Source organism: Mustela nigripes, chromosome 1 (assembly GCF_022355385.1).
Source record: "Mustela nigripes isolate SB6536 chromosome 1, MUSNIG.SB6536, whole genome shotgun sequence".
Lineage (NCBI taxonomy): Eukaryota > Metazoa > Chordata > Mammalia > Carnivora > Mustelidae > Mustela > Mustela nigripes.
In genome coordinates this window covers 202,743,619-202,813,864 of record NC_081557.1, presented here as the reverse complement: position 1 = coordinate 202,813,864, position 70,246 = coordinate 202,743,619, and the positions used below count along the sequence as shown (strand labels likewise).

The 70,246-nt window shown below is 53.9% G+C and overlaps 2 protein-coding genes across 6 annotated transcripts; one reads left to right on the top strand and one right to left on the bottom strand.

The window, feature by feature from the left end:
- The first annotated feature begins 18,120 nt into the window (after positions 1-18,120).
- Positions 18,121-21,600, top strand: NKX1-1 (NK1 homeobox 1). The gene is made up of 2 exons (XM_059395635.1): positions 18,121-18,607; positions 20,729-21,600. Exons 1-2 carry the CDS (start codon positions 18,121-18,123, stop codon positions 21,598-21,600), a joined length of 1,359 nt encoding a protein of 452 aa, XP_059251618.1.
- Positions 21,601-26,555: 4,955 nt separating this feature from the next.
- On the bottom strand, positions 26,556-62,138 carry UVSSA (UV stimulated scaffold protein A). Of its 5 annotated transcripts, none has more exons than XM_059379185.1 (15): positions 62,101-62,138; positions 60,497-60,734; positions 59,032-59,362; positions 58,279-58,399; positions 57,022-57,414; positions 56,005-56,117; positions 55,618-55,746; positions 47,489-47,600; positions 41,292-41,430; positions 40,763-40,882; positions 39,962-40,145; positions 39,506-39,614; positions 36,818-36,992; positions 35,528-35,634; positions 26,556-27,557 (listed from the first exon to the last, which is right to left on the bottom strand). In XM_059379185.1, the coding sequence occupies exons 2-14, from the start codon at positions 60,592-60,594 to the stop codon at positions 35,541-35,543; spliced, it is 2,118 nt and encodes a 705-aa protein (XP_059235168.1). In that variant the 5' UTR covers positions 60,595-60,734; positions 62,101-62,138; the 3' UTR covers positions 26,556-27,557; positions 35,528-35,540. The 5 variants fall into 5 exon arrangements, with proteins under 5 accessions (XP_059235168.1, XP_059235150.1, XP_059235158.1 ...); XM_059379167.1 differs by lacking the exon at positions 26,556-27,557 and adding an exon at positions 31,548-32,827; XM_059379175.1 differs by lacking the exon at positions 26,556-27,557 and adding an exon at positions 31,548-32,805.
- Between the last annotated feature and the right edge of the window lie 8,108 nt (positions 62,139-70,246).

The window sequence follows — 70,246 nt, the reverse complement described above, 5'->3', positions numbered from 1 at the left end:
TGTAGAGTGATGTGCATGGTAGGAGTCTGCCCTGCCTGGGGCCAGGAGTCAGCTCTGCGTGCCAGGTGGGGGTGGTGCTTGCTACATAGCATTATCATCATTCTTATTTCCTAGCGGCTCACCTACTTTAAGGACCAAGACAGTAGCCTTCAAATGTGGGCCTGTTATAGGAGGAATGGGCTGAGAGGTCATTTAAAAGATAAACATGAGGGCACTCTCCTGTTGACCCTGGGGGGCTCCGCTAGGCAGGTGCCAGGCCCAGGAAGGGAGCCTGTTGGGGGCGGGGGAGAAGGTGTGAGGGGACCAGCTCTGTGTAACACAGGTTGATGCAGAACAAGCTAGAGGGGATGAGATAAAAGGATGACATCTGTGAAGGTGCTTTGTCATATAATTGTGGCATTGGAGCCATGTAAAGGTTTTACACAATTATATATATATATACATATATATGTATGTATATATATATATATACATACATATATATGGAGAAAATCAACCCACAGAAATTTAAAACAAACTGGAACTAATGAACTTACCACACAGAAAAAAGAATTAATTTAGGTGACCGTAATTATAGTATTTTTATGTGTATGCCCAGTGTGACTTATTCTAAGGACAAACTAACAAAAAACTGCATAAAGAAATCTTAAATTGCAATTGGAGATCCTCTTGCTAATAGAAACATTGGCATTACTATTTTGAAATTATTATAGATATATCATAGGATGAAGCATGTAAGTAATTATGTTAAGGTCGTTAGGAAACAAGATTTTTAGCATGAGAGAAAAAAGATGAAATTGCAAATAAAAAATGAAGTTTAAAACTGTAATATGAATAAACCATCTGGAAATAAAATTAAGAAAACAATTCCATTTACAATAGCATCAAAAAGAATAAAATACTTAGGAATAAATTTAACCTAAGAGATGAAACACTGGTACACTGAACATTACAAAATATTTGCTGAAGTTAAAAAGGAGACCTAAATAAATGGTAAGATATCCTATACTCATGGAGTCAAAGACCAAATATTGTTTTAAGATGATAATTATCCCCAAATTGATTTTTAATTTCAATGCAATCCCTCTCAGAATCCAAGCTGGCCTCTTTGTACAAATTGACAAGCTGATTGTAAATTTCTTATAGAATTGAAAGAGACCTAGAATAGCCAAAACAATCCTGAAAAAGAAGTATAAAATTTTAAAACTTACTACAAAGCAATGGTGATCAAGAGTAAGCAGTCCTTGGGAGCCTGGGTGGCTCAGTGGGTTAAGCCGCTGCCTTCGGCTCAGGTCATGATCTCAGGGTCCTGGGATCGAGTCCCACATCTGGCTCTCTGCTCAGCGGGGAGCCTGCTTCCTCCTCTCTCTCTCTCTGCCTGCCTCTCTGCCTACTTGTGATCTCTCTCTGTCAAATAAATAAATAAAATCTTAAAAAAAAAAAAAAAGAGTAAGCAGTCCTGGCACAAGGAGAGACAGAGACCAGTGGACTAGGACAGAGTCCAGAAATAGAACTTGTGTCCATTGTCAACTGATGTTTGACAACGGTACCAAGACCATTCCGTGGATGAAAGACAGTCTTTTGAACAAACAATGCCAATGCTGGGAAACCTGGATATCCATATGCAAAAGAATGAAGCTTAAGCCTCACTCCATACCACATACAAAAATTAACTCAAAATCAATCAAACACCATGTAAAAACTGAAACTATAAAACTCTTAGGAAGAAAATGTAAAGGTAAATTATCATGGCCTCAGGTTAGGCAGTGGTTTCTTAGTATGATACCCAAACAGTAACAAATAAAAAGAGACATATTGGACTTCATCAAAGTTAACAACATTTGTGCTTCAATGGACACTATTAAATAAGTGAAAAGACAACCCAGGAATGGAAGAAAATATTTTCAAATCCTATACTGATAAGGACTTTGAATCTCAAATATATGAAGAACCCCTAAAATTCAATAGTAAAAGACTTTAACCTTATTTAAAAATGGGCAAATAGGGGTGCCTGGATGGCTCATTGGGTTAAGCCTCTGCTTTCAGCCCAGGTCATGGTCTCAGGGTCCTGGGATCAAGCCCGACATCAGGATCTCTGCTCAGCAGGGAGCCTGTTCCACCCCGCCCCCCTGCCTGCCTCTGACTACTTGTGATCTCTCTCTGTGTCAAATAAATAAATAAAATCTTTTTAAAAAATGGGCAAATGATCCAAACAGACTTTCTCTAAGGAGGATATACCAATGGCCAGTAAACACAGGAAAAGATGCTCAACCTCGTTAGTCATCAGGGAAATAAAATCAAAGCCATAATGAAATACTGCACATCCACTAGGATGGCTAGATCAGAAAGCCAGATAACAGATCCCTACAAGGATCTGTGGAGCAGTTGAAACCCCTTTACAGTGGTGTGGGCATGTAAAATGATGCTGATAGGGACGCCTGGGTGGCTCAGTTGATTAAGGGGCTACCTTCAGCTCAGGTCATGATCCCAGCGTCCTGGGATCGAGTCCCAAATCAGGCTCCCTGCTTGGCGGAGAGCCTGCTTCTCCCTCTGCCTCTCCCTGCCACTCTGTCTGCCTGTGCTCACTCTCTCTGACAAATAGATAAAATCTTTGAAAAAAAAATGATGCTGATTTTTTCACAAACAATTTGGCAGTTCCTCAAATGATTAAACATAGTTACTGCTTGGCCAAGTACTACTTCACTTCTTTTTTTTTTTTTTTAAGATTTTATTTATTTATTTGACAGACAGAGATCACAAGTAGGCAGAGAAGCAGGCAGAGAGAGGAGGAAGCAGGCTCCCTGCTGAGCAGAGAATCTGATTCGGGGCTCAATCCCAGGACCTTGGGATCATGACCTGAGCAGAAGGCAGAGGCTTTAACCCACTGAGCCACCCAGGCACCCCGTGTACTACTTCACTTCTAAATATATATCCAAGAGAAATAAAAGCATCTGACTGCATAAAGCTTGCACACAGGTGGTCATCATGGCATTATTTATAATAGCAAAAGGTGGAAACAACCTAAATGTCTGCCAACTGATGAATGGATAAGCAGAGTGTGGTGTAACCACATAGTGGAATATTACTGGGCAATGAAAAGGAATGAAGTCTTGAGATATGCCACTACATGGAGTCCCAGAAAGAAAAGAAAAAGTTCAGAAAAAAATACTTGAAGAGGGGCACCTGGGTGGTTGAGTGGGTTAAGCTGCTGCCTTTGGCTCAGGTCATGATCTCAGGGTCCTGGGATCGAGTCCCGCATCGGGCTCTCTGCTCAGCAGGGAGCCTGCTTCCCCCTCTCTCTCTCCCTGCCTCTCTGCCTACTTGTGATCTCTCTCTGTCAAATAAATAAATAAAACCTTTTTAAAAAATAATAAATTACATATAAGGGAAATAATGACTGGAAAGACCATGTATTTCTCATCAGAGACCAAGGAAACAAGAAGGCAGTGGAACAACATCTTTTTTAATGCACTGTTTTCATTTTTAAGTAAGATCCATGCTAATGTAGAGCCCAGTGCGGGGCTTAAACTTGTGACCCTGAGATCAAGACCTGAGCTGAGATCAAGAGTTGGATGCTCAACTGACTGAGCCACCTAGGTGCCCCAGGAACATTTTCTAAGTACTGACAGAATCAAAATGCCAACCCAAAATTCTATATCCATTGAAAATCCTTCAGAAATTAAGGCAAAATAAAGACACTCTCCAATGAAGGGAAGTGAAGAGAATTTGTTGCCAGCAGACCTGCTCTAAAATAAATTCTAAAAAGCGTTCTCCAGGCAAAATGAAAATGGCACCAGAAGAGAACTTGAAACTTCAGGGGCAAAGCAAAAGAAATCATAACTCTCTACACAAAACTCTGATTTTACTTCTTACTTCTTTAACATATATATGAAGGCTGAGACAAAAGTTACAGCATGGTCTGGGGAAAAATCCATGTATGCAGATGTAATGAGGCAACCCCAACTATAAAAAGGAGGATACAGGTGGTTTGAGGACTAAATTTTCTGCATTCCACTGGAAGTGGCAAAATATTCACTTGAAACAGACTGTGAAAAGCTCAGTGTCTGTATGATAATTCCCAAAGCAATTGCTTAAAACATAATTATACAAGGTGACATAGTAAAACAAAACAAAACAAAGCTAAACCACCCACTGAGTAAAGTGGAATACAAGAAAGAAAGAAAGAATTATAAAGAAAAGAGAAGAGAGAGGCATGAAAGAGAAAAGAGAAGAGGAGGTATGAGATGAACAGATGAACTGAGATTAACCAAATCCAAATCCAAATCCTATGAGATGAGCCCAAATCCAAACACATAAATAATTATATTAAGTGTCAATGGTTTAAACCACCAATTAAAAGACAGAGATCATTACATAGGACTGAGAGAAATCCAATGTGCTGTCTACACAAATTCACCTTAAATAAAACTATATAGGTAAATTAAAAGTTAAAGGGTGCAAAAGGATAGACTATGGAAACAGTAATCAAAAGAGAGCTATGTTCATATAGTATATGTGTACTATATGGTACTATATGGGTACCTAATACTAATATCAGATGAAGAAAAATTGCCAGTAGTAAATGGAGAATCACAAAATCATAAAAGGATCAATTCTTCCAGTAGTCATAAAATCCCAAGTGTGCATTTACCAGACAACAGATCTTCATGATACATAAAGCAAAAACTGATAGAACTACAAGTTGAAATAACAAATTCACAATGATGGCTGTGACCTCAACCGTTCTCCCTGTGTCAGCAGAACAAGCACCTAGTCAGCAAGGAGGCAGAACTAACTGAGCACCACAGCCACCTGGTCCTAAAGGCCATTACCAAACACTCCATCCAACTACAGCAGAATATGCATCATTTTTAAGTGCACATGGAACATTCTCCAGAAAGATCAGATCCTGGCTTATAAAACCGACATAACAGATTTAAAAGAATTCAACATACACAAAGTATGTGCTCAACCACAATGGAATTAAAGTAGAAATCAACATAGAAATGTGTTTGAAAAACCCCAGAGGTGCAGAAGTTAATGCAGTTGTAAAAATTCACAGATCAAGAAAATGCCTCAGAGGAAACCGAAAAACATTTGAACTAAATGAAAAGAAAGTTTTCAGTATCAAAATTATTTGTGGGATGCAGTTAAAGCAGAACTTAGAGGGAAATTTATAGTATTAAATGTTTACATGGGAAAAGAAGAATCCAAGCTTCCTCCTTAGTAAACTAAAAAAAGAAGAGCAGAAGGAAACCAAAGCAAACAGAGAAAAGGAAATAAAGATGAAGCCCAAATCAGTAAAAATAAAAACAGAAAAATTGTAAGTAAGATCAATGAAGGAAGGACTGGTTCTTTGGAGAAGACTATTATACCAATAAATCTCCAGCCAGATGACAAAGAAGAAAGAGGTCATCACTATGGAACCCACAGGCATGAAATGCAGAGTGGGGTCTGCTCCATGTATACAGATTCCGATTCCGCAATCTGGATGGTTGGACCAGGTTCCTGAAATCCACAAACCATCCAAAGTCACCCAAGAACTAACAAACCACATACCTTCTATCTACTGAAGCAACTGAGTTCATAGTTCATAAGCTTAAGTTCATACGCTTAAAGAACGAAACTTTGAACCCAGATGGTTTCACTGGCATATACTACAAAATAGTTAAAGATTAAAAAAAATAATAAAAGCTCTTCATAATCTCTTCAAGAGAATAGAGAAGATAATACATTCTCACTTTAAAAGGGCAGCATCCCCAAATTCCAACAGGAGACAAGGACAGGACAAGATAAGAAGCTACAGAATCATGAACACGTGTGCAAAATCTTCAGTAAAATAATCCAGCAGCGTAGAGCAAGAATAAAAACATCCGGACCAATGGGGTTCGAATCCAGCAGCGTAGAGCAAGAATAAAAACATCCGGACCAATGGGGTTCATCCCCAGAATGTAGAGTGGTTCAGTACCCATCATCCGTCACCATAGTAACAGACAAAACCACAGGGCACCACAGAGAAAACATTTGATAAAACAATGTGTTCATGTAAAAACTCACAGAAAACTAGGATCAGGAAGGAACTTCCTTAAGTTGGAGATATTGTAAAAAAAGAAAAAAAAATTAATTTCAGTTTCGAGTTCTTGATTGCTTATATGTAGGAATTTGACCTTTTATAGGTGGTATCCTCTGACCTCCCTGACTGGTCCTGGGAATGTCAGTCAGCTGAGGGTCCACGGACCAGGGGTTTTCCAGGTGGATTCTCATGTTCTTTGCACAAAGTGGGGACAGTTGGAGTTTTTCCTTTCCACTCTGTATGTCTTTTGCCTCCTTTTCTCCACTGAGACGTTTGGAGGTGGAGGGACACAGTGTGTGGAGATGTGCTTCCAACCATCACAGCAAGATAAGCGTGGCAGTGAGGACATGGGGTCGTGGGACGGGCTGTTACCCTGCTGAGCCCGAGCAGCAGGGCTCCTCTCCGCATTTCTGTGTACATTCGACATATTTTATGATAAAGGTTTTTTAAAAATCTATTACAACAACCCAACAGCTGAACAAATGGGAAAGGGACAAAGGCAGTTTACCCCAAATTAAAAACACCTGATCAATATTCACTGAGGAAAGATTGCATCCTTCTTAGCAAATTCCCGTGGAGGGGACCTGTCCACCCTGTGTGCGGAACGGCGGGCACCAAGGGATGTGTGGCTGCCTTCCCGTGAACCCAGGCGGGCACCAAGAGATGCGATGCACCTTCCCCTGAACCCAGGGACTCGCATCTGCTTCTTCCTAAAGGGGGGACAGAAATCTAAAATAGAACCCACACGGCAACATGTTTAGAGTAACCTGCAGCTAACGGAGTGATAATTTGCTCAGGTCTCTGGAGGAGGTACGGATGACTATGGTGGGGCGGAGAAGCGGAGACCGAAGGCCATGGATCGTGCCAATGTGCACATCTTTAAAAAGCAACAAACACAGTAAACGAGAAACAGGCAAGACAGTGCCCTGAGGTGTTGCCGTGAGGCGGGATTGCAGAGGTTTCCCCCACCTGGCATGTCTCCGCAAGGGCACGTTACTTCATCATCAGAAAAGATACAGATTTTCTAAGAACATGGAGATAGCAGGATCCCTCCCACGGCCCCACAGCAGGCTGGACCAGGGAAGCACGGAGTCCCCACACCAGGCTGGACCAGGGAAGCACGGAGTCCCCACACCAGGCTTCTGCCCATTTCAGCCCCAGCTGCCCCCCTCCCTGCCCCAGGGCTACCTAGGCTTCTCTGCTAACCGTGCCCTGGGCTGGCTGTCTCCAGGGAAGCGGGATCTTTGAATTTTCTGCAGACAGTGCGACCTTGGCCCCAAGCCTAGTACGGTGGGCAGCCAGGCAATGAGGAATTGGGGACAGGAACAGGGTCATCTGGGCAGAGGCCTGGGGGCCAACGGACAGGGAAGGGGGAGGCACCAACTTGCCAAGGGCGACAGCCTTGCAGAGGTGAGGAAGGTCACAGAGGGTCAAGGTCCGCAGGCTCCTTCGAGGTCTAAGCTCACTGGGCAGAGCAGACTTAGCTCTAAGGCACCGTCTGACCCCGCTTCCAGGACCCTTCTGGGCACAAAACCCTATGCTTCCCAGCCACCCTCTCAGGGCCTGCCTCCTGAGAACCAGCTCATTCTGTGGTTTCTGTGGTTTCTGTGGCATATCCCAGTGAGGGAACTGGCTGCTCTGCCCAGGGCTGGTGGCCAAGAGCAAGGCTTTGTGCAGCACATGAAGGATGAGGGGAAGCAGCAGATGGCCACACCTGCCGCAGCTCACTCCAGACCACAGTGCCTGTCCTGGTCTTACACACAGCATGTCCTGCCGTGCTCACCAAAGGTCACCTTAGGAGCAGCCAAGCGGCTCTGTCAGTCCTCGGTTCCATCAGCAAATGAATAAAGCAGGTCTTTTGGGGGAAGAGCTGGGCCAGGGCCTTTAGGGGGTGCTGCTGGAGCAGAGAAAAGCATATCAGTGAGAAGCTGGTGACAGAGGCAGGGCAGTGCAGAGGCCCTGGGGCTGGAGTGAGCTAGGTGGAGGGCATAGCAGCGCAGGTGTCCTGGCAGGGCTGTGCTAAGCCCAGTGAGAAGGGGGGAGGCAGGTGAGGGCCTCTCCAGCCATGGCCACAGGCCTGGGTTTTGTTGTCAGGTATCATCTAGAAAGCTTTGGAGAGGTCACGAGCTGAGCCCTGCACCCGTGCTCTGAGCATCATGAACAGGGGGACCCCTGTGATCCAGGCACCCACTGTAGAGAAAGATGGGAAAGCAGCTGAGGGTCCACGGACCAGGGTACCCACCTCAAAGCAGGACAGGCAAAGCCCCCCTTGGTTGCTCAGAGCCAGGGTCAGAGACCCACTCTTCAGGAGCCCCACTGTCTGGGACCCCAAACACCCCTGGTTCAGAGGGAGCCAGCGGCGGGGGCAAGACCAGCAGGATAGGCAGCAACGGCCAGAGCCTGCAGCAGGGCCCTCCCAGCACCTGTCCCCAGATTAGATTTCTCCTTTCTCATTACCACCGTAATAGGTCCTTCAGACCTCATTCCAGCCCTAGATATTATCTGACCCATATAATTAATTAATTATAGCCCAAATATTATAGATTATTAAAAATAGCATAACTAATAGTGTAATATCTCAAGCTGTCGACTTTAATAGTCAACATTGTCTTGGCCGCGCTTATCAGCCCGGGACACCCGGTGAGAATATTGATTCCGGGGTAATTTTAGCCGTCATCTGCCATCCTGACGGGGACTGTCAGGTCCTCACCCAAGCCGGGGCTCATTTGAAATCGTTAAACCGCCGCTTGGCTCACAGTGGATCTTAATGTTCCCTTTTTCTCCCCTTCAATATGTTTCAGCAACAGAGAGGAAAATAAATAGAGAAGAGGAAGGGGAAAGCCAGAGAGAAAGCGACGGAGGGAGGGAGGGAGTCCGCTCTCCAGGGGAGGGGAGGTGCGACTGATTTGTCTCTCTCCCCGGGGACCCTGGACTCGCGCCCCCGCTGCCCCCAGCCGGTCTTCCCCGGAGACTCCGCCCGCAGAGCTGTGCAGGTGGAGATGTGGAGGGACGGGACATTCGTGCGCGGCCTCGCCGGGAGCCTCAGCCCGGTCCGCTGCGCCCCAACGACCCCGGGGACCCCTCGCAGGCCGACCCACTGGGTCAGACCCGGCCGGCATCTGGCGCAGGCGGCCACGCGCACGGACACGCACACCGCGTCACGTGGACACGCACGCACCGGCAGGCACCTGCGGAGCCACACGTGTGCGTGAACACACCACCACATGCGCGCGAGGGACACGGACACACGCGTCCCAGCCAGCGTGCATTCATTCACCGAGGGCCCGGGCTGGGTGAACGCGAGCCCCAGCGGCTCGGAGTAGCGAGGGGTCCCGGGGACGCGACCTCCCGGGGGGCCTCGGGAGAGGAGGGAAAGTGCGGCCGGGAGCCCCTCCCGCCGCCCCACCCCCCCACCGCAGCACTGTAGCAGCCCCCGGCAGGCCGCGGGAACCCTCTGCACTCACAGACCGCCCCCAACCGGAGGGGTCTCGGCGGGGTGAGGGGGCTCGGCGGGGTGGGAGGGACGTCGGGGGGCGGGGCGAGTCTCCCCAGAACCTCCAGATCCTGGTCCTGTCTGCGGGCCCTGCCTGGCGCGCGCCCACCCCGCACTCCTACCCGCCGCACAAGCCCCGTCCCGCGCGCACTCACACCCCACCCTCACCCCACCCGCCCCCCTCCCATGCCTCCTGTCCCCTCGGGCACGCGCTCAACCCCACCTCCACCCCCACATGCCCCTCTCCCACTCTCCGCCCCTCTCCCACTCTCCACAGCCTCTTGGACGGCCGGGACCCCAGCGGCGTTCCAGAATCGCTCCTCCAAGCCTTCCCTTGGAGTGTTACTCAAAATTCTAATTAGGATTCACGCGTGTGATAATAATTTAATAATCAGGAAGCCGTGCAAGAGGCATTAACCTCAATTAAGCTCATTACGAGGCCTGACGCCCCCCACCACTTGCCCTCCCGAACCTGAGTGAGTCCTGCTGATGTGACTGTGGCACGCGAATGCTGGGCAGGAACAGTTTCACTGAATGCATTTATTGAACACCTTCTGTGTACCTGGCCTGGACCCCCCTCGCACCCTGAGCCGGCTCCCCAGGCCCCCTCCCCTCTTCCTCCTTGTGTGCTGTCCATTCCCCCTCACAAGGGAAGTGCCATGTCCTCCATGCCTAACCTCCCCACCAGCCCTCATGATGGCCCTCCCTCCCTCAGGGTGCCTCAGGTGGAAACTGGGAGGTATGCCTTGGAATTAGCCAAATGCGTGGCGGATGAAGGAGTGAGCCCCCCCATGGGACGAGGTGTGGGGGAGGAAACACGGTATCTGACACTGGGTGACTGTGGACATGTCCAGGAAAGAGCCCTGTGACTGTGGGATGGATGAACAGTGAATAGGTCGCTGTGGGACACAGAAGAGAGCCAGGTGACATGGGTTGTGAACGGACAATAGGTGGGGATTGCAGAGCCACACCTTCTCACCTCTAGGATGCCACAGGCAGTAAGGTGCCCCACTTGTATCAGTCAGGTTTCTGCTACAGCGTGGCTGAGTAACAAACAACCCTGTAGCTCTCAGTCCACAGCTATGACCAGCCATTTCCTGCTTGTGAACCTTGATCAGCTGCCATTGGCTGCCCCTGATTGGGCTTATGGGGAGGGGTTCAGGTGGGCTCTAGACCTTTATTCCTAGACCCAGCTGAATGTCTGGAGCATGTTCTCTTCACAGAGGAGAGCACAAGCTGCAAAAGGCCAAAACACAGATGCTCCTAAGGCATGAGCTCAGAGTTGGCTCCTGGAAACTTCTGCCCAGTGCAGGTCATGTGTCCAAAGTATAGTTTCAGTGGGTGGGAAGTATACTTTCCCCATTGCAAGGCCTTGACCGAGTAAGAGGATGAAGGGAAAGAAAAAAACTGTGGTTAAATTATCCAATCTATGACATTTCTGATTTAATTAGAGTTTTTCCAGTTGGGTGGGGAGGGGCAGGGGAGTGAGAAACAAGAAGCATTACTGTAAATGTCCACATGTCCGCAGACACATCGTCACTTCCGAATCAAGCTGTGCACGGAGACACACAGCATGCAGGGCTAATTAAGTCCTCCCTTGGGCAGGGACCTCCTGGGTCTGTCTCCACCCCATCCCATCCTGTCACCCCTGCTGAGACCCAAGCAGAGTAAGAGGCACAGATTTGGGCCCCTGGGACTTACTGAGGGAGGAGAAATCCAGGAGGCAGTGCAGGAGAGGCAGGGGGAGGACAGAGCCAGGTTGCCTTCGGCTGAAGTCCTCTTGGCCTGATCTTCGGGGAGTTCTAGAGTAAAAATCCTGACAGCTGTCCATTCGTGGAGGGCTGGGGTCCCCCCAGGTGTCTCTGGGAATGGGTCTCCTATCAACTAAAGACAGTTCTCCTGAGTAGTTCCTGGGTGTGAGCTTGAGCCCCTCCACTCTTAGCAGCAGCAGCTGGGGTATAGACAAGGATCTGGGAGGGGGTCTTGGAAAGGATCCAAGCAGGGATCTGAGTGGGGATCTGGGAAGGGTTCTGGGTGGGACACCATCTGACTCCACTACACCAAGGAGAAAATTGATCAGTGCCAGACCCCCTGTTGGTGAGAGACAGAGCCAAGGTGGCCAAAGTCCTTACTCCCCAGCAAGAGCCATTTCCCTATTTAGAGGGGCCAGAGATCTAGAGCAGGAAGTCAGACCATTACTGGGGTGACTGAGAGTGAGTGGGCGAAATGTTTGCCCTACCCCTCAGCACTTGGTCTTCCAATTTCCCCTGTCAGTGTAAACATTTTTTTTTTTTTTTTGCATTTTACATTCTGCCCTTACTCTGCTGGGGAACACAGAGCTAAGTGAGACACACACAACACCCAGGAGCCCACATTCTGAAGATGGAGCCACAAGTGAACAGATAAGTGTCCCATGATGTGCTAAAACAGGACAGAGTGAAGCTCAGGGTTTGGAGGGACACTCAGGATGGCACCTCCCTTTTCACTGGGAAAATCAGATGTCTTCCAGGTGGTTTTGCCTCTAAAGTAAGAAGAAATGATGCATGTGGATGAGTGGCTAAGGACACGGTTGAATGAGGAAACAGGTGCAGGCACATGGCAGGTTGACCAATGGGCTCAGAAGCCCTGGGTACAGGGTGCAGGTTTAGGGACTATGTAGGACAGCCTACAGGATCCAGTCAGGAAGTCCTTGATGTCAGGCTGCAGAGCCCAGCTTCAGCCCTGGACCATGGCAACCTTCAGATGTTTCTGGAAGAGGAGTGTGATCTGATTTGTGCTTTCGAATGATGGAGGATGGACCAGAGGGCTAGGCTGTGGCAAGGGCAGCGAGAAGAGGAGGAGACCATCAGCAGAAACCTGACACCCTATGCTCCAGGCATCCCCAGATGCCCCACTCACAAGGAGTCTTTGAGCCATTCACTTCCAAACAGAGGGCATTCCACTGGGTAAAAAAATCCATAGAAAGCCCAGACTACTATAGTGATTACTGATGGTGAGAATGACTGCCCTTGAAACCCTGGGGACTTTGGGGGGACAGGGACGGAAGGTGGCTATCCTGGACATGACGGAACCTGGACACCCTTGCTGTCCCATAAGATGGACCAGTGGCAGGCAAAGCAGCTGGAAAGACCAAGGGCAACAAGGGACATCCTGAAGAGAGAGAGCCTGCAGCAGCCAGGACCCCTCTGGACACCCCACCTGGACTGCCTTCCCTTTGGCACCTGGTTGTTGATAATCTGTCACTTTGCACATTAAGGATGTTGGCATCAGGGGTGCCTGAGTGGCTCAGTGGGTTAAGCCTCTGTCTTCGGCTCAGATCATGATCTTAGGGTCCTGAGATCAAGCCCCGCATTGGGCTCTCTGCTCAGCAGGGAGCCTGCTTCCCCCTCTCCTTCTGCCTGCCTCTCTGCCTACTTGTGATTTCTGTCAAATAAATAAATAAATAAATAAATCTTTAAAAAAAAAAAAAAAGAATGCTGGTCAGTAGGATCCAGCATTCACATACTGTTCTATCACATACTGGCTGGATGACCTTGAGCATGTGATCAATCCTCTTCACCCTCAGTTCACCCATCTGTGAGATGGTCATCCTCACCCTGCCCTTCGCTCTGGTCAGAAAACCTTTTGGAACTAGGATGTCCTCTGAGGCCAAGAGAGGAAGCTGGCCACCACCTCACAGTCTGAGTTGGGTGTCCTACCCTCCACACACAGCCCGAGAGCCACTCCCAGTTTTGATGATCTGCAATTTTGTTTTTGCCTTAAGTTTAAAGGGTTTAAACCTCACCTTTGCACTCGACTGACCCCTTGCTATGAACTGGCCCAGGGCTATGTGCTCTTCATCTTTGAACTCACACAGCTTACAAAGAGAACCATTCAAACCCAGGCAGTGAAAACCTTGTAAAAATCCCTGGCGCTTTGGTTAGTTCTGGCTTAGCCATGGTGACTGAGCTGGGCGCAGCATATGCGGTGCCAGGACGCCACACCATACACACCCTGCCGCCCTTTCCCTTTTCCGGAGGTAGGGGAGAGAGCCAAGGGCGGGGCGCAGAAGTCAGCGGGTTGATGAACGGGGAGAGCAAAGACGCCTGTAAGTTGTTTGCGCTGTCCGCGGTACTGACCGCGGGAGCAGGCTCAGTCCTGGGCGGAACAGGGCGGGGGCGCTGTCGATGGTACTGACGTGCAACGGCGCTGTCCATGGATCCGAAGGTGCCCGTGGTGCTGAGGTTGTGCAGTCGGCAAACGCAGCCCGCTGCCCATATTTCCTCTCTTCTTTGGTGTTCTGAGGGTGGGATATCCTTGCTCGAGAAGTCAGGAGACCTCAGGAGAGGCATATTTTAAAAAATGAGTAAAAAAGCCAAAAATCGGAAAGTTCCCCTCTTGTTTTCCAAACTCTGGATGAGCAAAAGGGTTCACCATGGAGTGGAGCTGGTGGAGAGGCAGAAGGAAGGAGAGTAGAAGCCTTCTGTTCTCCATCTCCGCCTCTACCTCCTGCATCCTTCCCAAAGGTGGGCAGGAGGATGGCCCAGGCAGAGAAAGCACCATGTCATCAGCAGGACCCAGTAAGAACTCAAGGAGTCAGAACACTAACTTGTAGATGGGGGTAATAATCTCTTCCCTGCATATCTCATGGCGATATTGGGGGGTGCTGGACCGTCTGGGATGGGGTGTGCTTTGCATGAAGCCAACATTATACAAAGTGGAGGTTATCCATCCATGTGCCCTGTAGACCCCAGAACATTGCTGCCCCTCCATTCTGTCCAATAAAGCTCTCCAGGTGCAAGAGAAGGGAAGCCCCTACCCCTATGTACAATTAAGGCTGTGATAGTGTTGTCATTCAACTCACAAGGGGAAGGTATAGGGACCTTAAAGATCACATAGAATCCGACCTCCATAATTGACAGAAGAAGACATGGAAGAGGGAGTTCATAAACACATGACAAGTTAGTGGCAGTAGGGGAATGCCTCTCCCGCTCTTGTACACCCCAAACTTGCAAAAACCCCGATGTGGGGAGAGGAAATGGCCATGGATTGAAAGGGCTGGATGCTCCACTCTCCCCAGCCCCTCTCCCTCAAAAACCTCCCCTTCCTCTTCCTTCCCTTCCTCTTCTGCATAATCTCAGCCCTCACCCACTACTTTTCCCTGGGTCACTTCACCACCAGTCCCTCTCCCAGATTTCTTCACTTGTTCCATGTTGCTTCCTGCTTTGGTGCAGCCCCTCCCCCAGCCTCCCAGTGACCCCATCTGGTCCTCCTGATGTGCAGGGGGTGGAGGCTTAGCAATGAAGTGGTGTCTCCTGTCCACCATGTAGGCAGAGGCATCCCTATCTCAGGCACTGATTTCACCTGTCAGTGCCCACCTGGGGCCCCGCAAGTGAAGCTCGTGGCTTGGAGATAACCCGATATGGCAGATGGGCAAAGATTGCACAAATGAGGGTCTAATTGACAATCAATTGTGATTAGGAGCGAAAGGACGTCTTTATAGCCCTGGAAGCTCTGAGTTAAAGTTGGGGGGAGGGGAGGGTTGTTCCCGGGTATCTGAGAGAGTAGGATGGGGGCTGTGCAACGCCATGACTTACTTGGGTTGTTTTTTAGACATGGGGGAGGCATGGGGCAGGAGCATATGTCATGATCTCCCTGACCCTTGTCCTCATATAGTACCTCCTCTTTTCATGGGAACATGACCCAAGGTCCTCTATGTAGCACTGGAGGCCTCCCCTCACACCCCATTGCCCTGCCCCTATTCCCCTGGGTCAGACTCTGCAGCTCATTACTCTGATGGCTGCAGCTCCCATTAGACAGTTCACAGCGAAGAGAGGGGAGAGGAGAGCCAAGGAGGAGAATATTGGTGACTCCAAACTCCAGGACAATCACAGCACTTTTTGTCCAAGCAGCACTAAACCTTGAACCAATCCCCACCTCTTAGCAGGGAGAACAGCCTGCTGTGCTGAGTGTGTGAATATATGGTTGTGTATTAAAACATGTTATTTCATTATGCTTAGCATGTATCATATTTAATATACTGTATTCTGTTTACTATGCTTTAGTACTATTTACCATACATTACACTATATTGACATTATATAAAACGTCATTTTATGTGGGTTTGTGTTGAATAAAAGTTATACCAAGAGGCGTCCCATTTCTCTTCCTCACCTGCAGGTGTCTGGTGTGTAAAACGGGGGCAAAAGCAGACCCAAACCCTGCCCCTGCCCACCCAGCCGGGTGTGGGGGTAGTGACTGCCATGTTTGTGCCCCCCCCTTGTCACCGATGGTAGATAGGGACAGACTGTGTGTGGCATGGAGTGTGAGCACGCACAGGAGGAGGTCGTGATGCTCTAGGTCACACTGAAACTCAACCACCCAGAGCCAAGTCAAAGGTCTGCACTGAAGATCTGCCCTAGCGCACCTCACCCTGTGCCTCAGAGGGCAGAGTGGCAGCTCAGGGACTCTGCAGGTAGGGGCCCTGTGTGCCATCCTCCTGGAAAGACTTAAAGAGAGGACTGATACCATCGAGAAGCTGGCAGGTGCAGGTGAGGCTGGCTGCAGGGCACTGAGAGCCTCTGTGGCTCCTGCGCCTCAGACCAGGTGGCTAGGTGCTCGTGAATGAATCTGGGATTGGATGTGGCGCATCCTCCTGAATGAGTGTATGTGTATGTGTGTGTGTGTGTGTGTGTGTGAATGGGGTGTGCACATCTATATTCAAACTTAGCTGGGGGAGGGGTAGAGAGAGCCTAAGAGTACCGCCAGGAAGGTGGGGGAGGGAAGGAGATAATTACCTCCCTGTGATGAGAGATTATCCACCCTCCTTCCCCCAGAGGTGATTTATAATTTAAAGATAAAGAATAATCAAGTCCTGGCAAGGAAGGACACAGTGTTGTGGGTCTGATTAGAATCTCAGGATGGACCAGCATGCGGGGGAGGGGATGGGCTGGGAGAGGGGAGGCCTTGCCTCCCCCCCCCCCCCCCCCCCAGTCCCAGCCTCCCTGAGGCTCAGCATGTCCGAGCTTGGCCCAAATTACAGCCGATTGGTCCCCCATTATTTCTCCCAACTTTTAATTTCTGCTTCCAAAGGATCATTGCCCGCGGTAATTGCAAAGGACCCGTCCTTGTGTGCGGAGCAGGCTCCGGGGACCGCAGTGAGAGGTGGCGCGCACACCGCTCGTGCACACGCCCGCGCACACACCCGCGCCCATCGCAAACAGCCTCACACCCTGAAGACCCTCGCACGCGCGCTCCCACCGCCGGTTCCCACCTGGGTCCCACCAGCGGCCCAAGCGCTCGCCGGCTCTGCTGTGGGAAGGGGGAAGGGCGCTGCCCAGGAGCAGCGGTGGTCTTACCCTCGGACGCCGGACGCTGGCCGGTCCTTCCGAGGGCCGCAGGGCCCTGTGGTGCGAACATCGCTTCTGTGGAGAAATATGTGCAAATAAAGACCCGGACCGAGGGCCTTCTTCTTTCTCCGGGCGTGGGGCTGGAAGAGTTTGCCGTAATGTGTCCCCTTACTTGCATATCGATTTTTATGTAGGCCGCCTGCTGTGTGTAGGATTCTTCGGTCCCCATTTTGGGGGGCGGGGGTGGGAGGGCCGTCCAGCCTCCCTCATTTTCGATCCCACTTCTAATGAGCGACCCAGGGGCCGCCGGCCCCGCCCCTCGCGGGGACACTAGGCCGGGCCCTAGTTTGACGACGCAAAAGGGGCGGGAGCGGGAGGGGCTGGAGGGACAGCGACCCGGAGCCACGAGAAGAGACCCCGGCAGGAGCGACCGGGAGAGGCGGGACCGACGTCCACTGAACCCGTGGGAGGGGTCTGAAGAAGCGAGGAAGACACCCCGAGTCTGTCCCCAGGACCCACCCCGCCCCAGCCGCTGAGGGACGCCGGAGCCTTGGGGACCGCCGGAGTGGCGGGACCGCGCGCCCTGAGCCCGCAGAGAGGCCGCCTGGGCGCCGCGTCCCGCGCCGGGATGTCCCAGCCAAGTCTTAGCGCTCGCCCGCCCGTGCGCCCCGGGGCCTCCGCAGCCCCTCCAACGATTGATCCCGCAATTATTTAAAAGCCAGGGCTGTCTCCTCCCCTTCGCCCAGGAGGCAGGCGCACCGTTTCCGGACGAGCAGAGGCGCAGCGACGCGCCGCTGACCGCGACAGCCGCTCGCGGCCCGCACCCGGGCTCCGGGCGGCGCGTCTGTCGGTCGGGTCCGGGGCTCCGTCCGTGCGTCCCGCGCGGGGCCCGCCTCCTCCGCCCGGGACCGTTCGCAGCCAATTAGGCGCGCGCGCTAACGAGGGCGGCGGAGCCCCGCGGCCGCCTGCGGGCGCACGTGTGTGCGGCGTGTGGGCGCGTGGGCGCCGCCGGCGGGGCCGCCATAAATGCGCGGGCCGGGCGCGGCGGGCGCCTGAGGCGGCGGCGGAGGCAGCGCCGGGCAGCAGTGGCGGAGTGCGGGGCACGGTGCCGAGAGCCAGGCGAGCCGCGGCCGCCGGCGCGAGATCGTGCGGCGGCGCCAGGGCCGCCGGGGATGGGAGCCCAGTAGCCGGCGGGGCCCGAGCGGCCGGAGCGGCGGGAGGCCGGCATGAGCGCGAGCGGCCCGGCGGCTCCCGGGGACGGCCCGGCGCTGCCGCCGCCGCCGCCCGGGCCCGGCCCGGGGCCCGCACCGCCCACTCCCGCCGCTGCCACCGCCCGGGACGCCATGGACGGGCGCGCCGAGCTGCCCGCCTTTCCCCGGGCCGGACCCCCGCCGCTCGCCGCCAGCGACACGGTGCCCGCGGCGCCCGAAGGGCCCGGGGCGGTTCGCCCTGGCCCGCCACCGCGCCCCACCTCCTTCTCGGTGCTGGACATTCTGGACCCCCACAAGTTTAACAGCAGAAGACGCCGCTGTGTGCTTCTGGGCCCGGTGGCGCCCTCCGCATGCGCCCCGTGCGCCTCGGCCCCGTGCGCTCCGGCCCCATGCGCCCCGGTCCCTGCCGCCCCGGGACGCCCGCCGCGCGCGGAGGAGCTGGAGCGCCGCGCCCTCGCCGCCGCGGGAGGAGCTGGAGCCGCCACCGGAGCTGAGCCGCCGCGTGAGTAGGACGCGGCCCGCTCTGGTAGCGGGAGCTGGGGGACGGGCCGCATCTCTACGTTTACGCTCCCGGGCCCCTCGATCAGCCGGGCCAGCCGGGCCAGCCGTGTGCCAAGGCTCAGTGCAAAGTTCGCAGCGCGCGGGGCTCCGTCCGACCCGGACTCCGGGGCCGGGGCCGCCCGGCGCCTCCCGGGATGGCTCCGCCGGGCCGGTCCCAGGGCTGCGGGGCTGCAGGGCCGGCCTTGGAAGGTAGTTGGTGCCAGAGGAGGAGGGGACCTGCGAGGCGGAGGGCTCGTGACCTCCCCGCCCCCACCGCGGCCGCCGGAGGCCTCCCTCCTCATTTCCTCCTTCTCCTTCTCTCTCTCTCTCTCTCTTTTTTTTTTTTTTTTTGGACAAATCAGACTAATTGTGACAAAACGCTGGTTATCTCTGGAAAAACAATTAAATCCCTTCGATTACAGTTAAGGGGAAATGTGCTTAGCGGCGGAAAGCGGCCGGTAATGGGGCGGCCCGCGCCCCCGGCCGGGTCGATATCCCATTACGGCAGCATGCATATCTCTTTCAAGCACCTTGCAAACTCCCCCCGAACATCTAAATTATAGGGTCAAAATTCGGATAATTACTCGATTAAAACCTATTACACTTATTAGGGGCCGCTATTGATCGAGAATTGCATTCGACCGGCTCCTGATTGCTTTTGGTGCCCCCTCCTCCGGCCCTTCCTCCCTCCAACTTCCCAGGCCCTCCGCTGAGCAGGGACGGGAGTGCGGGGTGGACAGGGCTGGGGTCGCAGCCTTGGGGCATAGGGCCCTCCCGGTACATGGGCTGGTGGGTTCCATGTGGGGTGGAGATGAAGGAGGAGCAAACCCAGCTTGGCTGGAGGGGAACCTATCAGGCTATTGGCCTAGCCAGGGTTCTGGGAGCCTCCACCCAGAGCCTCCACCCGCATGGGGAGCCCATCCCAGCGGAAGGCCGTCTCTTGGTTCCAGGGGTAGCCTGGTCAGGCTGTCTTCCTCCAACGACTACCTCCAACAAGGCAAAGCTAGATGGCCAGGTGCTCTCAGGATCCCCTAGGGGACAGCCTGCTCCTGCTAGGGGGTGTGGGTGCCCCCCACCCCCACACACCTGCCCTGCTGATTCCCATGCAAGCTCTGCGGTTGCCCTGGGGAAGGCTGCTGGCCCACGATTCCACATTTATTGCCTGGGTTTTTTATGCCAACCTGACACAACAGCGGGGTCTTGGTGCCTGACTGGGTTGCTGCGTGACCACCACGTGCCCAGGAACCACCACCACCTGTGGGGTGCGGTCTGCAGAGATGGCCTCCCAGGCCCTCCCTAGGACAGACTCTGTCTTCCAAATTTTCCACACTGGAAATGCAGCCTTTCAGGGGCCTCTGCTTGGAGGATCGGGGCTGCCCCTCAGACTGGGCCTAGTGGGGACGCGGATCCCCCCCACCCCCGCAAGTTAGCTCTGTTCGGGACCCACCGCGGGGCCAGGACCTTCTGGTCAGGACCCAGGCCTGCGGGCTTTCAGCGGAAGGGCGGAGGGGCCGCGGCTTGAGGTGGAAGTGGGGCCAGGGAGGCCGGGTTTGGTTGGTCCCCAAAAGTCCCCTCCCGGCAGGCAGCTCCAGTCCCACCCCTGGCTTCTGGCCCGCTGGCTCTGCAATGCCCGGTAATTGGCTGGCCCACGCCTTTCTGTAATTGGAGGGTAATATACGCCGAAATAAATTAAATGGCCGTTAACTAGTTTGTACATTACACAAAATGAGTTTAATTAAGTTTGTATCTGCCCCGCGGATCGATCGGAGCTTTCACTCCGCCGTGAACCCCGCGCGCGGCACCGGCCGGCCCAGCTCGGGCAGACGCCGCGAAGGGAAGCATCGAGAGGAGGGAACGAGCCAGGGATGGAGAGCAGACGCGGGCGGGCGGGCGGGCGCCGAGGGAAAAGGGAAGGAGAACGAAAGCGCAGGGCAGAAAAAGAGGAGGAGGGCATTAAGACAGAGAAACTACGACCCTGGAGGAGGGAACCTTTCCCGAGTCGGGACAGCCCGAGGGGACGAGCGCGCGGAAGGGAGGGCGCCGCGTCCTAACTGTCCTATCCTCTCCGCCCGCCCGCCCGCAGACGCCGGCGACCCCTGCAAGGCGGACGAGGCCGAGGCCAGCGGCTACAGCAGCGGCGGCGGCGGCCGCAGCCCGAGCGCGGACAGCGGGGACGAGGCGCCCGACGACGACGACGACGACGACGAGGCGCCCGACGCGGGGACTGCGCGCGGCGCGGAGGAGGCGCGGGGAGGCGGCGGCGGCCTCGCGGCCCGCGGGTCGGGCTGCCCGGGCGCGGCCGAGACGGAGGCGCCCCCCGGCGCGGTGGACGAGGCTGCAGCGCCCGGCCCCCGCGGGAACTCGCCCGGAGCCCCTGTCCCACCTGGGGCCTCGGCGGCAGCGCCGGGGAGCGCGGGCACGACCCCGCAGGGCGCGGCCGCGGCGACGAAGCCAAAGCGGAAGCGCACGGGCTCGGACTCCAAGTCCGGGAAGCCGCGGCGCGCGCGCACCGCCTTCACCTACGAGCAGCTCGTGGCTCTGGAGAACAAGTTCAAGGCGACGCGCTACCTGTCGGTGTGCGAGCGCCTCAACCTGGCGCTGTCGCTAAGCCTCACCGAGACGCAGGTGAAGATCTGGTTCCAGAACCGCCGCACCAAGTGGAAGAAGCAGAACCCTGGCGCCGACACGAGCGCGCCAACCGGCGGCGGCGGGGCGGCAGGGCCGGGCGCGGGGCCCGGAGCGGGGCTTCCCGGCGGCCTCAGCCCGCTCAGCCCGTCGCCGCCCATGGGCGCGCCGCTCGCCATGCATGGCCCCGCCGGGTACCCGGCGCACGGCCCCGGCGGCCTGGTGTGCGCCGCGCAGCTGCCCTTCCTGTCGAGCCCGGCGGTGCTGTCGCCCTTCGTGCTGGGCTCGCAGACCTACGGCGCGCCCGCCTTCTACGCGCCGCACCTCTGAGCGCGGCCGCGGACAGGGACCCACGGGCGCCCGCCAACGGGCTTGTACGGCCGCAGTCGTGGACTCGGTACACAGCCGGCTGCTACAGAAGAGTTTTACGTTTATTATGGACTGTACGCGTCGGGGCCGGGCTCGGCCCGCTCGGAAGCACTTTGCTGAACTTCGCTCAATCAATAAACCGCAGGAGGCTGCACCGCGTTCCTCAGGCTCCCACCTGCCCGCGCGCGTCCGTGGGAACTTCGTCGCGTCGGAGGTGCCTCGGGCCGTTGGACCAGGCACTGCGTTCAGGCCCCGGTGTTCCCTGGCCAAACTCTGCCCTCCCTTGGCGCCGCCCCCCTCCCCACACACAGACATACACACAGGGACACACAGGGACGCACAAACACACACAGGGACACAGACACAAACACACAGGAACACACACACAGACACAGGCTTCGGGTTGGGTGACTAAGTTTGTCCTCTGAGAGGCCCTGGTCCCCGCGTCTTCCTTCCCCCTACCCTGGGGCCCATGGCTTCAGGGACATCCCCTTCCTCCTCTGTGTAGCCTTAGGGGGCTCTTCGGGGTGGTGGACGCCTCGCGGGACGGAGCCGGGCGCAGGGTCTGGTCTGGAGCAACACTGTCTTCTGGGCACCTACCGCAGGCCCGGCCGGGACGGGCACTTGCACCCCCAGGCCCAGCAGGGACCAACCAGCTCCTGTGGCTTCCCAGGGGAGGGAAGGTGGGGCTCCCCAAGCTCGAGCGACTTGCCCAAGGTCTCCCGAGCTGGACCGCAAGCCCGGCAGCAGGTAGCGCTCCAGGCCGGCGCATCGACCTGCGGGTCCCGTTCTGGGTGCGGGCCGCACACGGTTCCTGGAGCCCTGGGGATGCGGGGAAGGGAGATGTGGCGGCGCCTGAGCTGGCGGCTGCCCGCCGCGAGAGCCAAAGCTGCGGGGATGCAGGCACTGGGGCGCGGTGAGGAGGGGTCCCTCGGGCAGCACCGCCGGGACTTGAGAAGAACTCGGGAGGGGCAGCAGGGTGCCGGGGCGCGGTGACTGCTCCGCGCCGAGGCCTGCGCGGCAGAGGGAGCTGGCTGCGCTCGGGGATGTGTCTTCTCTAGGCGGCGTCCCCTCCGCGGGAGGAGCCGCGGAGCTCTCAGAACTTGCTCCCGCGCCTGGTAGCCGCCCCACTTCGCACCCAGCTGCATCCACTTCGGGGAGAGCGGAGGCTGAGTTGGGGAGCGAGAGGGCGCGGCAAGGGTGGGTGGCAGCGACTCCCACACCTGCCGGAGCAGCAGCAGAGAGAGCGACCCCCTTGGCTTCACCATCACTAGTGGGTAAAGGACCACCGAGGGGCAGTCCCCAGCCGGTGGGGCTGGGGGTAGAGGCGGCTGGGACCACCTTGCCCACCACTGGGGCTGGCCTCCTGAAGGCTGTTGCTCTGCTTCAGAATCCCCCCCCCCCCCAACACACCTGCCACCCCTTCTCTGCGCTCCACCTGCTCAGCACTGGCAGCAGGAAATTTTCTAAGTAACCGTGCTGCCTTGTCTGCCCAAGAGCAGGGCTCTCCAGCTGGCAGAGCTCAGCAGACCCGATGTGTCTGTGCAATCCAACAGCAGAGGGTGGAGGGGGTGGGGACACCCCTTGTCTCACCACTGAGGCCTGTGCACCCAGGGTACAGGCAGCTGACAGAGGAGACCCAGAGCTCCAGAAAGTTCCAAATGGATCTTGGCCTAAACTCAAATCAACATTATTGTGCACTTAGCCTGGCTGGGCTTGAGGGCTGCCAAGCAAGAAGCCATAGCCTCCACCTCCTGGGCGCAGGGAGGACAACAGCAAAGGTGCAGGGGTTTTCCCAAAGTCCCCCTTGCTTGAGCTCAGTGGGGCCTGCTCCATCATAGCCCTGGAGGGAGAAGAGGTGGTAGGACAGGTACAGTCACCCTGCGAGTCCGCCCCGCGGCCCACGGTGCTCAGGCCTCCGTGAGCCGGCATCCCCAACTTGAGCTAGAGGCGGAGGTGAATGGTGGTTTTCCTAGCCCCTCGTTGCTGTCCCCCCACCATAGGGGTCCCACTTTGGTGTTAGTGCTACGAAGGGCTGTCTCAGCTTCGAGATCTGGGTGCACTCTGGGATGGTCCCTCCTCAAGCTCTTAGGACCAGTCCTGGCTGTGTCAGCATCCACCCGCATCCCAGATTACTCCCCTTTCATCTCTGCTTCCTGTCAAGCAAGGCACAGGCCCTGCAGGTGTGCACCTGGACAAATCCAGGCGTGTCCGAAGGCCGCGCTGTCTCCTGCCTGGGCACTGCTGAGCCCAGACAGAGGCAGAGCTCTCTCCCCCATGAGGCCACTGCCCACACCACTCAGCCAGCCCATGGCTGGCACTCTGGTGCATTGCTATTAGGATTGGTTTTGGCTGCATGAAAGAGAATATCCAAATGAACACAAGTTGAGAGATTATTCATTTTTTTCTTACGTGATGGAAATCTGGCCACTGGCAGCCCAGGCAACGATGACACCTACACAGAGTTCTTGGAAATCCTCTTCCATCCCACTGTGTGCTACAGCATTCCTGGGCTGGGAGCTCATCCTCAGGGACCCAGATGAAGGGCAACGCTCTGACCATCACATCCCCATTCCAGGCAGCAGATAGGAAGGAGAGGAGAGAAGGGGTTACACCCCTCTTCCTTATAAGGTGCTTTCCCAGAAGCCCATGTAAAACAGCTGCTCATAACATTGGTCTGAGCTTGGTCACATGACCACTCCTCACACAGGGAGGCTGGGAAATGTAGTTTTTAAAGCTGGTGGTGACTTCCCCCTTTTAAGGAGGGAAGAATAGGTATGGGGGCTGCTAGCTGACCTGCCACCTTCAAAGTTTTGCCCGCTCTCCTGCCTAGACCAGCTCTGCCTCTCCTCCCCGGCAGCTGGGCCTCACCCTGGAGAGGGCACTCACCTAGCCAGCAGCCCGCTGCCCCACCATGTCCACGTTCTTCTCTCCATGGCCCCCCACCGCCCCTCCTACGGCCTGCTCAGGCCACCTGCCTATTCCCAGTGTGCCCTCCCTCCTCACCCACTCTTCCCCACTGGGCCACATGTCCACACCCTCCTTCTGCTCCACCCTTGGTAGCCCAGCTGCCCCCTTCCAAACCAGAGTTACCTCAAGAGCTGTGTACACTCACTGTCTACATTGGCCTCTTCACCAGCTTCTCCACTTGAGCCCCCATGACCCCCACCCTGCTGCCTGGCTAGAACTGGCTGCTATTCCTCTGATCTGCCGCCCCCGCTGGACCCTGGGCTCAGCAGACCCCTCAGGCCCCACCTGCAGTCCCATAGAGATGAGCTCAGCTCGGCCACTGTTGGGGAGTGTGGCCCCCAGACTCTCACTCCCCATCTCCAGGACTTGCTTCTGTCCTCGCTTTCCTGCCAGCACTTGCCCAGCTCTTGCCCTCATCCACGTGGTCCCCTCCCCAACGAGGCAACAGAGGGTGCTTCTGTGGCTGCCTCTTCAGTCCCATAATCCTCTGCTGGGCCAGTCACTGCCTCTGCCCTCACGCTCCTCCTCCCTTACCTGCGGAGTCACTTCTGACTGCTCGCTCCCTGCTTCCAGCAAGCCAGACTTATCAGTGATATCCACAAACCCCCAAAGTGGTACCCAGGACCCATTGTGGCGTCCCCAGGTCTCTGCCCTGGGCCACTTGAGATTCATATGGCTCTGGAGTGTCACTCAACTCAGAGGGACCTTCCTAGGCTAATCAGGGGAAGGGGTGAAGCTTCCTGAAGGGGGTGACATTTCTATGGGGAGGATAAGTCTGGACATAGAGCCAGGGGCACCCAGGACAGCAGGTGGTAACAACTGGGGAGGAAGAGGAGGCCAAATAGGTCATTCACAGAGGTCTGTAGTCTGTAGGGACTGTCACATGTAGACACTGTTGCATACAGGTCCATGGGGAAAGGAGGTTCTCTTCCATCCCAGGGCTCCATCCCCCACAGGCAGGTGACAACTCCAGGATGCCACGTCCCACTCCATCCTGTGTGATGGCCCTTTCAGAGCAGCCAGCTGATGGCTGATCTCTTCACCCTCTTGCCTGGACACAGGAGTTGCTGGTAGCTGGATGCCTATCCCCTGCATAAAGGACTGTGTTTTCTGCTTGCTGGGCAGCTGGACACTGCCAGGTGACTAAGACTGGCAGAAGCAGCAGGGCACCTGAAAAGGTTCTCCACAGGAAACAGAGGTACACCCCCTCTGCTCCTTCTGTCCCCATACCCTGGGAAGGCTGGAGCCCCAGCAGCCAACTTGGGCCAAGAGGTAGCCTTAGGGATGGAGGCCCTATGCACTGATGCCAGCAAGCAAAATGCCCCAGTGGCACCGTGGTGTCACCAGGTTGGGGCACCCCACCTTAGGGCTTTTCATGACAGAAGCACACATAAATCCTGTGTTGGAGTCCACTAATTCTGTGACACCCTGTTTCTGTAATGGTCCGTCCAACCCCAGTGCTGAGGCCACGACTCTGCAGTGATGCTCCCTGTGCCCTGCCTTTCCTCCCTCCTATAGTCTACTCTGGATGGGGACAGCAGGGCCCCTCCCGCATGCTCCACCTGTGTCCCGTGCTGTTAAGTTTCACAAAACGTCCTCTTCCACCACACCTCTTGTTGCCTCAAAGTGAACAGAAAGAAGCCTCTGACATGAAAACATAGCACAAAGCTATAGTAACCTCAACAGTGTGGTAACACACACAGAGGCAAGTTGATGGGGGGGGGGGAGAGAAAGCTCCTGCGCAGAACCGCTGTCTGCGGGTACCACATGAGACAGCAAGGCTCCACATCAGCTCAAGAAACATGGATTCATCATGAAGTGGATGACACAGCTGAGCAGCTGTCTGAAATAGAAAACTGGATTTCCTGGTCACGTTTTAAATAAGAGTAAGTGATAAACAAATCAGTGATTTAAATGTGGAAATGAAACACATAGAAGTACCAGAGGAAACACAGAAAAAAATTTTTACTTGATTTTTAAAAAATAAATTTTAAAGATTTTATTTATTTATTTATTTGACAGAGAGAGAGAGAGATCACAAGTAGGCAGAGATGGAGGCAGGGGGGGAGGGAGAAGCAGACCTCCTGCTGAGCAGAGAGCCTGATGCAGGGCTTGATACCAGGACCCTAAGATCATGACCTGAGCCAAAGGCAGAGGCTTAACCCATTGAGTCACCCAGGTGCCCCCCAAAAAAGTTTTTAATAGAATCTTTGAGGGGGGAAGGGACACAGATACACGAACTTCCACATGGCAAAATATTAGCAAAGTCAGCAGATGGGAAATATTTGCAACTTGTCACACAGAGCTCATTTTTTAAAAAGATTTCATTTATTTATTTGACACACAGAGATAGATATCACAAGTAGGCAGAGAGGCAGGCAGAGGGGGAGCGGGAAGCAGGCTCCCTGCCGAGCAGAGAGCCCGATGAGGGGCTCAATCCCAGGAACCTGGGATCATAACCTGAGCTGAAGGCAGAGACTTAACCCACTGAGCCACTCAGGTGCCTCCAGAGCGCATTTTCTTAATGAACAAAGAGCTCCTACAACTTATGTAAGCTAATAAGCCAACAGGAAAATGACCAAAGGATATGGACATACAATTCACAGAAAAGGAGCCAGGAAGAGCGCTTTACCATACGAAAAAATGCTCAACAGTTGACTCTTAAAAGACAAGTGAATAATAGCCCCGAGATGCCAGTCTTCCATGGGGCTTGGTAAAGATCACGATGCTTGCCACCACGCCGAGGAAGGGAGGATTCCAAAGTCAGTGCTCTTGCAAGGTCACTTCTGGGAAAGCAAGCTGAAGTCCCAGGGCCTCAGCCCTATGCGTGAAGACGGGCGTGTCCAAGCACACCTGTGGCAGGACGGCGCAGTACAGTATAGGGCAGGGAAGGGCCTTCCTGCCCAGCACTCGGGACAGCTCGAAATGCCACAGAACCCGGGGAAAAACTGAAAAAATAAACTTTTTCAAAACTCTGGAAATTTAAAAAAAAAAAAAAAAAACTCTGGAAATTAACCAAAGACCCATAACAATCCAAGGAGGGTTCATCCTAGAAAAATGGCTCAGTCTTGGTGGGAAGGCAAACCCTGTGGCATTTTCAGTTGGTTATGCCCACACCCTCTCTCCAGCTATGCAGTGGCCTCCACACCCAGCAGCCTCAGAGCCGTAGCAGCCTCTGGGAGGGGAAGACGGGGTCTAGGGCACCCCAAAACCCCACCCTTACTCCTCTCAACTCCACCTGTCACTCCTGGACTTGTCTGGCTACTACCTGGAAAAAATCCACTCATCAGACTCGTCTTTTTCCTGGCCTGACTCAACTGGCTCAGTGTGGGTCTGCAGAGAATAATCAGGGCTACTGTTGAACAATGTAGTGGCCTGTAATGGCGACATCCGATTGGCCAGGGACACTGGTGAAAAATCTCAGAAGACTTGAAGAGTACTTAGCTCTTAACCACTGGTTGATCTTGAAGCCCTGAACAAGCAGGAAGTGTGAGCTAAAACGGAGTCGGCAACTGCCTGGCTGAGTGTTCAAGGTGTGCCCGACACACACACGTGGCTTTCTGCCAAGACCACAACACTTCTTGGATCGAAGCATTTAAGGAAGTCTCTGATCATTAGTGATCACTAAGCTGACCAGTTACTTCAGTGGCCAAGCATGACAAAGAATACAAATTTTTACATAATTAGTCCAGAAAAGATGCTAAATAAACAGCAACAAGAAGTTGTGGGGTGAGGGATCTGATTTCCAGAGTTGCCACGTTATGTTATCTAAAATGTCTAATTTCAACAAAAAAATTAAGACACACAAGGAAACAGGTAACTACGGCCCATACATAAGGAGCAGAGCAGTCAATGGAAATGGTCCCTGAATAAGGCCAGATGTTGAACTTATTAGACCAACACTGTAAACCAATTCTTATAAATATTTTCAAAGAAGAAAAGGAAGCCATGTCTAAAGGATTAAAATATGAGATAATGTTTCACCAAACAGAGAACATTGGTAAAAAGAAATTACAGAAGAGAACCAAACAGAAAATTCTGGACTTGGAAAGTACAACTGAAATGAAAAAATCATGGGGCACCTGGGTGGCTCAGTTGGTTAAGCCTCTTTCTTCAGCTCAGGTCATGATCTCAGGGTCCTGGGATCGAGTCCCACAACAGGCTCTCTGCTCAGCAGGGAGCCTGCTTCTCCATACCCTCCCCCAGCCTGCCTCTCTGCCTACTTGTGATCTCTGTCAAGTAAATAAATAAAATCTTTCAAAAAAATGAAAAAAATCATTAAAGCAAGTAAATATTAGATTTTACTTAGTAAAAGAAAGAATCTGTGATCCAGAAGATAAACCAATTAGGTTCATTCTGAGGAACAGAAAAAAGGAAGAAAAATGAACAAGGCTTCAGGGACCAGAGAGACACCACCAGCCCTCTGATACACATAAAGGGAGTCCAATGACATGAGGGACACACACACCCACACATACACAGAGGGAGAAAGAACCTTTGAAGAAATAATGTCCCCAAACCTCCCAAAATTGATGACTGACAACCTCTACACCCAAGAAGCTCAATGAATTCTAAGGAAGACACACACAAAGAGATCCATAACTAGACACATTTTTAAAACTGTCAAAAGTCAAAGACAGGGGTGCCTGGGTGGCTCAGTGGGTTAAAGCCTCTGCCTTCGGCTCAAGTCATGATCCTGGAGTCCTGGGATCAAGCCCCACATCGGGCTCTCTGCTTAGCCCCTTTTCTCTCTCTCTGCCTGCCTCTCTACCTACTTGTGATCTCTGTCAAATAAATAAATAAAATCTTAAAAAAAAAAAAAGTCAAAGACAAAGCGCATGTTGAAAGTAGCAAGGAAAAAAATCCAACTTACTGTGTACAAGGCACCTTCCAAAAACCCAGCTTATTAACACTGGCTTCTAGTCAGTGGACACCAGAAGGCAGTGGGATTACACATTCAAAGTGTTAGAACAGAAAAACTATTAACAACATATCAAAATCCAGTGAAGCTATTCTTCAAAAGTGAACAAGTTAAGGCATTCCAGATAAATGAGCATCGGGATAATTCACTGCCAGCAGACCTACCCCTCAAGAAACACTGAAGGGCACCCTGCAGACCAAAGTGAAAGACAAAAGCCAAATCCACAAGAAATGGAGAGTGCTGGTCAAGGCGGCCACACAGCCCAAGAGCAGACAGTATAATGTAAGTCTATTCTTTTTCTATCTGACTTTAAAGAGCTGCAAAAAGCAGTAATCACAAAACCATGTTGACAGGCTCACAATCTATCAAGATTTAATTAGTATGGCAAAAATGGCACAAAGGTGCTAGTGGAGAACATACCTATATTTGAACAGAGCTTTTGTATGCCTCCCCAAACTAAGCTGATACGAAGCCATACTGGATTGTATTTACTTGTTCACTGGAATCTTCAGAGCAACCACTGAAAAATTCCCCAAAAACCCCCAAACTCAGTGAAAGATACAGGGGAATCCAGTGAACATCCATGCAACACACACACACACACACACAGAGCAATGGGAAAAAGAAGAAAAAAGATGTGTAGAAAAACTGGGAAATGGTAGACATAAATCTTCCCTTCTCAGTAATTACATTAAAGGTAAATGAACTAAATATCACACTTGGAGGCAGAGATCAGCTGCATGGAAGTACAAGGATGGAAGAAGATATAGTGTGCAGACACCGCAAGGCGTGAGGACACCATACAAAAGAGAGTTTAAGACAAAAGCTGTTACAGAGACAGAAAAGACCCCATGACAAAAGGGTCAATCCATCAGGAAGAGTACGGACTTAATCAATCGAGCCTGAAAGCACATGAAGTAAACTGACAGAAAAGGAGAAACAGACAATCAAGAATAACAGAGGCAGCAACACCCCACTTTCAAGAATGGACAGAACAACTGGATTAAAGATCAACAGGTCTCAAGTGTACACAGAACATTCTTCCAGGAGAGCACATATATGAAATAAGTCTTAAATTTCAAAGGACTGAAATTATACACAATGTATTCTTTGGCCACATGGAATGAAATTAGAAATCAAATGACAAAAGAAAATTTAGGAAATTAACAAGTATGTGGAAATTGAATCAACTCCTGAATAATCAGTATGTAAAAGAAATTCAAGAGAAATTAGAAAATACTTGGGAGATATAGATGAAACACAACATACCAAAACTCATGCAATGAAGCTAAAACGGTGCTTAAACGAAAACTTAGTTATAAACACTTACATGGAAAAGTAACTACACCTCAAATCAAGAAGCTAATCTTCTATCTTAAGAAACTAGAAAGAGGGGTGTCTGGGTAGCTCAGATGATTAAGCGTCTGCCGTTGGCTCAGGTCATGATCCCAGGGTCATGGGATCAAGCCCTGCATCGGGCTCCCTGCCTGCTTCTCCTACTACTGCTCCCCCTGCTGTGTTCTCTCGCTCTGTCAAATAAATAAATAAAATATTAAAAAAAAAAGAAAGAAACTAGAGAGTAAACCCAAGGCAACCCAAAATTTTTCAATTATTTTTTATTACTTTTTTGAATTTATAAACTTTTATTATTATAAAGATCAGTGTAAATTAACAAACAATAAAAAACAAGAGAGAAAAATCAACAAAACCAAAAGTTGGGTTTCAAATAGATCAATAAAATTGATAAGCCATTAGCTAGACTGGCCAAGAACATTTAAAAAGTGAGAAAACACTCACATTTCTAAAATCAGGAATGAAAGAAGAGACACTGCCAGCAAGCTTCCAGAAGTAAAAAAAATTACAAAGGAATACTGTAAACAACACTATGTCAACAAATTACAACCAAAAACCCATATGCAATAGATATTTTAGATTCCTAAAAATATAGAAACTACTGAGACTGACTCAAGGAAGAACAGGAAATCTAAACAGATCTACAATAAATAAAGACAATAAATTAATTTTTAAAAAGATTTTATTTATTTGTCAAGGAGAAAAAGAGCACAAGCAGGGGGAATAGGAGCAGAGGGAGAAGCAGACTCTCCACCGAGCAGGGAGCCCGAGGTGGGACTCAATCCCAGGATCCTGGGATCATTACCTGAGCCGAAGGCAGACGCTTCACCAACTGAGCCACCCAGGCACCCATGAAAATAAATTAATTTTTTAAAAAAGTCTCGCAAGGAAAAGCCCAGGACAAAACTTTACTGGTAAATTCCACCAAATGTTTAAAGAATTAATACAAATCCTTCACAAACTCTTCCAAAAAACAGAAGAGGAAGGAACACTTCCCAGCTCAATCTGTGAGGCCCATACTACTCTGATACCAAAGCCAGACAGACGTCATAAGAAGAAAAGTCTGTGGTAATCTCTTTTATGAACACAGACACAAAAATCCTTAACAAAATACTAGCAAACTAGGTCAGTGGAATTGTAGAATATTAGCAAACCAGGTGCAATAACATATACAAAGAATTATATATCATGACCAACTGGGATTTATCCCGTGAATGCAAGGGTAGTTCAGCATGTGAAAAACAATTCATGTAATATACCATATCAAAAGAATAAAGGATAAGAAATACATGATCATTTTAATAGATACAGAAAGACATATGATAGAATTCAACATCCTTTCAAGACAAAAACATTCAACAAACTAGAATTAGAAGGGAACTTTCTCATCCTGGCAAAAAGCACCTACAAAAACCCATGGCCTACACCATTCTCAATGGTGAAAGACTGAAAGCTTTCTCCCCAAGACCAGGAACAAGATGAAGATGTCTGCTCTCACCACTGCTATGACACTGGACTGGAGGTTCTTAATTTACCAAGGCAATTAGGCAAAAGAAAGACAGGCATCCAAATCAGAAAGAAAGCATTCTATTTGCAGATGACATGATTATGCGTAGAGAAAATCCCAAGGGATCTACACACACACACACACACACACACACACACACACACACAGAGTTAGTACTGAGCTCAGCACAGTTTCAGGCTACAAGACCAACATACAAAAATCAATTATATTTACAATAACATCAAAAAGAATAAAATAGGGCGCCTGGGTGGCTCAGTGGGTTGGGCTGCTGCCTTCGGCTCGGGTCATGATCTCGGGGTCCTGGGATCGAGCCCCGCGTCGGGCTCTCTGCTCAGCAGGGAGCCTGCTTCCTCCTCTCTCTCTTCCTGCCTCTCTGCCTGCTTGTCATCTCTCTCTGTCGAATAAATAAATGAAATCTTAAAAAAAAAAAAAAAAAGAATAAAATACATAGGGATAAGTTTAACAAAATAAGTGTAAAACTTGTACACTGAAAACTACACAAAACTATTGAAATAAGCTAAAGAAGAGTCAAATAATAAGAATATCCCAAGTTCATGAATCATAAAACTTAATATGAAGATGACTGTGCTTTCCAAAGTAATCCCTAGATTCAACAAAATCTCTATCAAAATCTCAGCTGCCCTTTTTTGGTAGAAATCAACAAGCCGATCCTAAAATTCATTTGGAATTGCAAGGGACCCAGAATACCCAAAATAATCTTGAAAAAGCCAAAGTGGGAGGACTTACTTTCAGGAATCAAAATCACAAAGCTATAATGACCAAGACACGGCAGCACTGGCACAAGGATATGTAGGTCAGTGGGACAGAATGCAGACTCCTGAAATAAACTCTTACGTTTATGGCCAGCGGATGATCAGCAAGGTGTGATGGTATTTCAGTGGGGGGAAAGAATAATTTTACAACAGATGATGCTGGGACAACTGGAATCCATACACAAAAGAATGAAGGTGGACCCCTATCTCACACCATATACAAAAATTAACTCAAAATGGATCAAATACCTAAATAGCTAAAACTATAAAACTTTCAGAAGAAAACATAGGGAGTAAATCATGATCTTGGACCAGGCAATCTTGGACCAGAAACACACAAAACAAAAGAAAAAACAGATACCGGGTGTCATCAAAATGAACAACTCAGTGCTTCAAAGGGCACCATCAAGAAAGTGAGAAGAGAATGGGAGAAAATATTTGCAAACAATGTAAGGGTCTAGAATATATAAAGAATTCTTTTTTAAAAAGGTTTTTTAGGGGCGCCTGGGTGGCTCAGTGGATTGGGCCGCTGCCTTCGGTTCAGGTCATGATCTCAGTGTCCTGGGATCGAGCCCCGCATCAGGCTCTTTGCTCAGCGGGAGCCTGCTTCTCTCTCTCTGCCTGACTCTCCGCCGACCTGTGATCTCTCTCTCTGTCAAATAAATAAATAAAATCTTTAAAAAAAAAAAAAAAGGTTTTTTATTTCAGAGAGAGTGAGCGAGCGAGCGTGTGAGCACAAGAAGGGGGAAAGGCAGAGGCAGAGGGAGAAGCAAACCTCACACTGAGCAGGGAGCCTAATGTGAGACTGGCTTCCAGCACCCTGAGATCATGACCTGAGCCTAAGAGAGAAGTTTAACTGACGAGCCACTCAGGTGCCCCCTAGAATATATAAAGAATTCTAACAACTCAAACAATGCAATTAAAAATGGATAAAGAATCTGAATAGATATTTCTCCAAAAAAATACACAAATGGCCAATAAGTACATGAAAAGATCATTACCATCACTAGTCATTAGGAAAATACAAATTAAAATGCAAATCAAGATATCACTTCAGGGATACCTGGGTGTCTCAGTTGGTTAAGCATCTGTTTTGGGCTCAGGTCATGTTCCCAGAATCCTGGGATTGAGCCCCACATGGAGCTCCACGCTCAGCGAGGAACTTGTTTCTCCCCCTACTTCTGCCCCTCCCCCCTCTCATGCTCTCTTTTTCTCAAATAAAATCTTAAAAAAAAAAACCACTTCACACCCAGGTGGCTAAGATTAAGGAGACATCATGTGTTGGCAAGAACACAGAGAAACTGGACCCCTTGCGCTGTGGCAGGAATGAAAGTAAAACAGGGTAGCTGCTTTTGAACAATCTGGCGGTTCATCAACAAGTAAACACAGAGTGGCCAAATGAACTAGCAGTTCCACTTCTAGGCATAAACCTAAGAGAAATGAAAATATATGTCCACACAAAACTTGGACACACATGTTCACAGAAGCATTACTCATCACAGCCAAATGGTGTGAGAACTCCCCAAATGTCCGTGATACAGAGGTGTCATCGTGGGGCTATATTCCACAACACGCAAGACCCCTGGAGCCGCTGTGCTAAGTGAATGGAGAAAGCAGACACAAAAAGCCACATGTTGCTAAGACGCGTCCACCCAGAAAGGACAGTGTCACGAACAAATCAGGAGGGGCCAGGGGCTAGAAGAAGGACAAGGGGAGTGACCGCAAATGGGGATAGGCTTTCTTCTGGGGTGACAGAAAGTTCTGGAACCTGGTGTAGAGGTTCTGGTCTAGGTTACACAGTGCACTTCATGCCACTAAGTGGTATACTTTGAAAGGGTGAATTCTAGGGTGTGAGAGTATGAGGCTGTTTTTTAAAAACATGAAAACCGTGAGGTAGTTGCTGGCATTCTGATGCATAACCATCACCAAAGTGCTCCGTGAGCTGGAAACGTGAGCGGTGACGCCAAGTGGCTCATGATCCTGCTTGTTTTAAAAACAGTGTTTATGTGAAAGTGTGAGGTTTCCTAGAGTCCGAGTGACCACTGCCCAGGGAGAAGGCTGGGAAGTGGAGTTGGGGCTCTGCAAGGACACGCTGCCTGTGTCACCTCCAGGCTCTCAGGCAGGCCAGACCCATATCACCCAGATGGCAGTGGCTCCTCAGGGCAGGGGAGCGTCAGTATCTCTGGGGCACTGTGATTAGAATGCACACTATTTCCTCTCAAGAAATCCATGCAACAAATGGTGGCTGTGGTTCTAGCCCAGTCCCGTGTCTGCGTTCCCATCCTGGCACCCTGGCTGCGGGAGGCTGGAAGAGGGGCAGACAGCCAAGGGGACTGTACACACCACGTCTGGCCCTCTAATTCAGCGCATAGTTAAACTGGTTTGCAAACTTCTCGTGCTTCTTCCGGTCCATCTGATTCATGACTGTGACCACTCTTTGCACAGCAGCCCTGTGGGGAAAGCAGAGCGAGAGGAGATCAGAGAAGCCTGGCCAGGGCTCTGGGCTCTGAGTGTGGTCTGGCTGGGATTAGGCCCTAGTCCTCAGTGGCTGCTTCATGCAGACCGCTCAGACTGTGCAGATGGGCAACACAGCCCAGAAATGGCTGCAGCTTACCTGTCCGGAGCCTAAAGCAACCCCATGGGAGCTCCAAGCCCCAAGCCCCCAGGATCCCAACCTCACCAGCACCAGGCTGCACCACAGACTGACAGCAGAGCCTGCCCAGCAGGCTGGAGGGGGAGCAGACTGAGGGCGCAGGCCCCATGCACAGCACCCCAGGACAGAGCCGTGGGGCAACACTGCAGACCTGCCAGCAAAGACTCGAATGGGCCATCAAGCGTGTCTGCTGCCTGTTCAGCAGGGCCCTGGGCCCAGGAGGAAGGCTCCGAGGTCACCAAGCAGTGATGCCCTGCTGCCCCCAAGTGCCCAGGTGACCACCAGGTGCAACTCCGGGGCTCAGTCACCTTTGGTCCTCCAACAGGATGAGCTCATGGGGCTCCCTCCTGTCCAACCCTGCATAGGCCAAGTATGTGGTGATGCTGGCCAGGATGGACATGCCTCCTACAGCCGCCGCATGGAGCAGAATGCCTTCCAGGTATCATCTGCTTGAGAAGGTCGCCCCACGAGGATGGCCTGATGGCACCCATGACGTGTGCATAGATCCAACCAAGGAGCCCACGGCCTCACAGGGCTTCCTACAGGAGCACCCTGAGTGTGCTCATCTGGCCAGCCCCGGTGGTGGGCAGGCAGTGAGAGCACTGGCTGGCAGCCTTCCTGCCTGAGCCCTGCCAAGTCCCCAGCCACCAGGCATGTCCAGCTGAGCTCTGGAGATGCCCTGTCCCAGAGCCCCCTCCCCGGCAGCACTGGCCAAGGTCTGCTAAAGCAGAGACCCATGTGGTGTCTCCCATCTCCCCAGTCTCGGCCAGCCTCCCCTGCCCGCTGTCCCCACGCAGACACCTCCGGGCACGATCACAAGACAGCCCCCCAGGGCCAGCTGGCCCCCCACCACCAGAAAAGGAGGGAGTGCTGGCTGATCAGTGAAGCTCATCCACCACCTTCGGGGTGACCAGCTTCAGGCCCCTCTAGGGTCCCCAAATCCAGGGGCAGGGGGCAGACATGGGGCGAGTAGCTCTTACTTGGCAAACACCTTCTTGGCAATACGTGCGCGGGCAGTGTTGGCCCGCCGCTTCAGGTCGGTGAGGCCAGGATGCTTCCTCCTCTTGCCCTTGCTGCTCCTGCTTGACCCAGACGAGCCAAGGTCCACTCCAGTGGCAGCCTCCACATCTCTCATAAACTCGGGGTCCTGCCAATCTGCAAAGAGATCCCAGGATTCCAAGACACTCCTGACACTGACCAGAGAGCCTCTCTCCCAAGCCCTGACCCGTCTCGGCCCACTGCTGGCCAGCAACAAAAGGGGCGGACGGCAAGGCAGAGCTGCCCACCCATCCTGGGCCCACAGGCCCCTCTGCCACCAGATGCCAGAAAAGAGCTGGGAGGGGACCCAGAAGCTTCATCTGGTGTACCCACTAGCCCCCCAGGCAGGAAGGTAGCTGAGATGGGTGCCAGTGGCAGGCTACTTCCCAGCCTCCAGCAGGACTGGTCCACCTGGCCCCCAGTGACAGCGGCCAGACCCATCTGACGACTGGTGTTTGGGTGCAGCAGGGGAGCAAGGGCCCAGCGCTCAGGACAGGCTGAGCTTTCTTTTTCACTTGTCCAAAGAGGACTTGGCAATGGGCTTCAATGAGGGAGTCAGTTTACCAGGGCAGTTCTGTTCTTCCTGCTACGGCCCAGGTCAGGCAACGCAGCAGGGGACGCTGTTCCACGTACCACAGAGCCTGGCCTCGCCAGCCTGGGGCTGCACCCCAGCCAGGCCAGCATGCTCATTTGCCAGGACCAAGGAATGCTTTCACTGTCTCATGCCGGGGTCCCCACGGCCCTACTCATGCCCTGGCTTCTCCTTCCCATCCTGGCCTCAGCTTTCTGGTCCCAGTAGGAGCGGGCCTGCGTCTGGTGGTGGGGTTGGGCTCTGTGATATCAGGCGCATCCTGGTCAGGAGGGTGACAGCACAGCCCCCCTCATGTGCCCAGACCTTGGGCCACTGAGCCCAGCTCACAGGAGGGTGCCAAGCACCCCACATGCCATTGGTGACAACCATGCCCACTGGAACCCCATGGAACATGCGCCCCAAACAGATGGCTGAGCCTCCCCAAGTTGATTTTTTGAAGTGAAGGAGTACAGGGCCGCACAATTCAGATCCAGGAACGATTAATCCGAGATTAAGGAAAACTGTCTAAACAGTTTATCTCCCATAATAAGAAGGCGCCACAGTTTAGGGGCCCAGTGAATGGAGCAATTGTTTAAACACCACGGAAAAATACCGGCGGCCGGGAGAGATGGAATGAGCATCTCAGTAAAATGAAGGAGCAATTTAAAAGCCTTTGAGGAAAATCAATAGCTGCCGGGGCCGCACGGCCTTCCTGTGCGCTGGCGGGCCTGGAGCTTGGTGCATTGTCACCAAGGTTAGCGCCGGGGAAAGAAAATTGCTGCGCGTGCGAGGGAGGCGGGGATCAATACTGTAGTTAGTAAAGAGATGCTATTTCACATCTGACTGGCCAGCGCCGGCCCGCGGCCGCAGCCCGATACCTGTTGTTAACAAGTCACCGAGGCCTGGAGAACCAGATACTCTTCAGGGTTGACACAAAAAATACGCACTTAATTTGCTACTGAGTGTGAGCCACCAGGGAAGGCCTCGCCCCACGGATTAGTAGGTCAGGGGCCCCTCCCTGCTGCTGTCTCCGGCCTGGGGGCTCAGACACAGCATCAGCCTGAAATCTCAAATCTGTCAAAGGGAAAGACCCCACTAATGACGATAAACTCCACCTGGCTGGGACCCTCACATGCAGGCCAGCACTGTCCCCACACACGGGGGCTCCAGGTTCCACAACGTGGCTTTCTTGGGACAGCGAAAGCCCCAGGTGGCCAGGACCTCCAGACCCTAGCCCAGGCTTGACAAACCACAGAGACTCCGAGACGGGTCAGAGGTCTGATGGGTAACCCCCACATTCTGAACATACCCACATGCTTCCCAGAGAGTGACAGCCACTTCTAGGGGACACCATGTGACCCTGCTATTCAGGGGTCCTCAGGAGTCACAGGGTGGCCAACCTGTGGCATGTGCCCAGCACAGGGCATCAACACACATACTGTGTTGAGACAAGTTCCCCAAGTTGTCCTGAGAACACTTTTGCGGTTCAGGGCCTGAAGCTAATCTATCAGCCAGAACCTGAAATGGCCTCTGTGTGGAACTGGCTGCCGAGACCTGGGGCTCAGGGCCTACCTGGGACCTTCTTATGTCTGCCTGGGCATGCACACATGCATGCACATCCTACTTGGACACCCGTGTGCACACACCCATGCACACCCCATTTGCACACCTATCCCACTCACACACCTGTGCACACGAGCACATGCACTCACAGCTGTGTGTACACACACATGCCCCAAACCTCCCATGCTACAGAGAACCTGCCGCTCTCCTCTCTGGAGCATGGGCTTCAGCCAATAGCCTTCTTACCTTCATTCTCCAATTTCCTTAAAAACGTGATTCAGAACCCAGACCCGAGCCACCAAACAACATGATGCTTTCTGGCCGTGAGTCCGTTTCTCCCGGGGGGGAGCGATATGAAAGCCAGGCCCAACCAGAAGCCCATGTCCCCCGGGGGGCTGCTATGAGTTACGAACACACTGGAGGCAGCAGGTAGCCGCTGGGTCCCAGGCTATCCCCCCACACAGCACCCAGCCGTCTGCTCTGGCCCCAGACCTACCTGCATGCCCCGCCCCCTTCTGCAGCCGCCTCTGCTCCCAGGCCCTGTCCTCTGGCTGGAGGGGCCGGCCCATGTCATCTCTGGGGATGATCTTCCCGTGGAATGGACACTGGGACAAAGAGAAGAGAAGTTCTGGCCACAGCCACCTCCCTCACTCTGGCTACCTGGTGCTCAGCGCAGCACGGGCACAGGAGGGGTTGTGTGGGGCAGGCATACAGGAACCAGCGTAGAGCACTGAGGTCCTGGACATCAGACCCCCAACCCCAGGCACGAGGTGGTGGCAAGCAACGCGGGCCAGCCATGGACAAGCCCTCTCTGAGGAGGGGCCCCATCAAGGGCCACAGCTGACTTCACAGGGGCCGGCGAGAGCCCAGCACTCCATACAGCCACCCCATTCCAGCGGCAACCATGCCCATGTGTGCCTGTGGTCCTTGCCAGCCTTGGCTGCCACCTCACCTTTAGCCGGTCCTGGCGTTCACAGAGCCGGCCGTCAGGCCTCGGGGCACGGCACCGGTGCTGGACGGGCTCGAACCTTCCTGCGAAGGTAATGGAGCGGCTCTGCAGCATCTCCGAGACAGCGGCACTGTCCACTTCTGTGTCCACCTCGCTGGGCTTCCAAAAGCGGTGCTCAGAGTCACACCTGCAACACCAGATTCTCAGAGCCACCATGGGGAGGTTGCCTGGCACTGTGGCCGCAAGGCTGGGCCAGGCAGGGCAGTCTGAGGATAGCAGACCCAGACTTCTGGACCCTGTCACAGGTGCCACAAGCCCAAACTCAGAAAGGGTCCTCCCCTATCCAGCCTCCATGGCTGCGCCCAGCCTGCCAGGACTGCAAGCTCCCCAGCAGGTTAACCAGTGGATCCACCTGTGCCCCCTTCTTGTCTGTGGCCCCCAGAGGACAGCGCCAGCTGGCACAGCACAGGGAGTCCTCGCAGAGCCCCAGGCCTGGCCCACGTGCAGGGTTAAGTCAGAGCACTGGAGGGGCAAGGATGGGTCATGAAGGGCCCTGGGCCCAGGCAGCCAATCCTTCACACCCCATGATGCCAGACTGTAGGAGGATGGTGCAGGATGTCTCCCTAGGGAGTCACAGGAAGGCTCAGAAGAGGTCTAAAAGGCGCCCCCTGGCACAGTTCTGTGGTCCTACTAGAGCCTGCATGTGGTGATCACCCCCACAGGGAAGGTGAGGCAGAGCTAGGCCCTGGGCCCGGTGGTGTTTGTGGGCCGGGGAAAGGTGGGACCAGACACACCCACACTCACTTGAGGATCTTTCCTGGCTGCTCCTGGCCCCAGTAGCACAGGTCCACCCCAAAGGGTACAACAGGTGCCCGGGCCCGCTCTGCTGCCAGCTTCCCAGCCTCCTCGTGTCCCATAGGCATCCTAGCGAGGTCACAAGAACAGGACATGCTGACTGTGCATGCAGGAGCTGCCACAGGCCCCGTCTCTCCCTCTTGTCCTCTGCTCTCAAAACAAAGACCCCGGGTCAACACGTCCAAGCAGTGACCTCTGCCACCTTGGGCTCGGGGTCCAGGGCTGCCGCTGAGTCCTGGCACCAAGCCCAGAGGTCTTCAGGGAGCTCTGCAGGGAGCTGGTCTCAGATCTTTGGACTTCTTCCTGGGTCTGACACCTGTCCCCACCAGCTCTCCGAGGACCCCTCTCTCCCATGCAAGCCAGAGGCACAGACAGTGGCAGGTGCTCATCTAGCCCGGGGCACACTCACAGTCACCCCCACACAGCCAGAGGGGTCTGGGAAGCCTGCGCCAGGCAGAGGTAGGCATCTGGAGGTCACCTGGGGCTCGGGGCAGGGAGCGAGCGTCCACGTAGGTGGTGACGCTGGGCAGCAGCAGAGGTGGGGTCATGCGCCTCCTCGTCCTGCCTTGTTGTCCTCCTGGCCTGCACGCCCCGGGTAGAAGGGTCCTTCTCCAGCCCTGGAACACAGAGGAGCTGTTCCTAGCCACTGCTCCCATGACCCCAGACCGACCCCCAGGGGCACTATGCTCTATCTCGACCCTCTGCTGGTGGCCCAGCAGTGATGACCCATGTCAGCCTGCAGCCAGGCTCCAGCTAGAAGAGGCCACCACGCTGGCGCCTCTGTACACCTCCACCAGAGATGGCCAGAGACGAGGCTACCAGGCTGCAGAGCTTTTAGGCCAGCGTCCATCCCAAATCCTCAGAGCAGGGTGAAGGGCAGATTCCTAGCACCATAAGGGCCCTCCCTGGCCCCCTCCGGCCCCTCTTGCAGGGCCTATGGCCACACTGCCCCCGCGCAGGCCAGGGTCCCAGGGCAGCACACAGTGTGGGTGGCTTCAGCAGAGGCGTGCCACCCAGAGCTGAGGTTCTGTGGGCTGAGCGCAGTCACACGTGAGGACTGTGACATGCCAGGAAGGAAGCTGAGCAGCATGTTCCAGACAGAGGGCGAGATGTCCAGCAGCATGTTCCAGACAGAGGGCGAGATGTCCAGCAGGTCAGGTGTGTTGCATGCTCCCCAAGGGCTGTGGGGCCCGGAGCACACTGGAGCTTCGGAAGAGGAGGAGAGAGCAGAGACCTCCCCACAATGGACAGCGGTAATGACTCATGGACTGTAGTGGGCGCCCCAGGCGGTGGGCACCCCAGGCAGCGGGCGTGGGATGAAGCCAGATGGCAGCTTTCACAGCTCAGGTGCGGACACTGGATGTGCTGCATACCAATGTCAGCATCTTCGCTACTGGCCCCCAAAGCACAGAAAAAATACCTGGAGTTGGGAAGCAGTTGAAGAAATGAGACACTCAATTTTGCTGGAATTTGGGAACTACCCAAATGGCCCACTGAGTGTCAAGAAAAAGAGAGAGAAAACATGGCTAGTAGACTTACAAGGAAACTTAAGGACGATAAGATGAAGATCCAAAAAGCTTCTAGAGAGGAACAGCAGAAAGGGCAAAGGACAAGCATCCCACCGACACCAGTGTTTTTAACAGTGACCGTGAACGTGAAGTCTCTGGAGCTCCTCCTGAGAAGCTTGAAAGAGAAGACGAGCTAGAACTTTCTATCTAGCTCACTAGCACCCTGTGGTGCCTGTGAGGGAGAGCCTCACACACATGAGACCCTTTCCGGAGCCACAGGAAGGCCTGCTTTGAAAACACTCTCTGAGCGAGTCATCAATCCATCCGTCAGGGAGGAAAGGGAGTTTGGGGCAAGGCTTGCAAGCGGGAGCACAAAGTGATACCTCTGCCTCTCACTGCACACCTGGCACCAGAGCTGAGCTGGAGTGAGCAGGGTGCTGGGCTGGGAGGGTCGCAGAGGGGAGGGCGGTGCAGACAGTGTTACGGGACCAGGACCGTGCACAGGAAACATGAAGATGAACCTTTCAAAAATAAGGGATAACTCTCAGAAAAATCAACGCTCTTACAATTTTATCAATATTGATGGAATGTTTTAAAAACTAGCAGAGGGGCGCCTGGGTGGCTCAGTGGGTTAAGCCGCTGCCTTCGGCTTAGGTCATGATCTCGGGGTCCTGGGATCGAGTCCCGCATAAGGCTCTCTGCTCAGCAGGGAGCCTGCTTCCTCCTCTCTCTCTCTCTCTGCCTGCCTCTCTGCCTACTTGTGATCTCTCTCTCTGTCAAATAAAAAAAAAAAAATAAAAAAAATAAATCTTTAAAAACTAGCAGAAAAAATATTAACCTACCAAATAAAAGGTGGGGAAAGAAAACCCAGTGGGTAATAAAGTATCTGGAACATCGAACAACCAGAAACAATTCATTAAACAGATTAAAATCAGCTAAAAGGCAGATTAGTTCTAAAACTTTTAGCAACTTGTGGTCCACACAAGACCCACTTAAACAGTCAACAAGATGATGAAGCTAAAGACAGCCACGCAGGCTCACCCTGTAGAGTGGAACAGAGAAAGCAAGGACAACCGTGTCTCCAGAAAGACCAGGTTTCAGGCTCTAGACACACAAGGAGAAACACAGTACACGTGGTAAGTGGCTCAGGGGCTCGCCATGGCCGGCTCTGTAGACCCTCACACAATAGACCAAAAAGGCCAAATCCACAGCCACATGGGACTCAGCATCCAGGAAGCCCTTCAGAACACACGCATGCCTGACAGGACCACATGCAGGACCACCAAGGGGACCTCAGCGCCCCCAGACCATGTTCCTGGGTCACAGAGCAGCCAGGAGCTGAGCAAAGGGCAGTGAAGACCCAGACGTCAGAAACCTACACACACACTCTGACACTCCTTTCCTGAGCACACAGACTTGCGGTGTAGATGGCCCTGATGAACACAGATCCACCCAGCACCCTCCAACACCAACTCACGAACACTGGATTTAGAGAGAACAGGAAGGAACGTGGCAGCACCGAGGACTAAAGCGTGTGCTTTAGGCGTGGGCTCTCTGCAGCAGGGGCAGTCTGACCCGACTCGGGGACGTCCAGCCCAGTCCCCCGCAGCGTCACGGGCAGCAGCGGACAGGCCCCTTTCTGTGCATGGTCTCCCTGGCATGTGGCCCACACAGCTTTGCAGGGGCTCCAGAAGCCCATAGGCCCTGTGCAGGAAACATGTGCCCGCACCTACTGCAGATGCCTGGCAAGCCCGCCCGCTGCCCTTTCCCAGGTTCCAACAACTGAGAGCGGAGGACAGAGCTGCTTGGGCGTGACAAGTCCACCAGGGTTGGGACCCCAGCCCAGATTCCATCATCACCATGCCGCCTTGGCCCCAGCTCCCCAAAAGCCCCCAACACCCCCACTTGGGATGTTGACAAGACGTATCACTGACTATGCAGAGCCTGTCGCAGATAGCCAACCCCACGAGTGTGCACAAGCCACACACACGCGCCCGGGGTGCTGGGGGAGGCTGATAAGTGGGCATTGTGGCATTTAGATGGATACAATCACAGCCAAAGGATCAATATGTGAATTCCTAGGAGTTACAAGAATGAAATATATTTTTCATTGATTTGTTGTTTTAAACCATTAAAAAGATGGGTAAGCGTGTTAAAGCAGAGTAAATACTCAGGGCGCTAAAAAAACACGACCATTTTCACATTGTTGTAGAAAATCAATCTCGTTGACACACACTTTCAAAGTAAAACCCCAAAAAGCAGCTGGTATGCCTCAGCCCGGGAGAGAGCATTCTCCGGCAGAGCCGGCCACTCGGCCATCAGACGGGTACGGGCCCCAGTACAGGAGCTGGGATCAGATTTACTCCCACCTTTGCTTTTAGAAAGAATCCTACAAATGCCCAAATCCCCTTTTTTGTTTAAATTGACCAAGTGGCACCCATTTGCCTGGAGCGCTAAGGCAGACAGGGCGGGAGCGATGAATCGATAGCGGGAAATGGAGAGGCTGCGGCTTCCGCACGGAGTTAGGCCGCTGAGCTTGACATTATTGATTTTACCTAGTTCAGCTGGCCTTGTAATTAAAATGTAAATTTGAGAAAGAGATTATGTCCTGACAGAAATGGTAGGATTAAGGGGAAGATAAAAGCCCCTCGCTGAAAATTCACAGAAAGAAACGAGAAAGAAAAAGCACCAGCTTCCGCAGCCGTGTGGATTTAGACCAATCTACTGCGGGTTCACCTGCATTTAATTGAAAAAACAGAGGCAGAATATAAACCAGCATTATGAACTGCTTCGGCTGCCACACTTCTGTGTCTGGAAGCCTCCAGAGCCCTGGGGCCTGCCGGGGCTCCCAGTGGGATTTAGGGTGGTGGCAAGGGTGGGCCCACCGGGGGCACAGCTGTCTCTGGGGTCCTCCGGACCCTCGAGACCCTGCGGCCCTAGTCCAGCTGGGTCCATCACCACCAGGCCCCCACAGCCCACCTGTCTGCAAACACAGACCCACGTCAGCCATGAGCATGACCTTCTGGCTTACGCACAGGATATCATGAGCAAAGGGAGGGGGGCTAGCAGCAGTCTTGCCTCTTTTCCTGGGCTCCTGAGGTACCCTCCATGGGCCAGGTGTGGCTATGGGCACCAGGGACTTGGGCCCGCCTGGCCTCACGAGGAGGTGGCGGTCAGGTGCCCTGGGAGCCCAGAGCGGGAGGCAGCCTGCACACTGTCAGGCTTGCAGACTATCGGGATTGGCAATGTCTCCATGGGGACAGCTCATTTTTGCTCCCTCGTGGCTGGGGCCACGGCTGGCAGGTCCCCTTGCCACGGTGCCAGGGCTGTGCTGAGTCCAGGTGCATGTCCTGTGAGCATGGTTGGCCCACCCAGCCTGTCGCCCAGTCCCCTCGGCCACTCCTGCTCAACACCTCGCCAGTGGGAGTGGCGGCAGCCCCACCGCGCCTGCTGGAGGCCATGGCCTCCATGGCACAGTGGATGTGGAACAGATGAAGCACTCTGCGGACTGTAGCCATGCTCCCTGCTTCGACCAGAGCTGGCTACCAACACAGCTCCAGGCCGAGCTCTCTCTTCTGTGGAAAAGGCTCCATGCCCTCCAAGCAGGATGTGCCAAGGACCAGGCCAAGCGCCTGTGGCTGGATAGGGCGGAGAGGACCAGCTGAGGGTCAGTGCAGGGGTCCCAGGCCCAAGGGGCAGGACCCGGGGTCTCTGAGCCCAACCTTTGCTGGATGCGCTGCTAGCCACAGGAGGCTGCCCATCACCAGACTCCTCCAGTGCAGAAACCTGGAGAAGCGACCACACTGCACCGTGTGCGAGCTGCTCCCTGGCAGTCCTGGCCCCACTGCCCACTGCCCACTGTCCCAGCCTGGGCACAGGCAGCCTCAGGTGTGGCTGGGCTTCTGCTGGGCTCTGGCCTAGGCACAGGAGGGCGCTCACTGCTCCTAACAGATGCCTTGGGCAGCCCCAGGTCCGTCATGGGGGCAGGTGAGGCCTCTGGCCACAGGGAGCCCCTGATCCAGGGCGGTGGGGAGGGACGGCAGCATAACCGAAGCCATTTCAGGCACAGAACACAGAGGAACGAAGGGCAGGAGGGATGCCTAGTGGTTAGAGGAAGACCTGAAAACTAAAACGTGAAGGCCTGCATGGCTGGGGCAGAGGGCAGGATGGGTGGCCGCTGCTTCCACATCCAAGCTGGTGCTTAGGGAGAGAACACCAGGTTGGCGGCCAGCCAGCAGGAGAGGAACCAGGGCTCTGGATGTGCTGCTTTGCGTGCTGCCCCTAACAGGCCCCAGTTGAGCTTCCTACCATCTACACCCTGTGGAAAAGTTCACATTTCATCTTATAGATTCAGAGACAAATCGACTAGTCTGTTTCTCCACAAAAGCCACGGGTCTTGTTTTTATCGGCCTCCTGTGTGTGTGCTGGGTGGATTCCACGGGTCCACACCCACTCTCACCAGACGGCCACCATGTTGGGGTGGAGTCGTCCGAAAGAAGGAAACCCCAGACAGGAAAGAGAAGTCACAGCTGCTCAGTCTACACTGAGTAGTCTGAGCAGTCACAGCTACACAGTCTGCACTTCCCAAGGCACAACCCTCCGCTGCCAAGAGCTACACAGGAGCCCTGGGCCAGCGGCACAGTCATGACTCCACAGGTGGTAAGTGGGGACACCAGGGCCAATGAGGCCTGAGGACTAAGGAGCTGGTGAACGGCCAGCAGTCTCCTGGCACCTCGAGAGTCAAACTGCATACCCACAGCACTCTCCCCAGGGCACAGGAGCCATGCAGGCTCTCTGTCCGCTCTGGGGTACCTGCCCCACTCCTGAACTCGCTCCCCTGTGCTGAGACCTGTGTATCCCCAGCAGGGCTGCCCTTCATGGAGCATCAGCCTGGCTGTGCCCAGTGAATGAGTGCTGGGGCCTGCCCACCATGGACAGTGGGAGCCCACGGTGGGGCAGGCCTCAGGGAGGAGCCTGGCCCGAAAGGACCTGGAGCACAAATGGGGAGAATCCCATGATTTTCAGTGACAGCTCTGCAGTGTTAGCAGGTGGGGTGGCCACCATGGCTGGCTCCCCTGCTCAGTGGGCCCCAGACCCCAGATATGACGTCACGCCCTGAGGGTCAGCATCCTTAGCAGGACCCCCCTCCCGCTCCCACTGCACTCACCATACTCAGGCTGCAGGTGGTCAGGGATGCAGGCCTCATACCCCTCCTTCTCTGGAACCTCGACAAAGTCCCCATCATCCTCATCCTCTTCCTCGTCCCCTGGGGCTGCCACCTGTGGAAACCACCCCCCCAGACCTGCCTATGAACAGAGCACAGAGGCCCGGACATTCCCAGTCCTGCCTCTGCAGGTCAGGCGTGGGCTGCACCACAGCCCAGAGACCAAGGATTGTCTCCAGGCCTGGTCCCACTCCTGAGCTCATGCCAGATCCACAGCTCCGAGTCTAAACCATGCTCAACCTGCTCCACCGCCTGGTGCCCTTTGAAATGCTGGGAGAGGCACGGAGTGAGTGTGTTTCCAGAGCCCCAGGACAGGCAAGGCCACCCTTCCCTGCAGGTCGAAACACAGCATCTGGCCGTTCTTGGGGCAGCTCTGGGGATGCTGGTGTGACTACAGCATTTCTGAAATAGTCTGTCCTTAAGAGTAACTTGTTAAAAAGCCAAAAAGAAACAGTTTCCTTTCAATGATGCCTCTTTCCCCACCCAGGTCAGTGTGGTGAGGGGTCCAGAGCTACCAGAGGAGCTGGGGGCAACCTCCACCCTAGCCTGCCCAGAGGGCCTGAAGAACTATAGGGAGCTGGCTTCCTTCCACGAGACCTGGACCCCTGCCCCAAACCCACTGGCTAAGTAGCACCTGGCCTCTTCATGGAGGTCCCCACGGAGGAGTTTGGGCCACCACACACTGGGGGAGTCAGGCTGCTGCAACTGGCCCCACATTCTCAGTGACCTCTGAGGGGTCAAGCCCCAGGATGGGACTTGGGGGACAGCAAACCGCAGGGATCGCTCCTTCCTGAGAGGGTCACGGCAGGGAGGAAGCAGGAGCACCTGTCCCACTGCCAACCCACCCGGAGCACTCGGGGGCCAGCTCAGCCTGACCAGGACGTAAATCCCGCATCACTGTTTCAATCCCCCATAAGGAAACACTCAGGATGGGGAGCCCTGTTGGATAAACGCCAATCACGGAGGCAAACTCTGGAGAACCTCGTGACACGCCTTCTCTTCTGAAGTCTTTCTCCGCAGCACAGCTCACAGGCACCAGTGAGGCCCAAACGGAGAATGGACAGCCTGGACGACACCGGGGGCAGGAGGCCACCCCAGGCTCGGCTGAGTCACAGACGCTGGCAGCTCCCTCCCACAGCTGCCTGTGGCCACAGAGCCAGGCCTGGTGGCAGCCACCAGCAACCACATCTGTCTGTCTGCCGTACCTGCAGCCCAGGACGCCTGCCCCTGGGAGGCATAATCAGATGCAAATGCACTATGTTTGGGCACAACCCACGGCAGTGCATCTGGGAAGCTTGGCAGACATTAATCATCGGAAACTGTAATTTTTTGTTATCAGTCTAACACTGATCAAAAGGGAAGCCTGTCTCCACCACTGACCTGTGAAACGTCCCAATTATACTCTTTGGAAATGACAGGGGCACTTAACTCCCGAGCTGGGCAAATGACGGCGATCAATCACGTTTGAATAACAATGAGCCACGGACCTGAAAATTATTTTTGTATAGAATCTACCCAGGAATTTATGAAAGGTGGAAAGCAGCCCAAGGTTTTAGGGCATTATGGTTCTCGGCTAGTGCAGTGCGTATCAAACACTAAACAGAATTTATGTGTTTTAATTTTCTAAAAGGTAGATGTGGACGGGGTGCTACAATGCATAACAGAGCGCGGTGGGTTTTAAATATGGGGGTCATTTTCATAAAATATTACGTTCACCACTCACACCCTTCAATTTCACCAGGGACTTTTACTAAATTTTCATTTCCTAAAAAATATTCAGCTGCTTAGCTAACTATTAGGAATTACACCTTTTTTCTCCCCAACGAAAACTGTTTATTCCCGTGATGAAATACGGAGCCCAGTTGGCTCTTTGTTCTTAAATTAGCACCGACAACGTCTGCCAGGTCGTACCCACCTCCAGGAGGACCCATGGGGTAAGAGCTGCCCCCTCAGGGTCCCCGCAGCCGGGCCGCTGGTCTCTGCAACAACCCACCTGTGCACATGAGCAGGGAGCTCTCCGGCCACGGGTAGCCCCTGGACCCGTAGTGACCCCCGGCCAGAGACCGACTTTGCTGCTAACACCAGATCTGCAAATCCGCACTCCAGAGCCTCCGAGTTCAACGTGGAGTTCCTGGGGCTGCGACAGTGCTCTGAAACCCCCCAGGCCATGGGGGAAGGGCAGTGACATCTGCTGTCCAGATGTCGGGCAGAGGAAGCCCCTCGACGAGGCACAGTGGTCGTTGCTGTGACACCTGTATGCCCTGCTCCAGGGCCTCACACCAAATGCTAGCTCAGAGAACAGAACACTGCCACCAGCCAGGCCAGAAATCCCTCTCTAGGACCCCAGCCAAACAGCAAAGCCTGGGGAAACTGAGGCCAGCAGGTAGGAGCCCACCGGAGCCAGTCCCGGGGTGGGACAGGGAGGTGGCCAGAATCCAGAACTGAGGGAGGCAAGGCCCTGGGCAGGGCGTGGGGCAGGGGTGTGTGGACACCCTGAGAACCCTGGGAAGGAAGAAGATCATGCCACAAGGAGGCAAATGGTCCTCAAAATGGGGTCCACTTACGAACTGTTCTCATTCTGCAGCTCCCCACCCCGTCCCTGCGGCGTCTGGGCTGTGCACCCACCTCCAACAAGTGGAGTCCCTGGGAAGGCGGTCAGAACCCTGAGGTCCACCAGATGCCTCCCACACCGGGAGACGCCAGCTGGCTGCAACAGGGAGGCACCAAGGAGGCCTGTGGGCCTTCCGCTGGTATCCTAAAAATGGATTTGCATCCACAGTTAAAAGGATTTAGAAAAATGAGCTTCTAGGATCATAATTAAACAAGCAATAAAACGTCTAAAATATACAACACAATCAGCTTACAGCAGTGGGGGTATCAGGGTTCCTGATTATTGGAGGAGGAACAGGAAGAGCGACCTGGTCTGGGAGCGGGTCTGCCCGCCAAACGCACGAGATGCAGCTGGGACTGTTGAATAAATTTTGTACGATCTAATTAACTCGGTGCGCAATCTCAATTACTTTTCACCCAAGAAATCACTTTTGTTCAGTTTTATGTGTGTCTGTTTCCCTTTTTAAAAAAAAAAAAAATGATGTAAGGCCTCGTCAGACAAGTGAGCTCCAAACTGCATTTGTCTTTCAGCGGCTTGATGGCATGCATTTAAAACCCCATTCTATCTTATAAACTAAAAATTAAACGTGCTCAGCTGTGATGGTCGTCATTGCATCTGCTATTTATATGCTAATGCCCTCCCTGGAAGGCCGTGCAAATTGCCCAGCCCAGCCAATATCTCATGTGCATCTCCAGTGGCTGGGGACGCGCCTTCAGAGGGCAGAGGACAGTGGGGCTGCGGGGCTGACTGGGGCAAGTGCAAGGGAACAGGGACCCCAGGCCAGCACCACCCAGGCCACACAGAGGCCTCTCAGACGCAGACCAGGCTACTGCACATGGCCTCCCGCTCAGGAACAAGCTGATGCACAAGCACCACCGTGTCCAGAGTGACTGGTGCCCCCTTTCTTGTCTGATCCAAATGGGCTCGGGATGCAGTTCCCCAGGGCTTTGCCTTGGCGACAGGCTGCCAGCGGCACATGCTATGGGGCCATGGGATGCCTGGAGGTCCATTTCCAAGGCGAGGTGGGGTCCGGGCACATCCGTCCCCCAGCACAGGTAGTGACCCGGGAGCCGCAGGCGGGTAGCCTCTCCCCTGCAGCCACTGCCCTGGGGAGGCCCGTGGGAGCGGACGAGCCGTGGGACAGGATGCCAATAGCATGACCACGGAGCACACAGTGCTTCCTGGTTAGAGCCAGCCACTTGCCCGGTTCTCACCACCCATGGAAGTGGCATCCACACAAGAACAGGGAAACCTGCTCCCTCAGCCGAACCTGCACAGGCAAAATGCAGGTGACCAGTGGCCTCGGAGACTGAGACTCACGTGACATCCCCCAGACTCAGTTTTCCCACCTGTGTAATGGGGAGGTGACATCACCCACCTCCCAGGGCTGCTTGTGGGAAGGTGTTCAGGGGCAAGAGGTGCACAGCAGCATAGGGCGAGCCTGGGCGCAGTGGGGCTGTGCTCCAGGGCCCTAGGGCACAGGGGAGAGGGCTGGCCCTGAGCAGTGGGGAGCCTATGTGTGCTCTCCCAGCACCGAGGCGTGCGGACCCCTCCCCCAGCTCCAAGCCCTCAGCCACAGAGTGGCCTTCAGCGTGATGGAGGGAGCCTCGTCTCCAGGAAGGTTGTTTACTGGCCCTGCCGAGCACAAGGTCCCCACTGCCGGCTGATTTAGTTTCCCTGCCTCCCTGGGGTGCCTGACTCATTCAACATTTCATTCCCCAGCTTCCCGCTCTGTCCTTTTCACCTACAGGGAGCTGACACTCACATGGTTCCCACGGTACAGAAAACTTGTGGGACACGATGACAGCAAGAGCGTCCTGGGCCCCTGCCCGAGGCGGGAGGAAGTTCCTCCACCAGAAGGCCCATCCGCTGGGAAGACCGCTCAGGCAGGCAGGGGTGGCTGGCATGAGAGAAAGCCTCCCAGTGCCCTGCAGGGTGATGTCTGCTTTTGGAATGAGGATGTGCTGGCTGTCTAAACCTTGTGGCCACTGTGTCAGATGGCTGGTCGGTGAGAACAGAGACACCCACACAAGCATCTTACCCACTTAAACCTACAACCCAGCCATTAAAAAAAACCCATCTTCCTGAGAGTTTACATAAACTGATGCTTGAAGTTAATTTTTTCAGACATATTAGTTGGCAGGAAATTAATATTTTGTTAATTACACAATACAAAATAATTGGTGATCTTGACTACATAATTAAACCGCAGGCAATTTCAAAGTTTACAAAGGATTTTTATCAGTGTAATGAATGTAGCAGGCACGGATTATTACACTCCCCACAGCAGCAGGCTGGAGACTAAATCTACCCAATGATGCTCCACATCGATCTATCTGAGATTTATCCCCAGCTGCTCCCAAACACAACAGAGACACACTCTATAAAACAAACAGTTAAACGTATTTAAACTGGCTTAAATACTTCTCAAAGTCGGAACCTCTGTGTCAAAGGGAAAACAGTATGTACAAACCAACAGCAACCCCAAACCAGAAAGGGCCACCTTCCAACACCCCCACCCCAAGGGCTTGCTCCCCATGGGCTGACTGCAGCAGCATACCAGCCAGAAGCCCTGTGTCTCATCTCCGGCCCATCCATCTGAAGTTCTCCAATACTGAATCCCTCGTTCCCAAGTCAGCACCCCCAGCTCGGCCTATTGTGCACAGTTAGGACGCTGAACCCCTGTGGGAGGAGAAACGCTAAGGCAAACCATGTAGGGCAGCTCGCTCATGATTTCTAGGGACCGCAGTTGTTCCCGCAGCCACAGGCCCTTCGTGGAGCAGGAGCTGATGGGCAGATACACAGCGGCTATTCTGGGAAGCGACGCTCACCTGAGCGGGGCGCTGCCACTCAGCCATTCGTGCCCCAATCGCTTCATCTCCAGGTGCCGCAGCCCGCCAGTGCGGCGAGCACAATCTCCAAGGATTTCAGAGCAGTTCCTTTTTTCAATCAGTTTGTGGAGAAGCGTCTGGAAACCATCAGCGCGCTGACAGAGGCGGGAACGCTCCCTTCCCACTGTGCCACCTTCCCCCAGGCAACCCAGTGACTGGCTCAGTTGGCCCTGCTGTCCCTGCGCAGGAGGGGCTGGGCCCCTTTTCCCACAGCGCTCCTCTGGGTTGGCCTCCCACCCTTGCCAGCGCCCCCAGGATCCCCGACGCCCCTAGTACCCCCGATGCTCCGTGGAGCAGCATGGAGCTGCCCCCACCGGCTTGGTTGTCTGGGGGCAGTGCAGGAGCTGCCCAACAGTCCCAGCACAGTCAAGGCCCTGTGGGGGCCCTAGGGGTCCATGTGGGGACAACAGCAGCCACAGCAGAGCTCGAAGCCCAACCCCGACAGTCCCAGGGCACCCAGGGCAGGGCTACTTCCACACGGGGAGCCTGAGCCCACTCTGTCTCCTCCAGACCTTGGGGTATCTGGAGAGAGGGCTCCCAGTTGCTGCTCACTGGCCGCCGCAGGCTGGAACCCACCACACAGAGCACCTTGTGCCTCCCACTGGGAGACTGCAGCTTCCAGGGACACGCAGACCCCTGCCTCACTGGGTCCATTAGGAGATGGGCCCTTCCCCTGGGGGCTCTACAGCCACAAGGCAAGATGGTTCTTCTGCCAGCTCTAGGCTCGGGGCCCTGTGGGCCCCAGTGGTGCTGTGGCCCCAGGCCCAGCAGGACAAGGTCATGCTGCCCAACCAGCCCTCATGGCTGCCAGGGCTCTCTCCAAAGCCCCTGCTGCTCTGAGGGTGCCTCACCAGCTCCTTCCCAGTGCAAGCCCCTACTGGGGAGGGGGGGCTGGTCATCAGGGCATCATAAAGGGGGCACCCAGAGGAGCCAGCCTGATTCCCTACCCCTCCCTGCTCTCAGGCCAGCCTCTGCTCTGACGCCATGATCCTGGCTTGTCTAATGTTCAGAGCTAAATCCTGACATGCTGGGAAGAGCTGACCAGATTACCTCCCTCTTGAGACCAGAAAATAACCTTCCTTTGCTGTAAAAAAAAAAACAACAAAAAACCACCTTGGTCCAAATTCACACAACTAACTTCTTAATGAGGTCACATCCCCAAAACAAGGCTCTTCAAGGAATCTTGTGCCCACAGAAACCCCTCTAGGACATCGACCAGCAAATACCAGGCAGCACGCAGGCTGGGCTCCCTGCCCAGAACGTTCCTCTGATGCCACAGCTTTGTGGAAGAAAGGCAAGACCGCCCTCTGCCGGTCTCCAGGGACCCCCACACCTGCACCTGGAGGACAGCGGGGCAGATGCTCAGAAACACACGAGGGCAACGGCCCTGCAACAGGTGTCCAGTGGCCCTGGAGAGATCAAGGTCACTAAGGTCCAAGACCCAGCCTGTCACCTACTGTCTATCCTAGATCTGAGTGGCTCCAAATCTGCTCTCTTCCCCACTGGGGAATGCTGTTCCTCCCACCACAGAGCTCCTGTTGGAAACAGTTACATCCACCGAGAGCCAGGGCCCTGCTCAGTGGGCCAGGTCCGGGGTCCCAGCACCCTGGCAGAGAGGGGCACTCTGGGATCTGCCTTCTCACTTCTGAGAGGCCAGCAGCTGTGCTGACACCCCGGCAGCCCCGCAGTCCAGCTCTGGCTGTTCCACCCTGCTGGCAGGCCCTGAGAACAAAGGACACAGCTCTCAGGTCCATCCCAGACATCAAGGTCTAGGTCCTGGCACAGGCCACGGGAGGTATCTCAGGAACTGATGGACTTCACCTGTGCCCCATCAACAAGTGTGGGCCTGTCCCAGCTCTACAACCTTGCCCCGGGACCCAGCACTCAAGGTGACCAGCCACTCCCGACCAAACCACATGAGGTGCCACCTGACCAGCAGACACCTGGCCTGGACTGGCTTCCCCAAATGGGGCACCAGGCCACATGTTCACCCCACCTCGCCGCCCAGGAGCTCCTCTGTGGGGTCCTGCTTGGGAGGGCCTCCCAACTCCCCAAGCCAGGGACATGGCTCTCTGCATAAAGCCGAGGCCAAGTCCTGATTCTCCGTCTGTCAAGAGTACCCTGACACCAAGCGCCCTCAGCTGCAATGTAGGTGGAAGGGATGAGGCCCTGAAGCCTGGAAGGCCCTTACCAGCTCACAGGAGGCTCTGCTGGGGTGCTCGGGGGGCTCAGGGTGCAGCTGTGCAGTGGGGCTAGACTAGGTCTCAAGTCAGCCCATGGCCAGCTACCAGATCTCCTCCAGGGCCCTGGGATCTCCCTCCAGACTAGCTCACTCCCCACCACACCCCAGCTCTGCCACTCCCTCCTGCCGTAGACCCTGTTCCAACCCTTCATCCATAGGGAACCTGTTGCTCTCTGGCCCCCAGGGCCAAAGCCTCCATTTCAGGAGAGGAGCTCCCACTATTAGGAACCAGAATATTCCCAAAGTCCAGTGATGCTTGCTGACTCAGAAAAGAGCTCAAAGAGATCTCCCTGCTGTCACCCCTCCCCAGCCCAGTGGTGGCACTCACCTCCCTCCGACGTCCCTCCTCAGGCTTAATGTCCAGCTCTTCCGACCACCGCAGGGTGGTTTCCAATTCTGCCTTCAGGTCGATGGCAGCTTCTAAGTGCCCACCGTGGATCCCCGTGCGGGTGAACAGCTGCCAATGAGGGGGCGCATCACTTGGGCGGACCAGGGCACCCTCCCCAACCCCCCAACTCACCCCTGCACACCCCGTGAAGCACACAGTCCTTCCCCACCAACCTCCCCACCCTGCATCATCCCTGCACACCCCGGCACGTGCGACCTCACCTGGACCCAGGATGGCACAGCCCTCCCCACCCCCTTGCAGCGTCACCCCTGCACACCCCATGGGCCCCTGACTCTGCCCCAGGACACCGGCACACACGGACCTCACCTGGACCCAGGAGCGCACAGCTGGCAGGAACTTGTTCTGGATAAGCTTGAGCGCGTCCCGGGCTGACTGGATGACGGCATGGTTGTCCTCGTCCTCATGCACCCTCAGGCTGTCTGGAACAAAGCATGAGGGTCACTGAAGGAGCCAGGGTGGGTCACCCAGCACCGCGGAGGGACCACCCACACTGCTGCCCACCCTGCCCCAGCCATGTTCTGCCCGGGACCCTGCACCTCATGCCTGAGAAACAGACGCGCTACTTAAAGATCTGGCTTTGGTGGGGACCATCTCCCCCCGCACACACTAATGCCTCCCCCCACACCACACCCCAAGGCCCCACACGGCTTTCACACAGATACACAAGCCCCAGGCCATCCAGCAAGCCCGAGGAGCTGTCAAGCCCCCTCCCCCATACAGCCCATACCGCAGCTCAGTCCCAAGGGCCCCCCTCTGCATCCTGTCTGCTGATCTGTCTCTAGCCAGGCAACCCACCTCCTGCACATGGCCTGCTCCCTGGCCCCCAACAGCTGTTAGCTCCCTGGGGCTGCTGATACCCAAGAGGTCCAGGGGCAGCAGGTCTTCACACAACTAGGCTGACCAGCCTTCCTCTGTGAACACCCCTAACGGGCCCCCAACCACCCACACCCCACACGCTGCCGGGCCATACGGGACCCTGCCTCTCACATGGCATCCTTGCAAACGTGATGGAAAACCACAATCCAACTACGAGTGGGGGGCACCTGATCCCTTACAGTCACCCTCTGATCCCGATAGGCCAGGGACCAGGCACTGCAGCCTCCCCAAGGGCTCTCCAGTCCCCCAGAAAATGAGGCCAGCCCATCACAAGGAGGATCTCAGGGTGGAGCCACGGACACTGAGCCTTAAGTCACCCCTCACCCCAACCTTGGGAGTCTCTTCCCTGCTCACCGTCTGGGGAAGTCTGGGCTCTCACCAGCATCCCTAAGGCCCGTGGCTGAGGGGAGAGAGAGCCCTGGCCGGCCAGCAGGAGCTACCAGTTACCTGAGGAGAGCTCCACATTCAGCATGTACTTGTGGGAACCCAGCCCATGGCACCGCACGAATTCTTCCTCGTCACTGTCTCTGTCGCTGTCCTCCTCCTCGTCCTCGTCCTCCTCCTCCTCTTCATCCTTGGCCCCTGAGGTGGTCTGAGGGGGCCCCGCCCCACTGCTGGCTCCTGGACAGCTGGCAGAGGCAAGCAGGGTCTTGCTACAGCAGGGCTGCTCCTCGTCTCCGTGATTTCCTGCACTGGCCCAGCTAGAGGCACTCTCCACAGACACATCAAAGGCCACTGTGGGCAATGAGGCGCCCAGGCCTGTGGCAAAGTCCAGTGGCACCAGCAGCCGAAAGCAGCTCTCCACCTCTGTGAGGCAGCACCGGATCTCCTCGGCCATTTCTGTAAACACATGTATGGCCTGTTGGGGCCACCAGCACAGGGCACTGCCTCCCCTGGTGCAGGGCCCAGGATCAAGGGTAGGGTGATGTTCTGGGAGCAGGTGGGCCCAGGGGCAGGTGGGCTGGGGGGTGACATGTCACATGTAAGTATAGGTCTCCTCCTGCCCCCCAGCAGAGGCCAGTGCCCTGGGCGTGCAGAAGCTTGGTGACTACTGGGAAACCACCAGCTCAGCAGCACGAGGCTGCCCTCTGGGACGTCCTCAGAGACACCCTCAGGTCTGGACTTTGGCCATGAGGGTCACGGTGCCCCGGACACTGAGTGGGATGTGCCACCACGGACAGAGCTTTCGGACAAGGGAGGCCTGTGGGGAGCCATCAGGACACACACCATTTCCCAATCCTCCCTTTGGAGCACATCTCGACCATTCCATTCCTGCCAGCCACTTGCCGATGGGATCTGCCTGGGGCCAGCCAGCACCCTCCTCAAGTGACAGAGGCCTGCTTCCAGGCTCCCCCTAGGCCAGGCAAGCCAGAAATGCCTTAATCTGGGGCCTGCCCGTCATGGAAAGGGCCGAGTGCTCAGAGGGATCAGGTTTTGGAAGTGGGGGGTGCTGGCAAGAGGAAACAAGGGCCATGAGATGAACAAACACATATTCCCTGCTTCCTCCAGCAAACAGACTTTCCAGGAGTCGTGAAGGAGAACTTCCATTCTGCACCACCAGGGGGCGCGGGAGAGACGCGGCCACCCAGAGATTCCTGAGAACAGGGCTCAGGTCTGCCCTAACCTGGGCACCGAGGGTGGGCTGCACAAAGCCCTGGTGCAGCGCAGCAGGCCCAGCGCCCTCAGGCCTGGTAAGTCACTCACCCTCCATCTCCCTGATGGCCCGCTCAGACTTCTCCCGGTAGATTCTATCCAAGCGCTTCTGCTTCTCCTCCTCCCGCTTTCTCTCTGCCACAGTCCGTGCACTCACATCCTGAAAATCCACCTGGGAAATTGAAGGGGATGTGAGACCTGACTGCACAGAACACAAAGAAATAAGTCAAACAGACCTAGGAGACGTGCCAGCACAGAGCCAGATCCTCCGGGTCCCTGGGGTCCAGCACTTCCAAACGCAAGGAAACACATTTGACAGCAATGATCGATCCCCAGCCGAGCACAGCCAGCCCACAGTCCAGAAAGCAGCATGCCTCCGAGAAGAGTGTGTGCGCCAGGGAGTGGAAGGAGCCACTCGCCCCACCCCGGGACCTAGAAACACCCCAGGAGGGGACCTGGACATGCAGTGTCAGGCAGCATGCTCAGGCTGTAGAGGGGACCAGCCAGCTGCCCAGACAGGAGGGCAGGGGTGGTGGCAGCCAATCCTGGTGGGTCTCATGCACCCAGGACCACCAGAGCCCACAGCAGACCCAGGAGGGATTCAACTCCAGGACACAGAACAGGGTTGCATCTGAGAAGCTAACCCCTTTCTCCCATTTGGCTTTCTGTGAAGTCGGGACCAGAGTCCCAGCTCTCTCCACCCAGACCTGCTGCCCTGCTCCCAGGAGCCCTGCCCCCAACACTGGCTGGCCCTGAGAGGCAAGTCTGTCCACTAATGCAGCACAGAGCTTGTGGCCTGCCCACCTGTTTGCTGTGTCTTAGAAAGTGGTAGCCAAGAGCCAGCTTCTTGTAGGCCGCGCCGTACTTCTCATTCCACCCTTGGATGGCCCGGGTGGCAGCCTGTCGCAGCCTCTGGGCCACCTCCCTGGGGGGCGGCAGGGGCTGCTCATGGTCAGTGCCCAGTGTGAGTTCCAGAAACTCCTGGAAGTTGGAAACAACCAGCATCCTGAACTGGTGGGACCGGGCGAAGAGCTCATCTATGGCCTGGAATGCGGAGAGGCGGATCTCGGCATGGTCCTGGCTCAGCTGGGCCATGAGCAGGTGGTAAGCACGGCTGAGTTGCTCCTCCGAAGACCTAGGGACACCAGTCATCCTTGCCAGGGCCTGATCCTGTGTGTGTGCACAGTGTGCAAAGCAGCAGGGACGCACCCTCTCCCACTCCCCTCCCCTCGGTCCAGAGCAGGCTGGACCAACGACTGCCTTCAGGTTCCCGCATGTTTCTGTATGACCCACAAGCAAGAATGGCTTTTACGTTTTTTAATGAAAGAATAATACTTCATGACATGTGGAAACCACGAGAGCCAGCGTCAGTGCCCATCAAGTTTTATTGGGACACAGCACAACCACCCCGTCACATTGTGCCTGCTACTGTCCATGGCTGAGAGGCCATCGCAGAGATTTTATGGTCTGCAAAGCCTCAAGGAGTTACAGTCCGACCCGAGCAGAGACCCCTGGTCCCCAGCCTCCCCTGCAGGCCCGGGAGGGCACTGAAGCAAGGAGGAAGGGACCTGCTGCCCCTCCCCCCGCAGAAGCCGGCATATACCCTGCCCACTCCTGCCGCCCCTCCCAGCTACCTTCCCTGCAAAAGAAGCCACCACTGTTCTGGGTCTCCAGGGAAACCTGATCTGGGCTGCAATTTTTTTGTCAAAAGCTAAAAACTGGGGCGCCTGGGTGGCTCAGTGGGTTAAGCCACTGCCTTCGGCTCAGGTCATGATCTCAGGGTCCTGGGATCGAGTCCCACATCGGGCTCTCTGCTCGGCGGGGGGCCTGCTTCCCTCTGTCTCTCTGCCTGCCTCTCCGACTACTTGTGGTTTCTCTCTGTCAAATAAATAAATAAAATCTTTAAAAAAAAAAAAAGCTAAAAACTTCATTACTTAAAATCACTTATGCTTTCCTGTTTTGTAAATACAGGATAAGGACAATCAGTGAATCTCAAAATTTGTTCCAGCTGAAGCCACCTTTGAAGTGTTAAAGCCCAAAACGCCCTCCCCCTCAACCTTGGGACCACTGCCCCACAAGGTGACTGCCCACCAGAGCTGGGACCTGCAGGGTCCTGGGGGAAACATCCTGGGCCTTTCCTTCCCCGTACAGAGGCCATGGTGGGGGCAGACGGGCAGGGCTGACAGACAAGGTGGTGAGAGGCCTGCCCCCAGGAGTGTCTGGACCTGCACAGCCAGCCAGTGCTGAAATGCTGAACCTTAAGACATACTTGCAAATTTTCTTCAGTTCCTTCATTTTCTCAGGACTCAGCTGGGGTTCTCCCGAAGTCGTGAGCTCTTCAACCAGGTTGGACAGTTTCTGATCCATATCTAGAAATACGCGTGGCAGAGACACGGAAGGACCACCTAGCCTTCGCGGTGGTCACGTTTCCTGAGCTCACTGTGTCCTGGGCATTCCGGGGGTCTGCAAGGCTTGCCCCTCCAGCCCTAGCCTCTGATGTGACCTGGCTGCGGAAATACAACGCAGATGGTATTCTGGGCACAGCATTTTGGGTGGTAAATCAGGAAAAGCACAACAGAAGAGTAACTCTAGAGACCACATGTGGGAGGTACCTCAGCAACCCAAGAATTCAACTGCCTAGATAAAATTTAAATGAGCTTTTCCCAAAGGTGCCTGTGGCTCTTTCTCCCTTCAGCAGCACAGGGCTCATTCACAACCCACAGGAAGCCTCTGCAGACGGGAGAGCGAGTGGCTACCGGCCAGAATCACTTGCACTCAGAACTCCAGGGCTGAGCAATGCAGCAGGTTTGCAGGAAGGGAAACGAAGAGCGAGGCTGATGGCCCAGGAAGTCGGTCATTCAGCAGGAACTGAAACTGGGGGCAGCACGGGGGTCAGGCTGACTGGGGGGCTGCTTTATTTGGTAGAAGGAGGGGCCGGGCCCAGCACTGTACACGCACCCCTCCAGGAGCCACTCTCAAGCAATAACGTTTGTCACCGACACTAACTCAGTACCCGCTTGGCAGGTGTAGGGAGCTGCTCATCTCCTCTGAGCACCCTCCCGGTATCCCCCACTGACCATGGGTCCCTCCCATGGACTCTGCCAGAGTTCCTAAGCCCAGGGCACCATGGCCACACAAGACAGAAGAAGGGGTATCCCAGAGAGGAGGAGAAAGCAGTGACCAGGGAGGAGGAAGCGTCCAGAAAGCGGAAGGGGTCAGGGTCAATGTCCTAGCGAGGAGAAGAAGGGGACAGTGGGGTGAGGGGAAGGAGAGGACCGTGTGAGGGGAAGAGGAGGAGGGGGAGGGGCGGCAGATGAGGATGGATAGGTGTCCCAGGGAGGGGGAGGGGGGATGGCGTCCGGGGGGGGGGGAAGAAGGGAGGGGGGGGTGGGGGGGGGGGGGGAGGAGGAGGAGGAGGAGGGATAGTGTCCCAGGGAGAAGGAGGAGGTCGTGGTGGTGGTGGTGGAGGGATGGTGTCCCAGGGAGGAGGAGGAGGAGATGGTGTGGTGGGAGAAGGGGAGGGAGGTGAGGGAGGGGGAGGAGGAACAGTTTCCCAGGGGAAGGCAGAGAGGAGTGGGGGGTGGGGTCGGGGGTGGGGGGGGAGGAGGCGGAGGAGGATGAAGACGAAGGGGAGTGGGAGGAGGAGGGGTGGTGTCCCAGAGAGGAGAAGGATGGAGAGTTGGAAGGGGAGGAGGACGGCGAGGAGGGAGGAGGAGGGGTTGGTGTTCCAGGAAGAAAGCGGGGCTGAGGGGGGCGTCCTGGGGAGAAGGACAGAAACAGTCCTGGCACGAGGACGGCCCTCAGGACCCCAGCCCTCAGGACCCCAGCCCGGCCGCAGCCCCTGCCCGGTATCGCGACGACCGCGACACCTACCGCGTACAAGGCCGCTCGCCTCGCCCCTCCCCTTCCGGCAGGAACCCCGCCCCTATCACGTGCCCCAATTCGCCACAGTCATTGGCTCGCCCTGGCACGAAGGGCGCGGTGACGAAGGTCAGTGCGGCGACGACCGCGCCTAGGCGCGACGCGACCGCTGTCACCTTAGCCCGCCCTTTCCGGCGAGGACCCCGCCCACCTTCGGTCACGTGACCCCAAGCTCGGCAGTCAGTGGCTGGCCCTGAGGCGCGAGCGCCGGGCGGGGCCGAGATCTGCGCGGTGACTCAGGCGCGCTCCCGGAGGGTCAGGATGGCCGAGGCGGCCGCGAGAAAGGAAGCGGGCGGGCGCAGCAAGTCCTTAAAGGGGCAGGGTACTCTGATGCCGGGCGAGGCAAGGCGGGGCTGGCCCGAGGGGTGCGAGCGTGGTCTCCACGCCGCGGTCGCCCAGGAGTGTGCGATTCCCAGGCCTGACACCGCGACAGGCAGGCCGGGATGGCCCGGGTGGGAGCCGGTGCGCGCTTCTCCCGGGGGTGCCGGACACCCCGCGGCCCCGTGCTGCCTGCTGCCCGGCACGGACGGCACGCTAGGCCCTGGCCCTCCCTGCCCCGCTGTCCGACCCGCGCTGGTGACCGCTTCCGGAGGCGGTGAGCTCGAGGAGCCCTCGCCGTGCAGGCAGGGACCCCCTCCGGGCTCTGGCCAGGGTGCTTGCCAGGCTTTGTCCTTCAGGACGCCCCTCGCCCCTGCCCACTGAGCACTGCAGGCCAGGCTCTCCTCGTCCGGGCCCCGCGCTGGTGCGGCCCTGGTGCAGCCCAAGCCCCGATCCGTGCCGTCCAGCCGCGCGTGTGCGCCCGTGGGTTCCCTGGGCACCCCCACCTGTGGAGGAGGACCTGGGGGTGATCCGCCCAGCTCTCCAGTTTCTTGCACCAGGGGGTCCCCTCGGGGCCAGGCGGTGGCCTCACCCAGCGCCTTCTTGGAGCCTGTGCCTGTGTGCCCCCAACCCACAGGCTGAGTGCTACCATCTCCTCGGACTTTTGTCTTTGCCTTTGCCTCAAGAACACCTGCCTCACCCCCAGGTACTGAGGCCCCCGGTGCTTGGGGCTCTTTGAGGGGGTCTCCACAGGGACTCAGAAAGTAGGTTTGCATGTTTTCTAGGATCTTGGGGGAATGCAGAATGGAGTGGAAACACCACGGACCTCTGCACATGGGACCAGTACCAGATGGATCTGAACGCCCTCAGTAGTATCCTTCTTAGCAGCAAAAGTGATACCAGCCCATACTACCATCAGTCGGTGGTAGATGAATGTCTGTCCTTCAGCCAAAAAGGAGGAAAACACAGACACCCTCGATAACACGGATGAACCTTAAAAGGCCCTGATATTGCGGGGTTCCATTGACACAAAATGTCTGGGGAAGGCAGATGCGTGGGGATAGATTAATGGCTGCTGGTGGGGAGTGTGGCAGTCAGCACACTAAAGCATCAACCTGGATGTGTCCAGAGAGGCAGTCATGGTATGGCAGCTGTCGCTCAATAATGCAGTTATGGAAAGAGAAGAGGAAAGTGGGAAGCATGCTGACTCGTCCTTTCTGTGCGCCTGATCCCAGGCCTGGAGGTTGCTCTGAGCAGCCTCCAGCTTGGCAGCCTCCCTGCATCTCCTGAGGTGTGGGTTGGCCTTTCTGGTCTCCCAGCTGTTCCCATCAGCACATAAGCATGCAATTTCTCTTCGTCCCAACAGAACCCTGCTCTGCATCCACCTAACCCCCCTAAGCCTGTTAGGATTGTGGTGCTTTGTGCAGCAGGACTCCCCAAAAGAGCTGTGCATTTGCCCTGCACCTCTTTCTCCTCTGACCCCTGTGTCCACCCAGTGGCCTGTGATGTTTGTGTGGCTCAGTCACATCTGCCTGCTTGCCTCAGCTCAAGTGATGGGATGTTTGTACTTCCACGTGCTCAGGCCAGTGACCTGGGGGCTGCTGGCACCCCATGTACAACCCACTGGGGGACCCTTGCAGGCCAGCAGCTGGCCTCACACCTGTAGAGTCCACTTATCTCACAGCAGCCAGGAAGAAACTGTCAGTGCCACCCACTGCCCACATCTCCAGCTCTGCTGCCTCCCTCCAGCAGTCAGGCCTCCACAGAGCCCACTCTCCTACCTGGAAGGCTGCTCCCAGCCCACCCTCGCCAGCCTTGTAATCAGCCTCTTCATGCCCTCTCCTTAGGCAGCTCCACTTCATTCTGCAGTGCTCAGACTCCATCACACAAGGCTCATAATTTTTTTTTTTCTTTTTGCCCTTAAAACATACAGTCCATGAGAACTGGGGTCTTTATTTTGTTTCATGAGGTCAGGCACAGAGTACCTGCTCAATATTGAATGCTGAATAAATAGAATTAGCCCAAATGAATGTGTTGAGATCTAAAGGATATTGTAGAGGAACCAACCAGGACTTTAGAGATGAGGAAACCCAGCAGGACACACACAAACCCATCCAAGGCACGGCAGGACCACAACATGGAAAGGCAGTGATGAAAAGCAGTGGAAGAGAAAACTCATTATACAAATAGTTACAAAGATAAGAAAGGGAACAGCAGACTTCTTGGTCACAACACCATAAGCTTGAAGACAATGGCACGAAATTTTTATTTTATTTTATTATTTATTTATTTGACAGACACAGCATGAGAGAGAACACAAGCAAGGGGAGTGGGAGAGGGAGAAGGAGATTTCCCACTGAGCAGGGAGCCGGATGCAGGGCTTAATCCCAAGACCCTGGGATCATGACCTGAGCCAAAGGGAGATGCTTAATGACTGAACCACTCAGGCACCCTTGGCATAAAATCTTTAACATACTAAAAGAAAAAACTAAAAAAATTGTCAAGCTGGATTGTATATGCCTTGAATTATCCTTCCCAACCTGAATTAGATTGAAATAGAAAACTTTCAGACCAAGAAAAGCTGAGTGAATTCATTGCCAGCAGGTCTGCATGGAAGCATAGAGTAAATTCTTTAAATGAGGAAAATGCTAGCAGATGCAAACTTAGATCTATAGAAGCAGTGAAGAGTGCTGTAATTGGCAAACATGGGTAAATATATCTATTTTGTTTTAAATTTCTTTTCTAAATCATTGGTTGCTGAAAGCATAAAAAGGTATTGCAAGGTACGGGATACAGAATGTCTGTAGAAGTAAATACGTGGCCACAGTGGGGTACAAAGGGCAGGAGAGAGGCAGTAAGTTTCTGATTCTTATCATATTTGAAGGCACTTGTGGTCAGTTAAAGAGGTATACTGAACTAGAGCAACTACAGACATACAGCTAAGAAGTCAATGGAGACAAAATAACTTTTAGTCTAAATTTAGATAGAAGGTAAAGACAGAAAAAATAACAGAAGACAAACGGGACAAATGGAAAAAGAGTAACAAATCCAGCAATAATAATCATGTTAAATATCAGTAGTCTAGACACTTGCTGAATTGAAAGGCAGTGATTGTCCAGTTGGATTAAAAAGACCCACATGTATGCTCTCTACAAGAAACAGACTTCAAATTTAAGACTTGGGTTGGAAGCAAAAGGATCAAGAAAGAACTAACATACAAACACTCAACGGGAGGGCCAGAGTGGCTGGGCCAGGACAAGGTGGACTTTATTTGACAGACAGAGATCACAAGTAGGCAGAGAGACAGGCAGAGAGAGAGAAGGAAGCAGGCTCTCCGCTAAGCAGAGATCCTGATGTGGGACTCGATCCCAGGACCCTGGGATCATGACCCGAGCCGAAGGCAGAGGCTTTAACCCACGGAGCCACCCAGACACCCCACCAGGTGGACTTTATAACAAGAGCTGTTACCAGGGAGGGTGTTTGTGCTTAGTAACAGATTCCAGATACATGAAGCAAAAGCCCATAGATGTAAAGAGGACATAGACAAATTCACTTGTAAACTTTTAAGTACAAGTAGGGAGATCAGTAAGGATAGCAGAGACTGGCTGCCCGTCACAAATTTGACTTGGCTTGCACTTGCAGGACACACCCCCGACAGCAGGCAGATGTTCTCTTTAAGTGCACATGGAACACTTACCAAGGCAGACATAAAACAAACCTCTATAAATTTAAAAGGATTGAAACCATCTGGACGAGATTTTCTAACAATTACATGAAAACTTAATAACAAAAAATATCTGGGGACGCCTGAGTGGCTCAGTTGGTTAAGCAGCTGCCTTCGGCTCAGGTCATGATTCCAGCGTCCTGGGATCGAGTCCTTGCTCGGCAGGGAGCCTGCTTCTCCCTCTGCCTCTGCCTGCCATTCTGTCTGCCTGTGCTTGCTCTCTCCCCTTCTCTCTCTCTGATAAATAAAATCTTAAAAAAAAAATATCTGGAAAGTCTGCAAGTATTTGAAAATTATCTAACAGGCTTCTGTAACCTGTGGGTCAAAGAGAAAAAAAATCATAATGGAAATTATAAAATAGTTTGAACTGCATGAAAATGAAAACAACATTAAAATGTATGGGATGTTTATATTAGAAAGGAAAGGCCCCAAAGCAGTAATCTAATATTCCCCTTAAGAAGTTAGAAAAAGGACAATTAAACCTAAAATAAGCAGGAAGAGGAAAACACTAAAGAACAGAAATCAGGTACACAGAGAACAGGCAAACAATAGGGGAAAAAATCAAAGACCAAAAGGTGGTTCTTTGAAATGATCCATAAAATTGATAAGCCTCTAAGTAGACTTCAAGAGAAAAGAAACAAATGACCAGTTTCAGGAATGAGAGGGGCCATCACTACAGAACCTACAGATGTTAAAAAAAACAAAACAAAACAAACAATAGAGTATGTTGCTCAGCCAAGTACTAGCAAGTCAGATCCAGCACCACATTAAGACCCACACCACGAGCACCAGAGGTTTATCTCAGGAACTGAAATTCAACTGCTCAAAGCTAATCTAGTTCTCTGTGTCACCCTTATCAGAACAAAGGAGAAGAGCCTTATGGTAATTTCATTAGATGAAGAAAAGAACATTTGACAAAATTCAACATGCCCTCATAATGGTAACTCAGGAAGGAGGAGTGAACTTCCTCAACCTGATAATTGCACCTTGTGAAAACCTAGAGCAGACGTGGTTCTTCATGATGGGAAAGGATGCTTTCCTGAGATCAGAACAAGACCAGGACTCTGTTCTTACCCTCCTAGTTCACACTGTCCTGGAGGATTTACCCATACAATAAGGGGAGAAAAAGAAATGCCAGGCATAGAGATTGCACAAGAACAGGCAAATGGTCTTTATTTGTAGAGATTACAATGGGTACACAGAAAATGCTTCATAACATATCAAAAAACTACCAGAACAAATGAGCTTAGGAGGGTCACAGGATACAAGATCAATATACGAAATCAGTGACATGTCTGTATGTTACCACTCTAGAATGGTTGGGAAGTCAAATTTAAAAATCTCACCGACAATAGCAGTAAAATGATGAGAACTGTAATGCAGGTGAGGTCTGGATACAGAGAACACCGTATTCACAGGCTGGTGGCCTCAATATAGTCATGATTTTTAAGTCCCTGCTGTGGGCTGAACTGCCCTCCTCACCCAAACTCATGTTGAAGCCCCCCCCCCCCCCCCCCCCCGGTGCTAACTATACTTGGAGGCAAAAGTTCACAGAAGTTATGAGATGGGTCCTCATCCAACAGGACCAGTGTCCTCACAGTAGGCAGGGCTGTCTTTCCATGCATACAAAGGGAAGGCCGTCTGTGAGCCAGGAAGATTGACTCTGGCAACTGGATTGACTCTGGTGTTCAAAACTGTAAGAAAATGTTTTTCTGTTGTTCAAGCACCCCAGTCTGTGGTGTTGTTAGGGCAACCTGAACAGACTAAGGCAGTTCCCAGACTGATCTAAAGATTCAACGCTATTCTAGTTAAAATCCCAGCAGGCTTTGTTTAGAGTACTCTTATAAGCTGATTCCAAGACTTAGGTGGAAATGCAGTCAAAACAATTTTGAAAAAGTAGAAACTACATAGAACAAAAGGGGCTCATTTGTACTTTAAAGCTGCAGTGGGGACACCTGGGTGGCTCAGTTGGTTAAGCGGCTGCCTTCGGCTCAGGTCATGATCCCAGCGTCCTGGGATCGAGTCCCACATCGGGCTCCTTGCTTGGCGGGGAGCCTGCTTCTCCCTCTGCCTCTGCCTGCCACTCTGTCTGCCTGTGTTTGCTCTCGCTTCTCTCTCTATGACAAATAAATAAATAAAATTAAAAAAAAAAAAAAAAGCTGCAGTGATCCAGATGCTGGGTGTTGGGGTGAGGACAACCCTAAGGCAACTACGCAGAGGAGAACATCCAGAAATAAGAGAGAACAACAGCCTGGGGACTTCGCATTATCTTATGGAGACAAAAAAGCCTTCAACATATGATGTTCAATATATGATGTTGTAACGACTGGATGAACACATGGGGGTAAATGGTCCTTAGCCTCTTCCTCACTCCATACACAAGTTCATTGCAATGGGTTACAAACCTAAAAAGCTAAAACAATCTTCTAGAATACAGGGGAGAATATGGTTGGGACCTAAGAATGGGCAAATTTGGGGCACCTGGGTGGCTCAGTGGGTTAAGCCGCTGCCTTCGGCTCAGGTCATGATCTCAGGGTCCTGGATGGAGTCCCGCATCGGGCTCTCTGCTCGGCGGGGAACCTGCTTCCCTCTCTCTCTCTCTGCCTGCCTCTCTGTCTACTTGTGATTTCTCTCTGTCAAATAAATAAATAAAATCTTAAAAAAAAAAAATGGGCAAATTTTCTCAGAACAGAAGTTATGAGCCACAAAAGAAAAAGTTAACTGAACTTTACTAAACGTAAAACCTCTGGTGGTCAAATAACAGGCAACCAAGTGCAAATACATGTATCAGACAAAGGATCTGTGCCCCCAATATGGAATGCATTCCTACAAAGAAAAAAAAAAAGGGTTATCCAATAAAGAATGGGCAGAAGACTTAAACAGATACAGGACTAACAGCCACTCACCACATCGGCAGGAGCTCAGCATCTGCAGCCATCAGGGAAATAAATGCACATAAGCCCACAGGGATTACCCACCTGAGCCACTAACGGGAAGAATGACGCCACCAAACACTGCCAAACTTGATGCGGACAAACTTGAACGCCCCCATACTGCCAACAGACATGTACAACCGTTACTGGCACTTTGGGAAAAGCCTTGGCAGTTGTGAAATTAAAGGTACAGCACTGGCATGACTCCTTCTACTTCCAGACATTGACTTAAGGGAAATGAAAACAATGTCCACGAAGAACTGTTCCTGCCATATTCACGGCAGCTTGACTTATAGTAACTAGAAGCTGGACACAATGTCCACCGAGAGAACACGCAGCTTGTGGTGCACGTGGAGTGGACTACTGCTCAGCGGTGGAGGAGGGCCACAGACACACTCAGCCATGTGGATGCACCTGAGGCATCTGCTGAACCAAGTCAGGCACAAAGGACCACATGGCCTGTGTTCTGATGTATCCGAGGGCAAGACTAACAGCAGCTGTGCTGATCAAGTCCCAGTGGTGACTGTGCAGCGGTGTGTGGCTGTCTGGGAAGACTCCCGGGCTTGCAGCTTATACCTGGTCCATTTATCAAAACTCATCACACTGTTTATGGAGAACCCGTGTGTTCCAATGGCTACGACTACTATGCTGGTTAAAGCCTACCACGAGCGAAGAGCTGTCAGCCACTGGCATGTCCTGGATCTAAGATGCGCAGGGCTGAGGCTGGCAAGAATGCAGAGCAGGCGGGGGTGGAGGAGGCGGGAAATGGGAGGCTTTAAGTGCTCTGGCCAGCTGACCGTCACTGTCATTGTCTATTGACCTCCACTCACAACGTGGGCGTCCAGCAAGTCACACGTGAATGCATTTGTGGCAGCTTCATCTGCAAACAGCTCAAACTTCTCCAGTGTAGCTAGGACCAATCGCTGTGTTCCACTCACCCTGTGGCTGCCCCCACCACTCTCCTGGCCGAGTAGCTCTCCCCATGTGTGTGGTCACCAGAATGGACCAGAAGGGACCCGGAGGGCAGGCGTGGGGTGTGTGGCTACACGCACATGCACACATACCGATGTCCTCACGACTTTGGGAAGGAAATGGGGGGGGGTGGCTCAGGTGATGACCAGAG

Bases quoted from the DNA above. Each gene is read 5' to 3' on its own strand.
- NKX1-1 (XM_059395635.1), top strand. From the start codon at position 18,121: ATGAGCGCGAGCGGCCCGGCGGCTCCCGGGGACGGCCCGGCGCTGCCG. The intron at 18,608-20,728 runs GTGAGTAGGACG...GCCCGCCCGCAG, and splicing joins CACCGGAGCTGAGCCGCCGC to ACGCCGGCGACCCCTGCAAG.
- UVSSA (XM_059379185.1), bottom strand. From the start codon at position 60,594: ATGGATCAGAAACTGTCCAACCTGGTTGAAGAGCTCACGACTTCGGGA. The intron at 57,415-58,278 runs GTGAGTGACTTA...ATGTGTTTACAG, and splicing joins GGCCATCAGGGAGATGGAGG to AAATGGCCGAGGAGATCCGG. The intron at 36,993-39,505 runs GTAGGTCTGGGG...ATCTCTTTGCAG, and splicing joins GAAGGGGGCGGGGCATGCAG to ATTGGCAGGACCCCGAGTTT.